Source organism: Microcaecilia unicolor, unplaced genomic scaffold (assembly GCF_901765095.1).
Source record: "Microcaecilia unicolor unplaced genomic scaffold, aMicUni1.1, whole genome shotgun sequence".
NCBI lineage: Eukaryota > Metazoa > Chordata > Amphibia > Gymnophiona > Siphonopidae > Microcaecilia > Microcaecilia unicolor.
Genome location: NW_021963030.1, coordinates 248,739 through 319,565, shown reverse-complemented (window position 1 = coordinate 319,565; position 70,827 = coordinate 248,739). Strand labels below are relative to the sequence as shown.

Below are 70,827 nucleotides of genomic sequence, written 5' to 3'. Positions count from 1 at the left end.
CGATGCTTTTGATGCTTTGCTGGTTGAAGGGAAGTGGAGGAGTGGCCTAGTGGTTAGGGTGGTGGACTTTGGTCCTGGGGAACTGAGTTCGATTCCCACTTCAGGCACAGGCAGCTCCGTGTGACTCTGGGCAAGTCACGTAACCCTCCATTGCCCCATGTAAGCCACATTGAGCCTGCCAAGAGTGGGAAAGCGTGGGGTACGTGCAGGACGTCAGACTCCAGAAGCAGAAGCCTGCGCGGCCACATTGGTGATCTGCAAGGGCCGATTTCTACATGGAATGTTGCAACAGGTGGAGCAGGTGGGGGAAAGAGGGGGTGGTGGTTGGGAAGCGAGGATAGGGGAGGGCAGACTTATACGGTCTGTACCAGAGCCGGTGCTGGGAGGCGGGACTAGTGGTTGGGAGGCGGGAAATACTGCTGGGCAGACTTATATGGTCTGTGCCCTGAAAAGGACAGTACAAATTCAATTCAAGGTAAGGTATACACATATGAGTTTGTCTTGGGCAGACTGGATGGACCATGCAGGTCTTTTTCTGCCGTCATCTACTATGTTACTATGTAGAATCTCAAATAGCAGCAACAGTGGGGAGTGGCCTAGTGGTTAGGGTGGTGGACTTTGGTCCTGGGGAACTGAGTTCGATTCCCACTTCAGGCACAGGCAGCTCCGTGTGACTGTGGGCAAGTCACTTAACCCTCCATTGCCCCATGTAAGCCGCACTGAGCCTGCCATGAGTGGGAAAGCGCAGGGTACAAATGTAACAAAAAAAAATAGATACTATTGGAGATTCTACATGGAATGTTGCTATTCCACTAGCAACATTCCATGTAGAAGCCTGCGTGGCCACATTGGTGATCTGCAAGGGCCAACTTCTACATGGAATGTTGCTAGTGGAATAGCAACATTCCATGTAGAATCTCAAATAGTAGCAACAGTGGAGGAGTGGCCTAGTGGTTAGGGTGGTGGACTTTGATCCTGGGGAACTGAGTTTGATTCCCACTTCAGGCACAGGCAGCTCTGTGTGACTATGGGCAAGTCACTTAACCCTCCATTGTCCCATGTAAGCTGCATTGAGCCTGCCAAGAGAGGAAAAGCGTGGGGTACAAATGTAACAAAAAAAAAGTATTGTTGCTCTGGGAGAGGAAGTAAGCTACTAAACACATCATGAGGGATGTGGAGAATTTGGGGGGCACCCTGGCACCTGGGGCTCCTCCATTACAACACTGACATTGGGACTTTTAATTTTTAGTGCCCTAGGCAGTCACCTTGCCTACATCTGGGTCTGGTTCTATGCCTAAATGTAAGCAATGCTACATTTCATGAATATTCATTTTAAGGAGACGAGGGGGTCTTTGAGGAAAAGATCTCTGCATCCTGCTGTATGCAGGTGTCAAGATAGCTCAACAGCTAACTTCAGTCATCTGAGCTCTGTTCTTTTGCTCTGCAGCTTTTTCACTATTGTTCTCGCCTGATAAGAGAAAAGGCGAGTGCTGTCCTGTAGGTAATCAGCACCGAGGCTGATGTGATATGCAAGTGACGATCGCATCTCCGCTTCCAATTTCAGCAATACGTGGAAAATGCCTCCCAGATGAAAATTTGAGCTGCACATTGAGAGTTTAGTCAAATAGGCTATAAAAAAAAACCCACCACTTTTTTCACTAATATAATTCAAATGTAAAACCATGGGTGAAATGAAAATATGCCTCACAGAACACATTACTCTATTGCTGAGGGACGCTGCCACCTGGAAAAAGCTGTATGGGGGAAGCTGCAGATCACTGTTATTAAGGACCACGGTAAATAAACCTTCCAATCACTTACTGTGGGAAGTTGCAACTTTGGAAACAGTGGCTGACTTAAAAGCCAGTTCTTTCTTTTAGCTTATTCTTTCACATAGATTCTACCTTTTCAGTCCTTGACAATGACCCAAAAGGCTCACAAAAGACTTAATTAATACATTGGTGTAAATATTCAGCCAGTAGTGATGAGCGTTTTGCTGACTGCTGCTGGCATTGTTCCTGGATATTGAATGCTGGTAATGTCCGGGCTTTGCCACTGAATATCCACTTTATATGGACTCTGGAACCAGCCGTTAAGTCGATATTCAGAACTTAGTGGCTATGTGCTACCGTGTAAAGATAGGACTGTGTTTCATGTGGTCCTATTTATCTAGTTAATCTGAATATCAGCACTTATCCAGCCAACGGTTGACTCTGCCCCTGGAACCCCCCCCCCCCCCCCGGAGGGCCGCCCGGCTACCTTCCACGGTCTGAATATTGGCCCCAACATATTCAAAATAAAATTCATGGTGTCGATATTCAAAGTGATTTAACCAGCCAGAAACAGCCCTTGTAAGTCTCGGCAGCCATTTTGAACAGTGATCCGGCAGCGGGGGAGGGTCAGCGCCAGCAGCGGGCAGGCAAGGCTGGGCAGGGGGAGAGGAGGGTCGCTGGACATGGGTGGCTGCAGGGGGAAGGAGGGTGCTGGACGTGGGTGGGTGGAGGGGAGGCAGGGGAGAGAGGAGGGTCGCGGGGAGGCAGGGGAGAGAGGAGGGTTGCTGGACATGGGTGGCTGAAGGGGGGCTCTGTATGTGGAGCGCCTGCGACCAAGAGGTAGGGTTGTGGGGGCTGCGACTTCAAGGGGGGTTGCGGGGGCGATGACCCTGTGGGAAGGTGGTTTCGTTTGGCTTAGAGAGAGGGGGCTCGTTACAGGCCCCGCCCTCTGACTTTAAGGCCGCCTCCAATCTCCTGTCCTGAGCGTCCTTCAGGGCAGTGCCACCTTCCACCGGCAGAGCCGTTCTTAGTCACCGCAGTGATTAAAGAGTCCACTGTGGGCCAGAGAAAGGCCTCCCGTTCACCCTCAGGCAGAGGGTACAGACGGGACATGGCCTTGGCTACTTTAAGGCTCGCTTTAGGGGCATCCCATTGAGCCTAAATTAAAGCCTGCATGGTTTCATGAATGTGGAAGGTTCTAGGCAGGCGCTTAGTTCCCAGCATAATAGCTGAGCCTGCCGAGGCTAAGGGAGAGCCTTCCTCCGTAAAGGAAATGTTTAAAATGTTCATGGCCTGCACTAACAGGTTGGGCAAATCCTCTGAGCGAAACAGCCGTGCTGCAGAGGGGTCATCCGCTCCATGCTCCAAAGAATCGCCTAAGGACCTTTGGGAGAACTCAGAGACGCGGCTGCCCTCATCCACATCAGAGGAGACAGAGTCCCCTAGGGCCTGGAGATCCACCCGAGGGCGTTTGATCATAGAAGCCACATCACCCTTGTCAGAAAGGGGAGCAGGAGCAGCGTTTTGCAGAAGAAAGGCCTGATGCAGCAGCAAAATAAACTCAGGGGAGAAACCCCCCAGTCTGTGCACCTCTGCAGCCTGGGCCATGGCCCTAGAGGCACTCTCAACCTGCACTCCCAAGAGCGGGGGAGAGGCGCGCTACGCATCCAAAATGGCGTCCGTCGCGTCACTCCGCAAAGGAGCCGTGCGGGAAGAATGGAGCTTCAATTTTGCCAACTTTTTACCGCCGCCCAAGTCAAGGGCGGCCATCCTTTTACTGTCTCCCACCTTGAGGGCGGCCAAAGAAGAAGCCGTCCGAGCAGCGTAGCCGGCCAAAACCGGAAGGGCGGCCATCGGGGGATGGGCGCCTAAGGCGGGAAAAAACGCTGAACCGGAGGAAAAACCAGCTAACTCGCCAAACTCCGGAAAGGTGCCCAAAAAAGGCATCTCTGCCTCCGATCCCCGCGCTTCCCCGCTAGATGCACGCAGCGGTCCGGGAAGCGCTTTTTCACGCCCTTGCCATCTGACGCCATTAGCCACGTGGAGAACGTTCGGGGAACCCCCTGCCCGCTAGTAAAAGGTAAAATTACCTGCTTCTTGCTGCGAGCTGCAACGAAATGGTGTCCAGTGAGCAGCTGCAAGGAAGCTGTTCCTTCAAATCGCTTTCGGTTTTTTTTCTGTTTTTTTTTTTTTTTAAGGAGCCAGCAGGAGGGGGGAGAAAAGGAGGAACTGGAACCACCAGGTTTCACTTGCTCAAGAAGAGCCCTCAACCCCAGGCACTCAACCAGGGGCGTATCTGGACTCGGGCGGTAGGGGGGCCAGAGCCAGAGGGAGGGGGCACATTTTACCCCCCCCCCCGGCGCCACCGATCCCCCCCCCCGCCATTTCCGGACCCCCCCCTCGCCACCAATGACACCCTCCCCCGCTGCTGTCACTTACCTTTGCTGGCGGGGACCCCAACCCCCCACCAGCCGAGGTCCTCTCTTCCATGCAGGCTGCGCCGCTGCAAGTTTCAACGCTTCCTGTTCTTCTGAGTCTGACGTCCTGCACGTACAGACTGAATTCCAAATTCTGAGTCTGACGTTCTGCACGTTGTACGTGCAGGACGTCAGACTCAGAAGAACAGGAAGCGTTGAAACTTGCATCCTGCACGGAAGAGAGGACTTCGGCTGGCTGGGGCTTGGGGTCCCCCGCCAGCAAAGATCGGCGACGGGTTAGTGGCGGGCGGGCGGGAGGGGGAGGTGGAGGTGGAGAGGGTCTGTGGTAGGGGGGTCCAGGGCGAAATCTGCGGGGGCCCAGGCCCCTGTGGCCCCACGCAGATACGCCCCTGCACTCAACAAAACCTAAGCAATTAGGCTTGGAGACCTAGCCAGAGCTGCTGCTGTGTGACCACCACCTGCTGAGATAGAGAACATACTGAGGAGTTTCCAGCAGCACATGGCCACATATAGGGAGGCAAAAGATTGCTCTCTATCTCCACCTGCTGGTAGATGGACACAACCCACCAATCTATTGATCTGCTTGATGATATGGAAAGACACAGATATTCAGCGCCAAACCGGCTATGTTGAGTGGTCAAAATAGGCCGCTAAAATATCAGCCTATCTTTGACCGCTAAAAAGTTAACGGTTAGTGCTGTATATTGGCATAAAAGGTTAACTTTTTAGTTGCCAAATAAACCCAAATATTCAATGAACAGTCCAGCACTGAATATCTGAGTTTAACGCCGGCAGCGGACAGAAAAATCGCTGGCTGAATATTGGGCCCTACATGTTTTAATAGTATTTATATGTGTGTGAAACTTCCTTGGACACTGTTCCCTCTAAGCTGAGTCAGAGTCCTCCACCTACAGCCCTGCCAGTGAGGACAGGCAAGCTCTGTTGCTGGAAACGGCCCGGCATTGAATATCCGGTCTTAGCATCGACCAAGGGAATTAGCCAGTCTAACTGAATATTGGCTCCTATGTGTTTGTGCCTCCAACGCAATCTTTTTTTCGAAGTCCCTCATACCCTTCCTTATCAGCGCTTTGCATTTGACTTGACGTTCCTTATGCTGTTTCTTTTTATTTTCAGTCGGTTCCTTCTTCCATTTTCTGAAGGATTTTCTTTTAGCTCTAAATGGCAGATACAAATCAAGGTAGGTAACACAAAAAGTAGCACATATGAGTTTACAGTGGTGGAAATAAGTATTTGATCCCTTGCTGATTTTGTAAGTTTGCCCACTGACAAAGACATGAGCAGCCCATAATTGAAGGGTAGGTTATTGGTAACAGTGAGAGATAGCACATCACAAATTAAATCCGGAAAATCACATTGTGGAAAGTATATGAATTTATTTGCATTCTGCAGAGGGAAATAAGTATTTAATCCCTCTGGCAAACAAGACCTAATACTTGGTGGCAAAACCCTTGTTGGCAAGCACAGCGGTCAGACGTCTTCTGTAGTTGATGATGAGGTTTGCAACATGTCAGGAGGAATTTTGGTCCACTCCTCTTTGCAGATCATCTCTAAATCATTAAGAGTTCTGGGCTGTCGCTTGGCAACTCGCAGCTTCAGCTCCCTCCATAAGTTTTCAATGGGATTAAGGTCTGGTGACTGGCTAGGCCACTCCATGACCCTAATGTGCTTCTTCCTGAGTGTTGCCTTGGCTGTATGTTTTGGGTCATTGTCGTGCTGGAAGACCCAGCCACGACCCATTTTTAAGGCCCTGGCGGAGGGAAGGAGGTTGTCACTCAGAATTGTACGGTACATGGCCCCATCCATTCTCCCATTGATGCGGTGAAGTAGTCCTGTGCCCTTAGCAGAGAAACACCCCCAAAACATAACATTTCCACCTCCATGCTTGACAGTGGGGACGGTGTTCTTTGGGTCATAGGCAGCATTTCTCTTCCTCCAAACACGGCGAGTTGAGTTCATGCCAACGAGCTCAATTTTGTCTCATCTGACCACAGCACCTTCTCCCAATCACTCTCGGCATCATCCAGGTGTTCACTGGCAAACTTCAGACGGGCCGTCACATGTGCCTTCCGGAGCAGGGGGACCTTGCGGGCACTGCAGGATTGCAATCCGTTATGTCGTAATGTGTTACCAATGGTTTGCGTGGTGACAGTGGTCCCAGCTGCCTTGAGATCATTGACAAGTTCCCCCCTTGTAGTTGTAGGCTGATTTCTAACCTTCCTCATGATCAAGGATACCCCACGAGGTGAGATTTTGCGTGGAGCCCCAGATCTTTGTCGATTGACAGTCATTTTGTACTTCCTTTCCATTTCTTACTATGGCACCAACAGTTGTCTCCTTCTCGCCCAGCGTCTTACTGATGGTTTTGTAGCCCATTCCAGCCTTGTGCAGGTGTATGATCTTGTCCCTGACATCCTTAGACAGCTCCTTGCTCTTGGCCATTTTGTAGAGGTTAGAGTCTGACTGATTCACTGAGTCTGTGGACAGGTGTCTTTCATACAGGTGACCATTGCCGACAGCTGTCTGTCATGCAGGTAACGAGTTGATTTGGAGCATCTACCTGGTCTGTAGGGGCCAGATCTCTTACTGGTTGGTGGGGGATCAAATACTTATTTCCCTCTGCAGAATGCAAATAATTCATATACTTTCCACAATGTGATTTTCCGGATTTAATTTGTGATGTGCTATCTCTCACTGTTACCAATAACCTACCCTTCAATTATGGGCTGCTCATGTCTTTGTCAGTGGGCAAACTTACAAAATCAGCAAGGGATCAAATACTTATTTCCACCACTGTACCTTGTTGGGCCGACTGGATGGACCGTGCAGGTCCTTTTCTGCCGTCATCTACTATGTTCCTTCACCTCACTTTTTAACCATTCCGGCTGTCGTTTGGTTTTCCGTCCTCATAAGTACATAAGTAATGCCACACTGGGAAAAGACCAAGGGTCCACTGAGCTACTACTACTACTACTAGACATTTCTAAAGCGCTACTAGGGTTATGCAGCGCTGTACAATTTAATATAGAAGGACAGTCCCTGCTCAAGGAGCTTACAATCTAAAGGACAAATGTACAGTCAGTCAAATAGGGGCAGTCTAGATTTACTGAAAGGTATAAAGGTTAGGTGCCGAAAGCAACATTGAACAGGTGGGCTTTGAGCAAAGATTTGAAGATGGGAAGGGAGGGGCTTGGCGTAAGGGCTCAGGAATTTATTCCAAGCATAGGGTGAGGTGAGGCAGAATGAGCGGAGCCTGGAGTTGGCAGTGGTGGAGAAGGGTACTGAGAGGAGGGATTTGTCCTGTGAGCGGAGGTTACGGGCGGGAACGTAAGGGGAAATGAGGGTAGAGAGGTAATGAGGGGCTGCAGACTGAGTGCATTTGTAGGTAAGAAGGAGAAGCTTGAACTGTATGCGGTATCTGATTGGAAGCCAGTGAAGTGACCTGAGGAGAGGGGTGATATGAGTATATCGGTTCAGGCAGAATATAAGACGTGCAGCAGAGTTCTGAACGGATTGAAGGGGGGATAGATGGCTAAGTGGGAGGCCAGTGAGGAGTAGGTTGCAGTAGTCAAGGCGAGAGGTAATGAGAGCGTGGACGAGAGTACGAATTTTGCTGATGTTAAAGAGGAAGAAGCGACAGGTCTTGGCTATCTGCTGGATATGCGCAGAGAAGGAGAGGGAGGAGTCAAAGATGACTCCGAGGTTGCGGGCAGATGAGATGGGGAGGATGAGGGTGCCATCAATTGAGATAGAGAGCGGAGGAAGAGGAGAAGTGGGTTTTGGTGGAAAGACGATAAGCTCGGTCTTGGACATGTTCAGTTTCAGGTGACGGTTGGACATCCAGGCAGCAATGTCGGATAAGCAGGCCGATACCTTGGGAGAGATACAGCTGGGTGTCATCAGCATAAAGATGATACTGGAAACCATGAGATGAGATCAGTGAGCCCAGGGAAGAGGTGTAGATTGAAAAAAGAAGGGGTCCAAGGACAGATCCCTGGGGAACTCCAACAGAGAGCGGGATGGGGGTGGAGGAAGATCCATGAGAGTGTACTCTGAAGGTGCGGTGGGAGAGATAGGAGGAGAACCAGGAGAGGACAGAACCCTGGAACCCAAATGAGGACAGTGTGGCAAGAAGTACATCATGACTGACAGTGTCAAAAGTGGCGGATAGATCAAGGAGGATGAGGATGGAGTAGTGGCCTCTGGATTTGGCAAGGAACAGGTCATTACAGACTTTAGAGAGTGCTGTTTCTGTCGAGTGTAGAGGGCGAAAACCGGATTGAAGCGGATCGAGGAGAGAAAATCAAGGCTGCGGCTGTGAACAGCACGCTCAAGTATTTTGGAGAGGAAGGGTAGGAGGGAGATGGGGCGGTAGTTGGAGGGACAGGTAGGGTCAAGTGATGGTTTTTTGAGGAGAGGTGTGACTACGGCATGCTTGAAGGTGTCAGGGACAGTTGCAGTGGAGAGAGAGAGGTTGAGGATATGAGGAGGGGGTGACAGTACGAGAGATGGTGTTAAGTAAGTTGGTGGGGATGGGATCAGAGGAACAAGTGGTGCATTTCGAGGAGGAAAGAAGGCGGGCGGTTTCCTCCTCGGTGATATCAGGAAAGGAGGAGAAAGAGGCCTAGGTTGGTTGGTTGAGGGAGAGGGTTGAAGGGTGAAGAGGAAGAGGTGGCTTGGTAGTGAACTCAAGGTTGATCTTTTGCACCTTGTGTGGAAGTAGTCAGCCAGTGATTGAGATGAGAGTGAGGGGGGGGGGTGGGAGCGGAGGGCACTTTGAGGAGGGAGTTAAGGGTGGCGAAGAGACGACGAGGGTTGGCGCTGAGAGAATTGGTCAATTGGGTGTAATAGTCCTGTTTGGCAAGGAAAAGGGAGGACTGGAAGGAGGATAGCATGAATTTGTAATGAAGGAAATCTGAATGGGTACGAGATTTCCTCCACAGGCGTTCAGCAGATCGGGCGCAGGAGCCCATCATCCTGTCCCCGACAGCGGCCAATCAGGCCAAGGCACCTGGCAAACTTCCCAAACGTACAAACATTCTATACATGTTATTCCTGGAATTGTGGATTTTTCCCAAGTCCTTTTTTTAATACGCAGAATGTATTTGGCCTGGGATTCCAGGATGGTATTTCTGAACAGCATCCACCCCTGATGTAATTTTTCACCCTCGCAGCTGCTTCTGTAAGTTTTATTTTCACCATTCTTCTCATTTTATCATAGTCTGCTTTTTTAAAGTTAAATGCTAACATATTGGATTTCCTGTTTATATTTACTCCAAAGCTAATATCAAATCCGATCATATTATGATCACTATTATCAAGCGGCCCCAGCACCATTACCTCCCACACCAGATCATGCGCTCCACTAAGACTTGGTCTAGAATTTTTCCTCCTCTTGTTGGGTCCTGTACCAGCTGCTCCATAAAGCAGTCCTTGATGTTATCAAGGAATTTTACCTCCCCAGCATGCCCTAAGGTTACATTTACCCAGTCAATATCGGGGGTAATTAAAATCACCAATTATTATTATATGTTCCCCAGTTTGTTAGCCTCCCTAATTCCTGATAACATTTCTACATCTGTCCGTTCATCCTGGCCAGGTGGATTGTGCTGCACTCCTATCAGTGTCCTGTTTCCCTTAACACATGGAATTTCAATCCATAGGGATTCCCAAGATGTTTTTGTGTGCTGCAAAATTTTCAGTCTATTTGATTCAAGGCCTTCCTTAACATACAATATTTAATTTCCTTTGCTGAGTGAGCAGAGTAACTTAAAATACAGTCCCTATTTGATTCTACCTTTCCACAAGCTTAAAAACAATTTCCCAGCAAATTCTTACCAGTGAAGATCTCTCGCTCTCTGGAAGTCCTCTCACTGCACCTGTTCTGGACTGGGGGCGGGGGTGACCTAGAAACCCCACCGACATAACCTTGTATCTGCACCACATCACTGCCACAGTCAAGCAGAACCCATACAAAGTCTCCCTTAAACCAGGGCCGCCGAGAGCCGGGTCCGGGACAAGGCCGCCCCCGGGCCCCCCACCACCCGAGGTCGTCGTCGTCATCGCCGCCGGGCCCCCCCTCCACCCGCTACTGGGCTGGGCCCTGCACTAACCTTAAACGCCTCCTTTCACCTTCGCAGCAAGCAGCAGCAGGGCAGAACTCTCCTTCCTTCCGTGCCCCGCCCTCGTGGACGTTACGTCAGGCGAGGGCGGGACACGGAAGGAAGGAGTGGCCTGCCCTGCTGCTGCGAACGTGGTGAAAGGAGGCATTTAAGGTTAGTGCTGGGAGCGACGGAGGGAGGACGCGTCGGACTGCGGTGTCGCCGGGCCCCCTCCGGAGGCACGGGCCCCTCCGGAGGCACGGGCCCGGGGACTTTTGTCCCCCCCTCTCGGCGGCCCTGCTTAAAACTACAAGTAACACACAACAGTGCAGTGGATAAAATATTTAATTATAATGTGAGAGTGGTTGATTTATAGCTCCCCTTCCGTCATATCATAGTATTCTGAAAAGAGAAAGAAAATGTTAGCTTATTTATCTGGAAAGCACAAGCAGCACTTTACAGTCACAGATCAATGATTGTGTAGCTAGAAAAACACTAACAGAGTTAAATAGATTAGCCGCATAAACTTATACAGACAATTCTAGTCTTATATTTAGGATTTACCCAGGTAAGTCTCCTGCTGAACGTTGTCAAATAAAGATTTGTGTGCATTGCTTTCTGCCTTACTTTAGGATAGCTTTCTACCTTGACCAGACACAGATGCACACGTAACAGTGTCAGTGGTGAATACCAGTGTCGAGGGCAAAGAACTTTACTGCGCCCTGGGAATGCCTCCAGACAGGCCTCTCTGTATATGGCGAGCAGGGAAGAGATTTTCAACCCCGATGATTCATCTGGCTAACCCCTAAAGATCAGCAGAGTAATCTTTTCAATATCAACATCCACAGTAACATAAGGATCAATATTTAGCCAGTGACAGTTAGTGTTTCTTTCAACACTGACCATTTCCAGCTAAATTAAATCCAGATATCCAGCACCAGGCCCATCCTTGCTTGGCACCAAATATCTGGAAGCTTTCCAGGTATGGCCAATATTCAGAACTATGCCCGCATGGCTAACTAGGCATAAAGACTCATTACCCTTCTCCACCACCGCCAACTCCAGGCTCCGCTCATTCTGCCTCGCCTCACCCTATGCTTGGAACAACCTTCCCAGCCCTTACGCCAGCCCCCTCCCTGCCCATCTTCAAGTCTTTGCTTAAAGCCCACCTCTTCAATGCTGCGTTCGGCACCTAACTTTTTCAGGAAATCCAGACTGCCCCAATTTGACTGCCCCTATCAGACTGACTGTTCACGTGTCCTTTAGATTGTAAGCTCCTTCTATGTTAAATTGTACAGCGCTGTGTAACCCTAGTAGCGCTTTAGAAATGTTAAGTAGTAGTAGTAGTAGTTTATGCCATCCAACATGCCCAGTTAGCTTTGCGGGCACTGGTGTTTATTTTTGTTTATTGAGATTTGATAAAACTGCCCTTATCATACAGCAAATCAGAGTGATGGACAATCAAAATATTAAAAACAGGAAGAGGAATTCCATAACGCAGTGGCTCCCAGACCTGGTCCTGGAAGCACCGTAGCTAGTCAGGTTTTCAGCACACCCACAATGAATATTCACAAGAGAGATTTGCATGCACTACTTCCACTCTATGCAAATCTCTCTCATGAATATTCATTGTGGATATCCTGAAAACCTGACTGGCTGGGGTGGCTCCAGGACCAGGTCTGGGAACCACTGCCATAAAATACAGGCTAGATTATCAATCAAGCAGTCACAAACATACCAAGGGAGAGAGGGATGCCCGTATAACCCTCGGTTGCACTCTGATTCCATCCCAGTACCTCCTCAGCCCTAATCCCAGGGGCTGTGCAGGCTAAGGATGGAGGATATTCGGCAGCACATTGTAGTTCAACCTGGCAAAGCCTCTCAAATTTCTATTGGTTCCTGTCTCTTTAAATGGGAAAAATATACCAAGACAGCAGTGGAGGGACAATGGGAAATCCACAGGTATCTGCAGGTACTGGTGACAACAGTCATTAATAACATGGGGATGGGATGGGGACTAGATTATGTCGTAAACTTGAAACACCAACACCTCAGCTGAAAAAGAATTCAGAAAAAGCAGGCATATTTAACAATGTTTAAATTGTAGCAAGCTAAAGAATGCATTTTATGTTTTCTTTGAATTTACAAGATCTTTTCAGCATGGGTTGGTTATGCTAATGAGAAAGAAAACTTTAGGGATGATAAGGGCACGATAGCAGTATTGATGGGGTACTCAGGGGTTTGATTGATCACCAAATTATGGAAAAACCAAATCTCAGCAATTTACAAAAATTATAAAAGAAAAAGGGAAAAGTACGTCAAAAATAAGACAGGACAGATCACAATAACTCAGAAAACAATGCAACCATCCTGCATAATACAGCATCCAAACAAAACAAAAAAATGGGTGGAGGGCAGGAGGATGGAAATAAGTGACTGCGGCCAGGTGGGGAGGGGACCAAATTATGTCCCCCTCATTCTGTAAGTGCCCTTCCCTGCTTACATTCAAAGAGTACTGCCAACCACAGTGGAAGGTGACTCATGAAGGTGGCTTTTTTTGGTCTTTGCAACCAGTTGCCACTCCCATTACGAATGGAACCAACCTTGATTAAGTTCAAGGGATTTGCTAAAAACGCATTTTTCCCCAGGCTTTCAGAGTACCAGAGATGTAGAGCTCTGCAAGGTTTATGTCTTTTGATTATATAGTAGAATTACAGCGTCATATTTTATTGTTTTCTGTGTGTGATATAATCTTTCCTTTTGACTATGGCATTCTTATTTGTATGTTTTGTATTATTATTGTTTTTATATAATGTAAGCCGCTGACAGCTTTTTTGGCTAAGCAGTATATCAAGATTAAATAAACATGAATCACTTGTTTCCTCTCCAAAATATTAGGACTAGGGGGCACACAATGTAACTACTAAGTAGTAAATTTAAAACAAACTGGACAAAACATTTCTTCACTCAATGTGTAATCAAACTCTGGAATCTGTTGCCACAGAATGTAGTAAAAGCAGTTAGCTTAGCAGGGTTTTAAAAAAAAGTCCATAAGCCATTATTAAGATGGACTTGGGAAAATCCACTGTTTATATCTAGGGCAAGCAGCATAAAGTCTGTTTTACTGTACTAGGATCTTTCCAGGTACTTGTGACCTGGATTGGCCACTGTTGGAAACAGGATACTGGGCTTGATGGACCTTCGGTCTGTCGCAGTATAGCTACTGTTATATTCTTTGTTAACTAAACTAGTGCACTTAACCACTAGTCTTTAATGATGCATTCAAAAGGCTAATATGTAATTGTTATGGTTCACAGGTATAAATATAGTATAGCCTGCGCCTACTACCCAGCTTGGACCTGCTGGAAAAGCTTGGCCCAGCCTTAAGGCTGCTGGGAAAGACAGGTCAAGTAAGTTTTTAATTGAAATCGAGGGCCAGCTATTAACAGAAGTTTCTAACTGGCACAATTGTCAGTTGGGAATTATGAAACAGAAATAGCTCAGAAGAACCTTATGGCAGGTGCATGGGAAAAGCAGAAGTAAGAAAGAACATTTGTGGTCAAAGACAGTTGGCCATCTGCTGGAAAAAGGTGGGGGGATTTTTCCAGAGTAAAAATATCAAAATCTGCAGTTAGTCTTGTGCCATCTGGGTAAAACAGTTTTTTTTAGGGGGGGGGGGTAATAGGGCTCAATGTTAATAAAGGGAATATAATGACTGACAGCTGATATGTATGGGAGAGTTGTAGGCAAGAGTTCGACCTGGGCGTCACTCTGCTGGAGAGGTCTCCCCTGAGAATATTTCTATATTCTTATCAATGCTTCATATGTAACCTGGCTTTGGTAAGTAATAAACAATCCTCTAAATGAATCTGTTTCTCACTCTCTTTATTTCTATTTATAGGGAATCTGCAACAATACATGAGATCTGGTATAGGTATGAAGAAGGGTAACTAGAATATATCACCTCTTGACTGTCTTTTGGTCTGGTGAGAGAAGTGCACGTCTCTGCCAGGGTTAAAAGATCATAGTAAGCACCTTTAGAGATTTCTGCACTACTCAGTGACATGGCTGGTCCATGCACTGAAATCATAAGTTGGAATGATTGGAGTCAGATGGAATTGGTAAAAGCCTTCTCTGAGTTCTCTCTGCAGTATCAGCCAGAACCTAGGGGACATATTACCCCCATTAATACACAGGGGAAGGGCATGGGTGGGGATAACAGTTCAGTGTAACTTACAGAATGCGGTAAGTTATGCACATCAATGTCGCATGCGAACATTTACCTGAGCCACAGACCTGTTGCAAATGTGTGTGCCTAAATTGTGGGGTACTGATGAGGGTTTTACATTACATTGGAATCTTATAGTCTGCTACAACCGACAAGCTCAAAACAGGTAACAGTGAAAAGAAGGACCATTCTCCAAACAGCTTTTACAATAGATAATCACAATACGCAAGATGAGTACAAAGTTCATAGATCAGGAAAAATACACCCAGAAAAGAATGGTCTTTAATGGTCTCCTAAACAAAAAATAATATCCCATTTGCCCGAGAGAAAAAAACTAGAGGATTTCAGATACAGGCAGCTTGATATGTTAAAGAAGATTGCAAGGGTCGTATGCTTTTACTTTGCGAACTGTAGGAAAGCCCAACATGTAAATATTCCTATTAAAGGAAGACCAATATTTAAATAAACTCTAGCATCTATTGGCAGCCAGTGTTTGCACATGTGTAAGTGTTTACATGTTTATATTTCCATGTGTAAGTGTGTACATATTTACATTTACATGTATAATTGTGCATGTATGTTTGTTCACATTTACATGTGTAATTGCTTACATGTGTGTTTACACTTGCATATGCATGCATGTGTTTATGTTTACATATACATGTGTGTTATTGCATATGCAAGTGTTTACATGTTACATATACATGTGTGTGCATATGCGGTTGTTTACATGTTTACACTTACATGTGTGTTTGTCCATACGTAAGCATTTATATGTTGACAATCATATGTGGAAGGATGGAGTGTTATCCAATTAGCAGGTTCTGATTAGCCTTAACTAAGGGCTGGGTTCTGTATACTCCAGAATTCTATATATGGTGCCTTAATTTCCACACAGAAATAGAAGCATATTCTGTAACAATGTGTATAACTAATTGGCATTAATTAAGATTTATGCACACAATTCACTATATATATTCTTTAACATGGTACAATTAAATTCTAAGTTGCATATTTACATGTTTGAGAGTTTGTGCATATGTAAGTGTTTATATGTACATGTGTATTTGCATATGCACTGTTTACATGTTTACACATGTTATATGTGTGTTTGTGCATATGCAGTTTACATGTTTACATATGTTTGCATATGAATGTTTACATATTTACATTTATGTATATGTGCATATGCAAGTGTTTGCATGTTTACATTTACATGTGTGTTTGTGTAAGAGTTTACATGTTTACAATTACATGTAAGTGTTTGAGTGTGTGTAAGTGTTCGAGCATGTGTTTAAAGGTTTACATTTACACGTGTAAGTGTTTAAATTTATATGTGTAAGTGTTTGCATATGTGTAAGTGTTTGCATGTTTACATTTACGTGTGTAAATGTTTGTGCATATGTGTTTACAGAAGGGAAACCAAAAGGAGACTTGTTAGTAAGTTTTCTATTCCTGGACAGAGCTGTGAACTGAAAATTATCCAACGTTAGATGGGAGTAGCCCCATCTAACGTTTTATATAAAAAAACAAACAAACAAACAAACAAACAACTCTGGCCTCTCTAGGAAGCCAATGCAATCTTACAAAGTAACCTGAGAGAAGATCAGATGCACCGTAGGATTCTGTATTGTCTGATGCCTTTTTAACTTATGCTTCAAACTTTTCAAAAATATATGATTACAATAGTCTAACTTCAGCAATATCAGTGACTGGACCAGAAGTGTAAATTTCAGTTTTAGTTACAAACTGCGGGAAACGGCAGCTGACCCAGTCGGAGCCCAGGTGAACCGATAAAAGGTCTACATCGAACCAGTGGTCGGACGATAGGAACGGCAACCTCCAATTGAGCCAGCCGACCTGCTAATCTACTGACCACGCAGCCTTCCAAAGCGCCAGCAAACCCGATCAAAAAACTGCTCACTGCACAACCCGGACGGAACGTCCCATTATGTGAACAGTGAAAGAAAGACACAGCCGAAAACAAGAAATCACCGGCACACCCCGCGAGCTCCCAGTGTGAGCGAGACAACGTTGGGGACTGACCATGGATCCTGCAGACCTACCTCGTGGCCGCGAATCGGGAAGAACTGATCCCCAACAGCACAGGAGACAGAGAGGTAAATTGACCCTCTCCCACGTTGCTACCACTGGCGGCTGGGGAGGACCGTGTAACGCGGGGAGACCAGTCCCCACAGTGGGGGAGGACAGGGAAACAACCGAGACGCCCCGCCGACCTGTCCCCTGGTAACCACTGCCCTTTAAAGGCCGATAACAACCCTCCAACCCTCAAGCAGACACCGTGCATGACCCGCGACGAGGAAACACCGAGCAACCAGGAGAGGAACAGCTGATCGCCCGCCGACTCGAGCGAAGCAGTGGAGAGAGAGAAGTACGCGCTAACAGCTGAGCACTGTCGATCCGGTGGAGCGGTGGACAGAGGAGTCGAGAACGGAACGACAGAGATTGAAAAGGCGAGAGAGGAGAACACGCGCTGACCGACCACTACAGACTCTCATCGACCACAACAACAGCGTAGTGAGAGGAATACAACCATCTCGAACTGATCCGAACCTGGCCCAACGATCCAGAAGGTAACAGCAAAATTTCTCCTCCCGACTGGTCTTCCCCAAACAAACACCCCATCCATGTGGGACTCCAGGTTTATCGGCATTTCTTGGGATTTTTTTTTTACTGAGCACTATTTCTTGTATTTATATTGTGCAACAAGGAAACGCCAGGTTACCTCATTCATAAGACTCCATACAGAGGCGCTTCTGCGCGCCGAAACACGGCAGCTGTGTCGCGTCATTTGAATGTTCCTCAATAAAGGACTGAATATTGACCCATGTATCTAAGTCAAAACACCTAGATTAGGTGATTACCCCTCCTCCCAAAATATAGTGGAGGAGTGGCCTAGTGGTTAGGGTGGTGGACTTTGGTCCTGGGGAACTAAGGAACTGAGTTTGATTCCCACTTCAGGCACAGGCAGCTCCTTGTGACTCTGGGCAAGTCACTTAACCCTCCATTGCCCCATGTAAGCCGCATTGAGCCTGCCATGAGCGGGAAAGCACAGAGTACAAATGTAACAAAAATAAAATAAATAAATATATCTATAGTTCTAGAACAGGCAAGACAAAGTCCTTAGACTCTGAGCTACTCTTCACCTCTCCCACTAGTTTCTAGGTGGGCACCCTCCTATCTCCCTCCCTCCCTCTCTCGATCTCTTCCTATTTTCATCTGCTCTCCTTAGAGACATAGAAACTTCCTTTCGCATTTACACTGGCACCTAACTAAAATTTCAACTACATCTAGACTGCTTCAGCCACAAAATTAAACAAATCTTTCCTTCAGGCCCTATAAGAAAGAAGGGTGCACCTCCTAGGCAGAGATATGTTGACGGCATCCACTTGCTGTCTTCTTGCAAATACAAGTGTAAAAATATTTTGTGAATTGGTAAAAATGTATTCAGTAACACAGATGGGTGACAGGTCCTTCTCCAAACACAGTTCTGAGCCATCAGCAGGTAGACTAGGGAGACACCTGAGTGACAGGTCTTAGCAGGTAGACTAGGGAGACACTGAGTGACAGTCCGAGTCCTCAGCAGGTAGACTAGGGAACACTGAGTGACAGGTCCAGTCCTCAGCAGGTAGACTAGGGAACCACCTGAGTGACAGGTCCGAGTCCTCAGCAGGTAGACTAGGAGACACCTGAGTGACAGATCCGAGTTCTCAGCAGGTAGACTAGGGAACCACCTGAGTACAGGTCCCAGTCCTCAGCAGGTAGACTAGGGAACCACCTGAGTGATAGGTCCGAGTCCCCAGCAGTAGACTAGGGAACCACCTTGAGTGACAGGTCCAGTCTCAGCAGGTAGACTAGGGACACCTGAGTGACAGGTCCGAGTCCTCAGCAGGTATACGGAACCACCTGAGTGACAGGTCGAGTCCTCAGCAGGTAGACTAGGGAGACACTTGAGTGACAGGTCCAAGTCCTCAGCAGGTAGACTAGGGAACCACCTGAGTGCAGTCCGAGTCCTCAGCAGTAGTAGACTAGGGAACCACCTGAGTGACAGGTCTGAGTCCTCAGCGATATACTAGGGAACCACCTGAGTGACAGGTCCGAGTCCTCAGCAGGGTAGACTAGGGAGACACTGAGTGACACGTCCAAGTCCTCAGCAGGTAGACTAGGGAACCACCTGAGTGACAGGTCTGAGTCCTCAGCAGGTAGACTATGGAACCACCTGAGTGATAGGTCCGAGTCCCCACGGGTAGACGAGGGAGACACCCTGAGCTGACAGATCCGAGTCCTCAGCAGGTAGACTAGGGAGACACCTGAGTGACAGGTCTGAGTCCTCAGCAGGTAGACTAGGGGAGACACCTGAGTGACAGGTCCGACGTCAACTCAGCAGGTAAGACTAGGGGAGACACTTGAGTGACAGGTCCAAGTGCTCAGCAGGTAGACTAGGGAGACACCTGAGTGACAGATCCGAGTTCTCAGCAGGTAGACTAGGGAGACACCTGAGTGACAGGTCCGAGTCCTCAGCAGGTAGACTAGGGAACCACCTGAGTGATAGGTCCGAGTCCCCAGCAGTTAGACTAGGGAACCACCTGAGTGACAGGTCCCAGTTCTCAGCAGGTAGACTAGGGAGACACCTGAGTGACAGGTCCGAGTCCTCAGCAGGTAGACTAGGGAGACACTTGAGTGACAGGTCCAAGTGCTCAGCAGTAGACTAGGGAGACACCTGAGTGACAGATCCGAGTTCTCAGCAGGTAGACTAGGGAGACACCTGAGTGACAGGTCCGAGTCCTCAGCAGGTAGACTAGGGAGACACTTGAGTGACAGGTCCAAGTGCTCAGCAGGTAGACTATGGAGACACCTGAGTGACAGATCCGAGTTCTCAGCAGTAGACTAGGGAACCACCTGAGTAACAGGTCCCAGTCCTCAGCAGGTAGACTAGGAACCACCTGAGTGATAGGTCCGAGTCCCCAGCAGTTAGCTAGGGAACCACCTGAGTGACAGGTCCCAGTTCTCAGCAGGTAGACTAGGGAGACCACCTGAGTGACAGTCCGAGTCCTCAGCAGGTATACGGAACCACCTGAGTGACAGGTCCGAGTCATCAGCAGGTAGACTAGGGAGACACTTGAGTGACAGGTCCAAGTGCTCAGCAGGTAGACTAGGGAACCACCTGAGTGTCAGGTCCGAGTCCTCAGCAGGTAGACTAGGGAGACACTTGAGTGACAGGTCCAAGTGCTCAGCAGGTAGACTAGGGAACCACCTGAGTGTCAGGTCCGAGTCCTCAGCAGTATACAAACCACCTGAGTGACAGGTCCGAGTCCTCAGCAGGTAGACTAGGGAGACCTGAGTGACAGATCCGAGTCCTCAGCAGGTAGACTAGGGAGACACTTGAGTGACACGTCCAAGTCCTCAGCAGGTAGACTAGGGAACCACCTGAGTGACAGGTATGAGTCCTCAGCAGGTAGACTAGGGAGACACCTGAGTGACAGGTCCGAGTTTCAGCAGGTAGACTAGGGAGACACCTGAGTGACAGATCCGAGTCCTCAGCAGGTAGATTAGGGAGACACCTGAGTGACAGGTCTGAGTCCTCAGCAGATATACAGAACCACCTGAGTGACAGGTCCGAGTCCTCAGCAGGTAGACTAGGAGATACCTGAGTGACACGTCCAAGTCCTCAGCAGATATACAGAACCACCTGAGTGACAGGTCTGAGTCCTCAGCAGGTAGACTAGGGAGACACCTGAGTGACACGTCCAAGTCCTCAGCAGGTAGACTAGGGAACCACCTGAGTGACAGGTCTGAGTCCTCAGCAGGTAGACTAGGGAGACACCTGAGTGACAGGTCCGAGTCTTCAGCAGGTAGACGAGGGAGACACCTGAGTGACAGATCCGAGTCCTCAGCAGGTAGACTAGGGAACCACCTGAGTGATAGGTCCGAGTCCCCAGCGGGTAGACTAGGGAGACACCTGAGTGACAGTCCGAGTCCTCAGCGGGTAGACTAGGAGACACCTGAGTGACAGGTCCGAGTCCTCAGCAGGTAGACTAGGGAGACACCTGAGTGTTAAGGACACACAGGTGAAGTTTTCTGTGACAGTGAGCCCTGTCTACAAGATTAATGACCAAAATGGAGTATCAGGCCTAACACAGTGCTTGGGGCAATTAACTTGTACTTTCATGCCCTGTAATGGGTTAAAATGTGTAGAGTGGGGAGTAACCCTGGTTGCACACTCAGAATCATGAAGGACCCAGACACCTTTCAACAGAACCCAATAGTTTATCTTGGCCTGCCCTGCTCCACTGATCCAAAAAACGGGAGACAGAACCAGGACAAGATGTACATTCTGTAGTCCCTACCTGATGCTGGTGGGATGTCAGCCCCTACTGTTCCCGTGGCACTGGGAGGTGGAGGCGGTGGCACGGCTCTTCTGTGGAAACAAAGGCATTATTAACACTTGATAGAAACCTTTATGTGCCCACAATAAAAGGGAGGGCTGGGGGCAGAGGAACAGGGGCAGAGAGGTATTTGGGTACATGTTCAGGGTCCCAGTAGTTAAAATCAGTTCATCTGATTCTGGTTTAGACTACTCTCAGGCTCTCAAAGTCAAACTGCCAAGGCCCCAAATTTTTCTAAGGCAAAGAAGAACTAATGTTTGAAAAAGCAATCCTATGACCTTTTGAATTTTGGAAGTTTTAAAAATATTCTGGAATGTAAACACCTTCTAAAGAAACTCTCTGCAGAAGCAACTTAGAGATCAACCTTTGTAGAAACCTGGGGAGACAGGTTGTCTCATCCTGAAAGAATCAGGCAGCAATGGACTCGATTAGATGGAGAAAAGAATGTTTATCAAAAAGGTCTGAAATATGTCCACAGTGGTGACTGGCTGACTGCTTGCACAAGATTTTAAAGCTGCATCCTTTTGGATGCCAACACAGAACAAGTTGTCACATAATTAATGACATCTCCACTTATTTGCCTGCCTTGGTTCAACCAGCAATGACATGATCAGTAATGTGACACTGATTCTGTCAGAATCCCATTGTGGGATCTGCCTGGTGGCTCAATGACATTGCTAAGCATTCATGTGAGAGACTTGGGTTCTCCTCCTTATCTAGGATTCTGTTCTCACACTGGCCACATGAGGCAGTATTTTCCACTCCTGAAGGGGTTCTGGTTGGGGGAAGTAGTGTTAGTGCCAGACTTAGATTTCATGTGAGCTGATTTCAAGAGTAAGCTGCAGTTTATGATGCTGGTCATGGACTGCTGCTGTGATCAGGGCCGTCCGAGAGGGGGGAACAGGGGGGAGTGGGGGGGGGTGACAAAATCCCCGGGCCCGGGCCTCCAGGGGGCCCTGCGCCGCATGTCCCTTGTCATGCAGCATTCTTTTCTTTATCCGTCACAGGCAGCACTGCATTCATTCTTACAGGCAGCTCCGCTCCCCTCTGCGCGTCGATCCGGCACTCTCTGTTATATAACGTAGGGCCAATGGATGTGGCAGAGGGGAGCGGAGCTGCCTGTGAAATGAATGGCAGCGCGGCCGGCGACAGATGAAGAAAAAGTAAAACGGTTAAACGTGCACGGGGGTAGGAAGAATGGCAGGGGGGTAGGAAGAAATGGCGAGCAGGAGGCTGTCGGGGGAGCGGGAGTGAGGTAATGGAGAATCGCTGGACAATGGATGGGAGGGCAGGGGATGAGGAAATCGCTGGACGAGGAGGGGAGGGCAGGGGGAGAGAGAAGATATCGCTGGACATGGAGAGGAGAGGAGGGGGGAGAGAAGAGATCACTGGACATGGAGAGGAGGGGAGGGCAGGGGGAGAGAAAAGATCGCTGGACAGGAGGGGAGGGGAGGGGAGGGGGGAGAGAGAAGAGATCGCTGAACAGGAGGGGAGGGCAGGGGGAGAGAGAAGAGGTCGCTGAACAGGAGGGGAGGGCAGGGGGAGAGAGAGAAGAGATCGCTGGACATGAGAGGAGGGCAGGGCAGGGGGGAGAGAGAGAAGAGATCGCTGGACAGGAGGGGAGGGCAGGGGGGAGAGAGAGAAGAGATCGCTGGACAGGAGAGGAGGGCAGGGGGGAGAGAACTAAGATTGCTGGACAGCAGAGGAGGGCAGGGGGGAGAAGAGATCGCTGGACAGGACAGGAGGGGAGGGCAGGGGAGAGAGGAGAATTGCTGAACATGGATGGATGAATGGAGGAGGCAGGTGAGACAGGAAATTGACTGGATATGGGGGATGGAGGAGAGGCAGGGAGAATGGAGAGTTGCTGGACATGGATGGATGGAGGGGAGGGAAGTCAGGAAGGAGATGCACATGGATGGAGGGGAAGGGAGTGAGGAGAAATACTGGATATTGATAGAGGGGAAATTGCTGAATTTAAGGGCTGGATCGGAACACTTTGAGGGCAGATGCTGAAACCGGAGGAAGGATAGGGACAGGGTACAGATGGTAGACATGACACATAAGGACACAGGAGGATGGTGGACATGGTGAGAGTAAAAATATCAAATGAAAGAAGACACTACATAAAACAGAAGACGCTGAGACCAAAGCGATAGAAAAACTAATTGATCAGACAACAAAGGTAGAAAAAATATTTTATTCAGAATTTATTAATTGGAATATGTCAGCTTTTGGAAATGTGCACCTGTGATATTTTTCATGTAAGTTTCAATTTTTCTAGTATTGCTGCATGCCCGAGCCTGACTTCTTGAGGTAACTTTCCAGTTCAGTATTTGCCTTTATATTTTGTTTATTTCTAGTTCCTTGTGTCATATCTGTTGTCATGTTTTCATGTGTGATCAAGGTGCAGTATTCTGCTAGCCCTTTGTAGCCCTTTTTGGGTTTTTATTTTTGTTTTCATTAAGTTGTGTACTGGTGTTTTAGATTCCGGTGTAATTATATCGCTGCCTTCCACGCATAAGGTTGTAGCTCGTCCTGTCCTTGGAATTAGTGCTGTTATGGTTTGGTAAGGTTATGAGTGGGTTTTGCACAAGTTTGTGTATAGTGTTTTTGCAGTGGAGAGATTGTGTTTGGCCTTACTGAGGTGGCACCAAAACATCAGAAAAGGTGTAGAGCCTAAATCATTACACTACCTCTTGAAGGATCTACATATAGTGCAGGGGCCCGGCCCCGGTGGAGGACGGAGGGGAGCGGGTGGAGGCGACCTCAGGAGGGGGGGGGGCCCAGGGGCGGCCTTCTTCCGGGCCCGGCCCAGTCTCTTTGCGGCCCCTGGCTGTGATGATTGGGCTGAGCTGAGAGCAGGACATCACAACTGGGAAAAAACAAGACATAGTTGTGAATAAAGACCCAGGCTGCTGTTACCAATAGAGGTACCTAGCAGGGGAGGACGGATATTGACAATATCATCCCTAGGGTAGAGTGAATCAGGGCAACTGTATTTTAGAGGCCCCCAAACTTCCAAAGTCTGGGCATAATCTTCTGCCTAGCCCGTGCCTGGCATGATCCCCTCCCTCCTCCATACTGACAGCAGGTGGGAACCTGCAATCTGAACCAAGAGGAGAATCTATAATGTGACAGGACTCATTGACACCATGCATTCATAGACAGATGATCAAAAGCCCCGCGCTGTTCCAACAGCGCTCTAAAATAGTGCTGGAACAGAACGGGGCTTTACTGCACCAATGATCAGAGATAATTGCATACAAATTTAAGCACGCAATTATCGCTGATCATGGGGTAGAAGTGTGGGCGAATTGTGCTTGAGCATGAGCTAAGCACAATCCTCTAACACTTGTTTGACAGGTCTGGGCTTCAGACTTCAAACTGATACTGGCAGACATACTTCAAAAGTGTTGCACCCGCCCTGCTAGGAGAGAGAGGGAGAGGGACAAACTGGGGCTCTGGTGGAGGATTTTACCAGAGAGAGCATTGGAGAGATCATCTTTTATTTCTTATAATCCACCTATCAATAATTCTTCTAAGTGGATAAGAAAAGAATGTACATAAGAAAATTACATGCACATACAGATATAGAACTTAAAAACTGCCTTGAAATAAATTCAACTTTGTGAAAGAGGAAAAAAAAATTAGGTCAGCCTTCAGATGCTGGTCCTTCTCCTCCTCCTTCATGAACTAAGTGGCATCTGCTTATTAGTCTTCCATCTGAAGCAGTGGCGTAGCCCAAGGATGGGCCTGGGTTGGCAGGGGAACTTTCACTGTGGGCTCAGGCCTACCAATCAGTGGTGCACCCTTGCTGTTAACTGGCGGGGATCCCCAAGCCTCACCAGCTGAAGCATTCTCCAAAGGTGCCTAGACTTCTGCCAAGCTTGGAAGTCAGTGGTAGCATTTCCTGAGCCGCTGAAGCAGACAGTTGGCGGCATGTGTGAGGACTAAGCATTCATGGGATGCCAGTGTAAGCAGGTCAGGAATGCTGCCACTGATTGATTGAGCTTGGCAGAAGGATGTTCTGGGTGCTTTTGGAGGATGTCTTCAGCTGGCAGGGCTTGGGGATCTGCACCAGGTATTTATATTTAAGTTGAGCTGAGGGGGTGCCGGGAGTAGGGGGTGGAGAGCAGGGTGGGTAGGGTAGAGAAGAAATTTTACACCCACCTATTTTGCCTACTGGTCCACCCAAATCTGCCATCTGGCTATGCCACTGATCTGAAGCAATGTCAATTATGTCATACTTAGGGGAAGGGGGAGGAGGAGGAGAGAAATACACAAGCTGGAGCAGATGGAGAGAGAGACAAAGGAAATAGAATTGAATTATACTGATTTACCCTGGTCCTTTGGCTCATTGATCGATTTGATGCTTAGCAGATTAATCCCCTTACTCTTTGATACTCACTGTCCCCCCGGTGCCTGGTTGAAGGCATTGGCTGATCCAGGCTCAAATGACGTACGATGGGTCTTTATGTGGCAGCATCATCTGTGGCTGTGGCTGCCATGAAGGGAATGTCGAGTAGGTGCTGGGGTAGGGGTTGTAATGGTGGTGATAAATGACATTTGGCTGGTCCTCCTCTATGTGTACAGGGACAATGTTCGCCTGTGCAATCAGGAAAGATCTGTGTTAGTGCATGACAGAATCCAGCAGATGGAATCCTGGTGAAACTGTTTCTACACTAACTAAAGCACAGAAATCCCTGAGACATTCATTCGCACCAGGTATGAAAAACGGAAAGCCTTATGGTTGAAAGGTTTAATTTTGTTTCTGTTTCTCTACAACTTTCACCAGGTTTCATAAGGGACTCAATTATTCTGTATATGTCACCCACATTTGGTTGTGGATCCCAGATCCGTCAGTAACCTAATTAGCCAAACAAGTGTTAACAATTGGCATTAACAAGCACTTAGTTGGCAGTAATTAGGAGTTAAGCATGGATCTGCCCTACGCCCCATCCCAACTCAAATGGGGGTGTGGTCATGGGAGGGGAATGGGTGGGCGTTCCTATAAATTAGATGAAGAAGCAAAATAAAGATCTCTTGTTGGGACTTTGATATTATTAAATATTGACTGCAGATGTCTACCTCGATGCTGGCTACATTAAAGTAACTTTGCATACGCAACGGATTGAGGAATAGAGCAGTTAAGATAAGAGCAATCTGTTTATTTCCTAGTGCTGGATCTGCAGTGGGTTTTATTGAATGAGAATATATTTTTAACCTAGGATGATGGAGTTTTTAGCCTGTGATAGTACTGATGACAACCTAGCAATAAATGTTAAAGCAGCTATTACTTAAGATTGAGGCTTTTTTTCTCCCTCTTTTTTTGATAGATTGCTCTTCTCTAGACACTGCATGATCTCTAGAATTTTGGCAATATTAATTTTTGTTATATTTTACCTAACTTTGGCTGCCATTTACTGAATCTGGCTCTCTCTCTATTTCCTCCCTTCCGCTTCATCAGAACACAATCATATCAAGCCTCCTCCTCCAGATCTCATCAGAAAAACATCATATACTACTACTACTTATCATTTCTAAAGCGCTACTAGACATACGCAGCGCTGTACACTTGAACAGGAAGAGACAGTACCTGCTCGACAGAACTTACAATCTAATTAGGACAGACAAACAGGACAAACAAGAGATAAGGGAAATAAAGTGAGGATGATAAAATAAGGGTTCTGAACAAGTGAATAAGGGTTAGGAGTTTAAAAGCAGCATCAAAACGGTGGGCTTTTAGCTTAGATTTGAAGACGGCCAGAGATGGAGCTTAACTTACTGGCTCAGGAAGTCTATCCAGGCATATGGTGCAGCAAGATAAAAGAAACAGAGTCTGGAGTTAGCAGTTGGAGGAGAAGGGTGCAGATAAGAGAGATTTACCCAGTGAACGGAGTTCCCGGGGAGGAATGTAGGGAGAGATGAGAGGGGAGAGGTACTGAGGAGCTGCAGAGTGAATGCACTTATAGGTCAATAAGAGGAGTTTGAACTGTATGCGGAAACGGATAGGAAGCCAGTGAAGTGACCTTGAGGAGAGGGCTAATATGAGCATAACGACACTGGCGGAATATTAGTCGTGCAGCACAATTTTGAACAGATTGAAGAGGAGAGATGGCTAAGTGGAAGACCTGTGAGAAGCAAGTTGCAATAGTCTAAGAGAGAGGTGATAAGAGTGTGGATGAGGGTTCTGGTAGTGTGCTCAGAAAGAAAGGGTGAGTTTTGGTGATCTTATAGAGAAAGAAACAACAGGTTTTAGCAGTCTGCTGAATATGTCCAGAGAAGGAGAGGGAGGAGTCGAAGATGACCCCAAGGTTACGAGCTGATGAGACAGGAAGGATGAGAGTGTTATCTACAGAAATAGAGAATGGGGGAGGAGGAGAGGTTGGTTTAGGGGGGAAAGATAGAAGCTCAGTCTTGGCCATGTTATCAGGAACAGTCGCAGTGGACAGTGAATGATTGAGGATATTATAGATAAACGGGATGACAGTAGGAGAGATAGTGTTAAGTAGATGGGTGGGAATAGGATCAGAGGAAAAGGTAGTTAGTTTAGAGAAGGAAATAAGATGTGTAGTTTCCTCTTCAGTGATTTCAGAAAATGAGGCAGGGGTTGGAGGGTTGAGAGAATGGACTAAGGGAAGGAGAGGTGGAGGTGACCTGGTTGAAAATTCAAGTTTAATCTTGTGAACCTTATCATGAAAGTACTCAGCCAGAGTCTGGGAGAAGTGAAGGGGGAGTTGGAGGTGAAGGCACTTTGAGGAGAGAGTTCAGTGTGGCAAAGAGAAGTTGAGGGTTTGAGCCAAGAGAATTTGTCAACTGGATGTAATAGTCCTGTTTGGCAAGTAAAAGAGCAGACTGGAAGGAGGTCAGCAAGAATTTGAAATGTATGAAGTCAGCATGGACACGGGATTTCAGCCAAAGGCGTTCAACAGAACGGGCACAGGAATGTAGGTAGCGGATTCTAGAGGTCAGCCAAGGCTGGGGTTTGGTACGTTTTACAAAACGGGGAATGAGAGGAGCGAGAGTATCCAGAGCAAAGGAGAGAATAGTATTATAGGAAGAGACAGCCTCATTGACAGACTTGGATAACATAGTGGTAGATAGATTTGAAACACTGGAGGACAGAGTAGAAGGGTCAATAGCCTGAAGATTCCTAAATGTATTGGTTAAGATTGGACGGGACTGGGGAGGAGGGTGTTTAAGTGTGAAAGTTATCAGATGATGGTCAGAGAGGGGGAAGAGTTAAGGCACAGAAACTGGAGAGTGAGCAGTTTGAGAAGAGGATAAGATCAAGACAGTGGCCATTTTGGTGAGTGGGGGTAGTGGAGCACAATTGAAGATTGAAAGAGGATGTTAAAGCAAGAAACTGAGAAGCATAAGAGTCAGAGGGATCATTAGCATGAATGTTAAAATCCCCAAGAATGAGGGAAGGAGATGAAGGTTCAACAAAGAAGGAAAGCCAGGCATCAAAGTCAGTGAGAAAGGAAGAAAGGGACTTATCAGGAGGTTGACTGCTACTCGGAGAGGAAGAGGGGCAAATAGACGGATGGAGTGGACTTCGAAAGAAGAAAAACAGTGAGACTGAGGTGGAAGAAGAGGATGAAATCTACAAGAGGGTGAAAGTAGTCGCCCGACACCACCTCCACGGCCAACCGGGTGAGGAGTATGGGAGAAAAGATAACCTCCATGGCATAGGGCCGCGACTGAAGCAGAGTCTTCAGGGTAAAGCCAAGTTTCAGTTAGGGCAAGCAGATGGAGCGTAGGAGAGATAAAGAGGTCATGGACGTAAGAAAGTTTGTTTCACACAGAGCGGGCACTCCACAAAGAGCAAGAGAAAGAAGGGGGGAGGAGAGGAACAGAAATTAGATTGGAGATATCATGGTATGACCTACACAAATAGGATGAGAGCTAATGTGGAGGACCAGGATTGGGATTAATGTCCCCAGCGGAGAGCAGGAGAAAGAGCAAGAGAGTACTGAGAAGAGTAGGAGAGGGTATAGCCGACAGTGACGAAGCAAGATGTACTCAGATAGAAAGGAGATGGATGAATGGAAGGAAGGAAATGTGAAGGTTGAGAGCTGAGAAAAAGGAAGAGGAAAAAAGAGATAGTGAGATGATGAATAGAGGGTGGACAGGTGTTTCCTGCAGTTGTACAGTGGTTTCAGATGGAGAAACAGATAGGAAGGGACAGTACGAAGAAGAAATGTGTACTGGAGCCATAAGTAGTAACTGGGAGAAAAATAAATGTAAGAGAAAATGATGGCGCGCAAGCACCTAGAGCGGAGGCCCTGAGTGGATCGGAGTGACCTGGGAGTCATCCGGAGAAGGCTGGAAAGGATATGCAGATAAGCTGCAAGTCCTCCACAGCACCTGAAAGGCAGCCGGTGGTAGAGCTGGGTGACCTCTCAGCCGAGGAAGGCTTAACCAGGGGGTTAGGCCGAAGCCAGCATTCCTCCCCCTGAGGGTCGCCTGATATCATATCTGCCTTGATAACCCCATGTATCCAAGTCTCATACCCAACGCCTATCTCCTTCCCAAGCAGCTCACTTCAGTGCACCGAATCATCAATTCCAGTTTCCCACTCCTCTTTCAAGGATCCTTCATGCATCTGCATACATTTCTGCAGAAGATGGCTTGAGATTGGTTGTACCGATTCAGAACCATCCCTTCCTGTTTCAGAGTTCCAGAACTTGCTTTATATTAAACCCCTCCCCGTTTATCAGTTCAGGACACTGCACAGAAATACCTGGGGAGTTGGTGGCCTGGGGCATATCCAAAGGAGGACAACGCAGATATAGTCATGTTGTTTCATAATTAGCTGATGCATCTGTGCATTTTGGATCATCATTAATTCAATTAAATCTGTTAAAACAGAGGAAAGGGAAAATTAGGTTCTTACCTTGGTAATTTTCTTTCCTTTAGTCCAGCAGCAGATGAATCCATTACGAATGGGTTGTGTCCACCTACCACCAGGGGGAGATAGAGAACACTGAAAACCATAGTGCCTCTAGGATGGCTAGCTCCCATCTGCCTCTCAGTATTTTGAAGCTTCCAAAGCAGTGTTAACCACAAAGTCGCATAACATTGAGCTTTCCTCACAGTGAACGAACACCCCAGAACAGGAGCAATAACACAAAGGAAGGTCAAACTCAACCTCCTGTAGTAGAACAGAAATCCTGAAGACTGTTTTCCACTTCTCCCAATGAGGAACATATCTTCAGGAAAACTGAACACAAAACCAAAGTCAATCAGGGAGGGATCATGGATTCATCTGCTGTGACTAAGGAAAGAAATTACCAAGGTATGAACCTAATTTTCCCTTCCTTGTCATCAGCAGCAGATGAATCCATTACGAATGGGATGTATCAAAACAATCCCTAGATAGGGCAGGAAACAAGCCACACCACGCGCAAGCACTTGTGCTCCAAAAAGTGCGTCACTCCTGGCAGCCACATGCAGCCTGTAATGACGGGCAAAGAGAGCTTGAAACCAAGGAGCTGCACCATTGGCGGAGCCACAGCTGGGCCTGGGCCCACCCACTTAGGGCTCAGGCCCTTCCAACAGTAGCACATGGTAATGAAAATGTGCTCTCCACTATACTGGCACCTTCGCATGTTCAGTTTTCAGCGCATGCCTGCTGCAGACTACCAGGTGAAGAATGGAGAGAAGCATTTTCCCACCAGCTGAGATATTATTTTTGTATGTGGGGGTGGGGGACGAGAACATTTGGTGCCCACCCACTTCTTGCCTAGGCTGCCAAAATTGCTGTCTGGCTACACCCCTGAGCTGCACTACATATCTCTTGAGAGAGAGTGCTCCCATCTCAGCCCAAGAAGAAGAAATCGCTCTTGTGGAATGTGCCTTAAAGGCATCAGGCGAAGGCCGGCCAGATAGCAGATATAAAAAAAACATGGTTTCCTTAATCCAACGGGCTATAGTGGCTTTTAGACGCTGGAGACCCTCTGCGAGGACCTGCCAACAATACAAAAAGGTGATTCCGAGGTCCTGAAAGCATTTGACATCTGCAGATACTGGCAAAGAGTCCCTGCGCACATCCAGAAGGTGCAACTGCCCAAAATATTCCGGAAACTCTCCTAGAAAAAAGGGCAGATAAATAGGTGGTTTAGGTGAAATGCTGAAACCACCTTAGGCAGGAAGGAAGGCACTGTACGTACCGTAACTCCGGACTCTGAGAATTGCAGAAATGGGTCTCGACCAGGGACAGCGCTGGAGCTCAGGACACCCGTCTCGCCGATTAATGGCCACCTAAAAAAGACTGTTTTTAGAGTCACATCCTTCTCGAAGCTTGCCTTCAGCGGCTTGAGGGCGAACACTGACGAGCCGTTAATACTAGCCCCAGGTTCCAGGCTGGACAAGGGGCACGCACAGGAGGGCCGGAGCCGAAGCAACCCTCTAAGAAACCGTGCAATGTCTGGATGCGCCGCCAGGGAGAGGCCCAAGACCTTCCCCTGAAAACATGCCAAAGCTGCCACTTGAACACGCAGGGAATTATAGACCAAGCCTTTTTGTACACCATCCTGCAAAAAGTCAAGTATCGGCGAGACAGATGCCCGCACATGGGTGTGATTGCTTTAGAAACACACCGAGCCTCAAACTGGCGCCAGATCCGAGCATAAGCAACGGAAGTGGTACACTTGCGGGCCTGCAACAGAGTGGAGATGACCTGATAGAATAGCCCTTGTCTCTCAATTGCGCCCTCTCAATAGCTATGCCATAAGACCAAAACGGCATGGATCCTCCATGGTCACCGGGCCCTGCGTCAACAGGTTCTGTACCAGAGGCAAAGGAAGGGGAGCCTCCACCAGCATCTGCTGGAGGCCTGCATACCAACGCCCCGCCTGGGCCAATCTGGGGCAATGAGGATCACCATTCCTTGATGCAGCCGAATTCGCAGGAGGAGTCGCCCTATTAAGGGCCAAGGAGGGAACACATACAGGAGGCCCGGGGCCAGGGTTGAGCCAAGGCATCCAACCCCACCGAGCGAGGATCTCTCCGTCTGCTGAAAAAGGACGGGATTTTGGCATTTGTGCTTGAGGCCATAAGAATCCGCTACGGGCGTTCCCCATTTGGCACAGATCTGAAGGAACACCGTCTGCCAGTTCCCATTCCGCAGGGTCGATTTGATACCTGCTTAGAAAATCAGCTTGCACGTTGCTCTGACCTGCTGTCTGAGCTGCTGACAGAAGCTGCAGATGTAGCTCGGCCCAGTGGCATATCTGCGCGACCTCTGCGGCCAGTGCTTGACACTGAGTGCCGCCTTGTCGATATATGTAGGCCACTGCTGTCGCGTTGTCCGACAGAACTCTGCCAGTCCCTCCAGAGCCTTGTGATAGGCCAGAAGAGCCTGGAATATCGCTCTCAGTTCCAAGCGATTGATGGACCACCCCGTTTCCTCGGGTGTCCACAGACCCTGGGCATAGCTTCCCTGGCAATGTGCTCCCCAACCCTTCAGGCTGGCATCCGTTACCACCAGGCACCAATCGGGAAGCGCTAGCGGCATTCCTCGCCGCAGCATGCTGTCTGAGAGCCACCACTCCATTCTGAGTCGGGCCGCAGGGAGCCATGTGAGTCTGTGTTGATAATCCTGGGACATAGGAGACCATCGGTGAAGCAGGGCAATCTGCAGAGGTCTCATGTGCGCTCTCGCCCATGGCACCACTTCCAAGGTGGCCATCATCGACCCCAACAGCTGGACAAGTCCCAAGCTCGCGAGCGAGGCATCCTCAGGAGCAGACGGACCTGATTCTGAATCTTGCACCACTAGGAGTGGCCTAGGGGTTAGAGTGGTGGACTTTGGTCCTGAGGAACTGGGTTCGATTCCACTGCAGGCACAGGCAGCTCCTTGTGACTCTGGCAAGTCACTTAACCCTTCATTGCCCCAGGTACAAATAAGTACCTGTATATAATATGTAAGCCGCATTGAGCCTGCTATGAGTGGGAAAGTGCGGGGTACAAATGTAATTAAAATATATATATATATATTGACAACCCAGCCCAGAGATTGCAGTACTGAGACCACTCTGGCTGTTACATGATGACTCTCCTCTGCAGAGTCCGCTCTGATGAGCCATTCGTCTAGGTACGGGTGAACCCGGATACCCTCTCGCCTGAGAAAGGCAGCTACTATTACCATTACCTTGGAAAAGGTTCGGGGAGCTGTGGCGAGGCCAAAAGGCAAGGCCCAAAACTGGAAATGTTTTCCCAACACCACAAAACGGAGGAACCGTTGGTGCGGGGGCCATATAGGAATGTGCAAGTAAGCTTCTTTTAGGTCCAGAGACGTGAGGAACTCTCCTGGCTGTACCCGCCGCAATGACGGAGCGCAGGGTTTCCATATGAAAATGCTGCACTCTTTGTGACTCTTTGACTTTCTTTAAGTGGAGAATGGGCCAAAGACCCGCCTTTTCGCGGCACACAGAATAAATGGAGTAACGACCGCAGCCGTGTTCGGCGGGCGGCACAAGGATCACCAAGGTGCAACAAGACTTGTAAGGTCTCCTCTACCGCTGCCCGTTTGACGGCAGTGCTGCATCGGGACTCCACAAACACGTCTCTCACCGGGGCACCGAATTCCAATCGGTAACCTTCTCTGATCAGGTCCAGGACCCACTGATCTGAGGTAATCTTGGTCCACTCCTCGAGAAAGAGGGAAAGGCGACCTCATGCAGCTGCAAAGGAGGAGTGGACCGGCGTCCCATCATTGTGGAGGATGGCCCTGAACTCCTGGCCTTGAGCCTGCCGCTGCGGAGCGTTTGTCCGAGCAAAAGGAGTTTCTCTGCTGAAAGCGGGCACGTTGAGTAAACCCAGCAGAGCGCCCCGGGCGATACCTTCTAGCTTCACGGAAGTGAGGTCTGGAGGAGGAGGGAACCAACTGACCCTTGGAAGAAGGCCGCGGCCTATCCTCAGGTAACCGCTGGGGTTTAGCATCCCCCAGGTCTTTAACAATCTTCTCCAACTCCTCTCCATAACAGAAGGCCCTGACAGGGCAACTTCACCAGCGTTTGCTTAGAGGCCATGTCAGCCGCCCAATGCCGTAGCCATAGAAGGCGGCGGCGGCAGACACTGCCACAGACATCTATTTAGCCGAAGCTCTGACCAGATCATAGAGGGCGTCAGCTAAAAACGACAAGGCCGACTCATGCGCAGTGCAACCTCAGCGAGGGACTCTGCACCATCCACGGGCTGTTCCACTGCCTGTTGTAACCAAGGGAGGCAGGCTCGAGCAGCATAAGAACTGCAAACAGATGCCCTTAAGGCTAGGCCCGAAATCTCAAAGGACCGTTTTAGCGCTGATTCCAGCCGCCGGTCCTGAATGTCCTTCAGGGCGACCCTCCCTCTACTGGGAGGGTGGTCTTTCTTGTCACTGCCGTGACTAAGGCATCCACTTTAGGCATCCCAAAACGGGCCGAGTGCTCCTCACTCAGAGGATAAAGATGCCCCATCACCCTGGCACTTTCAAGGGCCCCTCGGGGTCAGCTCATTGAGCAGAAATAAGCTCTTGGATGGAGTCATGCAAAGGAAAGGCACGAGCAGGCATCTTAGTACCCGCCATCCTCGGATTACCAGAGGAAGCCTCGCCTTGAACAGGGTCATCAATAGAGAGGGCCTGTAAGGCATCAGAGATAAGCGCTGGCAGTTCATCGCGGTGGAAAATCCGAACCGCAGTGGGATCATCCAGATCCAGTGGCAAACTGGCACCTTCCTCTGGCTCCTCAGACCACGAAGGCCTGCCAGATCCCTCAGAGTCCCCACAGCCCGACCACAGTGGGGGGGAAAAGGGGGGTGCGCCACTCTCCGACAGGGGATTTACCGTCTATGCTTAGTGTGCATCCAACGCTCAGGGGCATCCACGTCTGATATCAGCCCCGGGCCATCATCAGTCGGAGGGGGACCAGGTAGCAACGCAGTGTCAGACACCTGCGGCAGAGCTCTTTTCAGCCTGAAGGCTTTATGTAAAATAAGCACAAACTCGGGGGACAAAAACTCGCCCTGACCTCCCGTCTCTGAATTAGGAGCCATGGGGAACGGAGCTCCTCTGGTAGCCTCGGCCCGAGGCACCCCTCTGCTCTCAGATTCCTCCGCAACCACGGGGGTCGAGCCATGTGGCACTTCCAAGATGGCGCCCGCTGCCAGCTCCATCGAGCGGGAAGAATCATCACTCGCCATGGTCATACTGGCTCTACAGTCTAAACAGCACATTTTACAGAGCCCCGCTGCTGATCTGCGCTTGCCACAACGGGAACAGCGCTTAACTCCCTCAGCAGCCATCGCCGAAAAACGACGGAATAAAATTCAAAATGGCGGCTTCGTGCCAAAATCACCCCGATCGGAACGCTGTCTGCGGGCCCTCCCCGGAGGAGCTGAGTACCGCTCTTACCTCAAAGGACCGAGTCCACAAGCTCCGGTCACGCTGCACAGTCAGGAAAAGCCTCAGAAATAGCAGCGCTGAAAAGCGCGGGTTTTTTTTGTTTTTTTTAACACTGTGAGGAAGTTGGAGGCAAACAGCTAAAGAGGCACTCCGGAGGCAGAAGAGGGTGGGAAAGGCAGGGAAAGGGTGAACCTATATGCCTGCATCCACACAGGGGGAAGGGTAAGGCAGGGAAAGGGCAAACCTATGTACCTTTAAAGTGGGCTCCACTTAGCCACAACACCCCTGCTACAACTGGCAAAAGCACAGGAGCCACCCCAGGCAGAATCTTGAAGGAGCTGAACAAGCTGCGTCCAACCCTGCTGGGAGATAGAGAACACTGAAAATCATAGTGCCTCTAGGACGGCTAACTCCATCTGCCTCTCAGTATTTCTCTATCTCCCCCTTCTGGTAGGTGGACACAACGCATTTGTAATGGATTCATCTGCTGCTGATGACAAGGAAGATGTGTGTATCTGAGTTACAGAACTAGGTGCGATGAATGTCATGTTCAATATTTATCACAAAAGGGATGTCTTTCTCTCCCTCTCCTAGCACATATTTTATTCAATAAATTTTACCAGTATAGTGTTCCCACCAATGCACTTGGTTGTCATTTATTCCCAGTTCTGTACCATCCTCAGACAGCTTCATCCATTCAGGGTTGACATGTCTGGACTACTGAACTGGGACACCAGAGCTGTAGACAAACCCTGCAAAAGACGGTCCTTTCCTTCCCACTCCCTCCTAGCCCTCTGACCCTCATCCTCTTCCCCCTTCTGTCCTGGTTCCAGTCTTTCTTCCTCCTCCTCCTCTCTAGTCCTCCTTCCCCTGCTCTGTTCCCTTCTCTGTCTTCCCTCTCATCAACATCATTTTTCTCTACCAGATCTACTGGGCACTGTTTGGATCAAACCATGTGGTGCTGTGGCAGGTCAAGAAGCAACCAGAATGCTAGGAATTATTAGGAAAGGAATCGAGAATAAAACAAAGAACACATAATACCTTTGTTTCACTCCATGGTGCAACTGCGCCTTTGAGCATCATGTAACATAGTAACATAGTAGATGACGGCAGAAAAAGACCTGCATGGTCCATCCAGTCTGCCCAACAAGATAAACTCATATGTGCTACTTTTTGTGTATACCCTACTTTGATTTGTACCTGTGCTCTTCAGGGCACAGACCGTATAAGTCTGCCCAGCACTATCCCCGCATCCCAACCACCAGCCCCACCTCCCACCACCGGCTCGGCATAGACATTATAAGTCTGCCCAGCACTATCCCTGCTTCCCACGGCTCTGGCACAGACCGTATAAGTCTGTCCAGCACTATCCCTGCTTCCCACAGCTCTGGCACAGACCGTATAAGTCTGCCCAGCACTATCCCCGCCTCCCAACCACCGGCTCTGCATATCGCAAAAAGGATATAGCAGAATTAGGAAAGGTAAAGAGAAGGGTGACCGAAAGGAGGTGGAATGAGTCAAATAGGAAAGGATGAAGAGGTTAGGGCTTTTCAGTTGGAGAAGAGACACCGAGGGGGGATTTGAAAGAGGTCTATAAAATACTGATGGAGTGGGACTGGTAAACATGAATCGATTGTTATTCTTTCAAAAAGTTAAAAACGAAGGGACACTCTATGAAGTTACTAAATAGCACATTTAAAACAAAACGAATTTTCATACTGGGTCAGGCCAAAGCCCTATCAAGTGTCATCCTGTTTCTAACAGTGGTCAATCTAAGTTGGAAGTACCTGGCAGGATACTTCAAAGTAGACGGATTCCATGTTACCAACCCCCAGGGATAAGCAGTGGATTTTCCCAGATCAGGAGCGTTCAGGTATGGAAAGCTAAGTGTGTGTACGTGGTGGAGGTGAGTTGTTTTGATAACCCACGTCACCTCCTTCCCTGCATCTGTTCTAATAAGAAAGAGCCTGCCCCCCCCTTCTTCTCCCTCCTGCATCACAGCTTAAATGAAAGGAAGACTCCACTCTGCCCCAGCACCCCTTCCCTCTCTCCTGTAGTTAATAAGGTAAAAAAAAGAAAGAAGTCCCCCCCCCCCACTTCGAAAAGAAAGACAGAAGTCCAAAAGACAGCCGGCGTGGTTAAAAAGTGAGGTGAAGGAAGCTATTAGGGCTAAAAGAAAGGCCTTCAGAAAATGGAAGAAGGAACTGTCTGAAAATAACAAGAAGCAGCATAAGGAGTGTCAAAGCAAATGCAAGGTGCAGATAAAGAAGGCCAAGAGGGATTACGAAAAGAAGATAGCATTAGAGGCAAAAAAACATAGTAAAATTTTTTCAGTATATTAAAAGTAGGAAGTGTTGGATTATTTGTAGTAAATAATTAGCAGATTTTAGTACACACAGCTTCAGCTTTAGAAATGTTAATTTCTTTCTTCATCTCTCTCTCATTCACCCCTGAATAATTCACTGCTGAGTCACTTTAAAGTTGAAGTAACAAAACATCTGTTTACTCACAGTTTGTAGTTAGATTATAATCAGACAGGCTTATATATACATATTACTATACATTTGTATTATCAGCTCCTTCCATGTGCTTAGATGGTAATGGATGCTCACACCACCATAGATCCTCTCAGGTTAGGAGAGATCATGAGCTCCATGTGCTCCATGTGCTGCATCTGCTGCATCTAACCCCCACAGGAAGTTGCATAGCTGTGTGACCTCTCTAAGTAATTCACATCAGAGGTCACAGAGTAATCACAGAGAAATAATAGGTGACAGTCAATGCATGTAAAAATACAATACATTCCAACAAACCCCTTCTCATGCATAACTGTCATGCAATTATTTATTCATACAAAGTCCAAGCTTTATACGCAGATTCACAAAATGTTCTCTGGGTAACGGTTTGGTCATGATGTCAGCTGTCATCTCACTGGTGTGACAATAGTGTAGACTGATGACCCCTTCTTTCGCCAACTCTCGCACGTTGTGGTATTTCGTTGCGATGTGCTTGGTGCGTGACTGAACCTTGTCATTCTGTGACAGTCGGATGCAGCTCTGATTATCTTCCATTATCTGGATTGGTCTCTGTTCAGCTATTCCGAAATCCAGCAAAAGTTTTTCAATCCACATCAGTTCTCTGCACGCTTCCGATACGGCCACGTATTCAGCTTCTGTAGAAGACAAACTCACAATACTTTGTTTATGACTGGCCCATGAAATTTGTACATTTCCATACATAAACACATATCCACTTGTGGATTTATAATCAGAATGATCCCCTGCCCAATCTGAATCACAGTAACATATTAGTTTTGGATTACTATTGGCTGAAATCTTTAATTTACAATCAATGGTACCCTTTAAATACCTTACCATCCTTTTAACTGCAGTCCAATCTGATTTGGTAGGTGAGCTGACCCTTCTGCTCAAAATTCCTACTGCATTTGCTATATCAGCCCTGTATGTGGTAGCTAGATATAAAAGCTTACCTATGGCTGATCTATATTGGATGTTATCTGGTAAAGGTTCTCTTACTGTTTCATCCTTCAGAAATCAGTGATCATGGGAGTGCTTACAACTTGGGCATCTTGCATACCTAAACTTTCAATAAGCTCATTTATTTTCTGCTTCTGGCTTAGAAGATAAGAACCATCATTTTGTTTCTCAATTTCTATACCAAGATAGTATGACACATTACCCAGTTCTTTTATCTCAACATTGTGGTTTAAACACTTTACAATGTCCTTGTACTCTTGCTCACTTTTGCTTGCAATGAGCAGATCATCAACAAAAGCTAAAATGTATGCATATTGTCCATTTGTGCACCTAGTGTACAAGCATTTATCTGCTTCACCTTGCTTAAATCCCAAATTTGTCAATATTTCATGCAATTTTTCATTCCAACATTTTGCACTTTGCTTTAATCCATAAAGACCTTTGTTTAATTTACACACTAGCTGTCTTTGTTTTGTATTTATGAAACCTGTTGGTTGTTCCATGTACAAGTCTTCAGTTATATCTCCGTGAAGAAATGCTGTTTTCACATCAATGTGGTTTACTTGCATGCCTTTTGAGACTGCAATGCTCAGAAGTGTTCTGATTGTCGTGTGTTTCACTACAGGTGCAAACACTTCATCAAAATCTTCTCCATATTTTTGAAGATATCCCTTTGCCACTAATCTTGCTTTATACCTTTCCACTTTTCCTTGTGCATTCCTTTTTAACTTGAATATCCATTTGCATCCTATAGCTTTCTTGCCAGGAGGTAATTTTGTAAGAATCCAAGTATTATTTTTATCCAATGCATCAATTTCTTCTTGTGCAGCTTTATGCCATTCAGCAGCTTCTTCTGCTGGCATTTTCTCAATCTCATCCCATGTTAAGGGCTCTTGAGCTTCTGCTGACTTTGTTAGGTAAGACAGTCTTGGGGGTGGAACACCTTTGTTTTCCCTGGATGAGCGTCTGACAACAGGTTGGTCTGACCTTTCCGCATCCTCTAAATCTGAGAGTCCTTCTCCAATTGATTCCCCTTCTCCAACTGTACTGTCTTCTTCAATGATCCTTTCTGTGTCTGCTTCCTCTGCCTGTTCCTCGTTAGATACAGGTGAGTTGCTTTCAGACATCTGCCTTGGTATGGCATTTATACACACTGGCATGTCTATTATGGTTCTAGTTTCATATTCTGGATGATAAGGCTCATCTGGGATAATCCAGCCTTTATCAACCCTTTTGTTTTCATCAAAATATGTAACATGTCTTATGCCAACAATGCCAGTTTTCAGATTCAAAATTCTATATCCTTTGTGTCCTGGAGCATAGCCAACTAAAATGCCCCTTTCTGTTGTGGAATCCAGCTTATGCCTTCTTTGCTTTGGTACATGAGCATATGCTGTACTTCCAAATGTTCTTATGTGTGACAGGTTTGGCTTCCTACCATGCCATGTCTCATGTGGTGTGCGCTGAGCGCCTTTAGTTGGCATTCTGTTTTGTAGGTACACTGCTGTGAGAATTGCTTCCCCCCATAGTCTTTTAGGGAGATTGCTATCTGACAGCATACATCTGGTCATTTCCACAAGTGACCTAAATTTTCTCTCTGCAACAGAATTTTGCTCTGGTGTATAAGCTACTGTTGTGATATGCTGAATGCCTTCTTGTTCTAGAAATGTGCGCATGCTTTGTGAAATGAACTCACCACCATTGTCAGTCTGAAGAACCTTTGGTTTTCTTTCAAATTTATTGCTCACCATGGCTACGTATTTCTTCAGCATGTCTGTGACTTGACTTTTTTCTTTCAGCAAATAGGCAACACAATATCTAGAGAAATCATCCAAGAATATTAGCACAAATCTGTTATTTCCCAATGATGGGATATTAAACGGTCCACATAAGTCACTGTGTATTAAGTCCAGCACTTTATTACTCCTATTTCCTGTGTATGCAGGAAATGAGGGTCTCACACCTTTTTGAGTAACACAGTCTATGCATTTCTCCATTTTACCAGCATCTGCACTTATCTGAATGCCGGTGGCCAGTTGCTTACTGTAAAGATCCTGGATCACCTTAGAATCACGATGTCCCAGGCGGCGGTGCCAGATTTCCAGACTACATTTACCATCATTCTTCCTTACTTGCGCCATATGTGAGGCTTCACCTGAAATGCTCAGTTTATAAACATCATTATGCATAAAAGCTTCAGCATACACTTCATCATTTTTAGAGATTGTGCACTTACTGTTTTCAAAATGAATCACAAATCCCTTCTTATCTAATGTAGATACACTAAGCATATTGCAAACTGCTTGGGGAATATACAAGACATCACTTACAGGAATTTCTTTAACTTCATTAGACACTTTGCATTTTAAGAATCCAATACCTTTTGCTTGGATCTTAGCAGTCCCTGCGTTTGCAGTTTTAAGAATACCTTCCTCTGGACACATTTCCTGAAAGAAATCCTTAGAATTGGTTAAATGGCATGTGCTCCCCGAATCCAAAATCCAAGTACTTTCATTTGAATTATTATTTACCATAGTCAAAGATTTTTCTGTCATTAGAAAGCCCTTGTGTTTATCTTTGTCCTTCATACATTTCCTGGTTTGAAAATTCTTTAGTTCCATTGGCTTAGGTGAGCTAGAGGGAGTGTTTTGTGTTTCCTTACACCATTTAGATACATGTCCCTCCTTTCCACATGAGTAGCAAATCAGCTTGCCCTTGGGTGGAGTTTTCCCATAGCTCCGCCTTCCTCTGTTCTTTGCCAAGAAATTTGTTTCATTTCTCTCTGACTTGCTTTGAGAACACATCTCCTCAGAATCATTTATTATGCATTCCTGCCTTAGTTTTGATGTTGTCTGTTCAAAAGATTGCCCTTCAATGGCCTCATTTACAGACCTAAAAACATCAAACTTCTTTGATAGTGAGGTAAAAAGAAATGCTCTTTTCAATGCATCACACATGGGAATTCCAGAAAGTTCTAGCTTTTGAAATGAAGACATAAGATACATAATGTGATCATTACATTTACTTTTATCCCTTAATTTGGTTTCATTCAACTCTGCCAACCAAATTGGTTGCTGCTTTGCATATGTAGTTGCATACATAGTTCTCAGTTTATATAAAATGTCCTTTGGTGTATCTTTTCCCTCCACTAATATGGCTTGTTTCTCTGAGAGAGCTTCCAAAAGCATGCACTTCACATAATAGTTTGCATTGTCCCATTCAGCCATATTTTCAGCTGTTCTGTCTTGGTCTAAGCATATATCTAATCTTTTTGCTCGAAGGAAACATATGAATCTTAATTCCCACTGCTGATAATTAAACTCAGTTAATCTAGGCACCTTGAGAGAATAGAACAATGGTGAATTTCTTCCCTCAGCCATTTTCTTAGCCTTCTGTCTGCTGTGTGGGGGGAGAGAGAGACAGACTGAATCTTTCCTTTAAAACTTAAGAGAAAAATGTGGCCTTTTTTTCTGCCTGGTAATATTTCTCTTCTTTTTCAATTCCTGGACCCTGGGCCCATAACCCTTTTGTTGGATTATTTGTAGTAAATAATTAGCAGATTTTAGTACACACAGCTTCAGCTTTAGAAATGTTAATTTCTTTCTTCATCTCTCTCTCATTCACCCCTGAATAATTCACTGCTGAGTCACTTTAAAGTTGAAGTAACAAAACATCTGTTTACTCACAGTTTGTAGTTAGATTATAATCAGACAGGCTTATATATACATATTACTATACATTTGTATTATCAGCTCCTTCCATGTGCTTAGATGGTAATGGATGCTCACACCACCATAGATCCTCTCAGGTTAGGAGAGATCATGAGCTCCATGTGCTCCATGTGCTGCATCTGCTGCATCTAACCCCCACAGGAAGTTGCATAGCTGTGTGACCTCTCTAAGTAATTCACATCAGAGGTCACAGAGTAATCACAGAGAAATAATAGGTGACAGTCAATGCATGTAAAAATACAATACATTCCAACAGGAAGCCGGTAAAAGAATCGGTTTGGCCGCTGGATGACCGAGGGGTAAAAGGGGCGATCAAGAAAAACAAAGATGTAACGGAGAGATTAAATTAATTCTTTGCTTCGGTCTTCACCGAGGAACATTTCAAGCGGTACAGGGTTTCACAATTTTTCGAAGAAGTATTGTCGGCTCGACCCCTGTCCTAACTATCTGCTCAAGTTTGCACCTCCATGTTTTCTTGCGGACCTTACAACCTACTGCAACTTCATGCTGGAGCGTGGTCTATTCCCTGTAGCGCATGGCAATACATTACTCACTCCAGTCCCAAAGGACTCCAAGAAAAAAAGTGGTGATCTTACTAATTATTTCCCTATTGCCTCAATACCTCTTTTTGTAAAAATAATGGAAAGCATGGTGACGAAACAACTTACAGACTTCCTTGACCAGTTTTCCATGAATCTCAGTCTGGCACATTTAGACTGATGCTGGACAAAACTTCTACATGATAAACATAAAGGAATCCTGTTCAGAAGAAATGGATCCTCAGGAGCTTAGCCGAGATTGGATAACAGAGCCGGTAGTGGGAGGCGGGGCTGGTGGTTGGGAGGCAGGGATAGTGCTGGGCAGACTTATATGGTCTGTGCCCTGAAAAAGACAGGTACAAATCAAGGTAAGGTATACACAAAAAAGTGGCACATTTCTTGGGCAGACTGGATGGACCGTGCAGGTCTTTTTCTGCCGTCATCTACTATGTTACTATAAATACCTTTCTGTGAAAAAGTAGTAATAAAAAAGGCAAGTGCACTTTTATAATATACCACTGCAACATGTCAGCGCTTATAGCCTCGATGAGAACGGAGAAGTGTTAATGAAATAATTACTCAGCTTAGTAGAGTTCGTGTTATCCTTTTATTTTAGATTTACTTTTTTTTAGATTCTCCCAGATTTCCTAAAACTTGGATCTGAAATTATGGACTTGAGTGTCATTTACCTGAAATGAATTTCTTGCTTTGTAAAACTTTACTTTATGGACACTTTTCCAATCAAGATTGCTTCTTGTATAAAATTGTATAAATGGAAAAAAAAAAATAATATACCACTGCAATTCACAAAACAAAAGGAGCAAGTTCCCAAATGCTATCTTTTTCTTTTGATGTAGGCACAGGAAAATGCTCCCAGGTTTCAACTTAATTCATGTTTAATATGGGGTATAAATGTCATAAATAAATAAATAAATAGAAACTCTGAATGTTGAGCACCTGATTCTCATAACATGATGTCTGTTTTAGTGGCCCTTTACCAGGAGAAAAAAAAATCTCTGCAGGAACATAACGGTGCTAGGGTGTCCCTATAACCAGCCCCTCCAAATAACACAGTGATTATAACAGATTACTACTCTACCTATGAAAAGTTATGAAAAGTTATTCTGTCATTATACTTGCTCTGTGTACATCAGTATGCTGCACAAACTGGCATGTTTGAAATTATAAGTGAGAATAAATCAAAATGCCACCAAACAATAAAGAATGACAATGTGGATAAAGCAGCTCATAGGCTCGCTCGCTTCCTCCTTCCACCTGCATGGGCCAGTGCTGTGATCTCGGCTTCCTGATCCCCAGGCCAAACTCTGCCATTATCAAACCTCTGACTATTCTTCCATTTTGCTCTTATCTGCAGACACACTTTCCTTCTTCATCACTTACAATTGAGGAAGCCTGGATCTACCCCTGATATCTGTGGAACCTGCTGGTCTCTTTTTATTCCCTACATGGACTCCATTGACCAGCACAGAGTCCTGCTTCTCAGCCAACTTTTTCTCATATCCACACTCTCTCACCTTCCTTGGCATGTCCAGGCCGGACTGGTTGGGTGAGAGGGGTCATCGCTGCTGGGATCTGCTGAAATATTGTTGTTGGTTATTGAGGTATCTAGAAGACAATGAAAACATCACCCAGTCAGAGAAAAACTGTGAACCTGAAGCAAAGTAAAGATGAACTGGATCTTTTATGGTATTACTCTTGTTTTCCAGTTCAAGTTGTATGACTTATTTCCCTGTCCAAATTGACTTACAATGAAGGCCTCAATTTTCAGAGATTTCTGCCCCGTTAAACTCCGCAGAGCCGGCCAACTGCCAATATTCAGCTGCACAAGTGGTTAGTGCCACTGAATATTGCCTGTGACCACCATGTCTGGTTAGAGCCAGGGTAGTCCAGGGGGAAGGCTAGAACTTTACCGGTTAGGGGTCATATTCAGTCTGCTAACTGGCTAAGTAAACAGTTAAAATTAGGACAGCAAAAAGGCTGACAACTTTATCTGCCAAACTAACTGAGCACTGGTCTAAATATTGGCTGCTGCCTGGTTAATTTCCACCCATGCCTGGTCTCACCCTGATAATGCTGGAACCCAGACATGGCCCGGCATTGAATATCAGGGGTTAATTCAACCTGAAGCTATAAGCGACTTAAAAATCATTGACTGCCGTAGCCTGAATTTCTTCCCCTTCTACCTAAGGAAATGGAGGGCAAAGAGAAAGGTCACAAAGCATACCAGTGGAATAAATGGGATTTGACCCTTGATTTCCTTGGTGTTCAATCTACTTCTCTAACTCCTCCACTCCAGCTGGAACTGCCTAGCCTGGAAAAGTTCAGCGACATGATCAACTATCAAGCTAGGTGCAAAGCAGTGGCATAGCCAGACCTATCATTTTGGGTGGGCCTTGCAAACTCCCCCCTCCCTCTGTCTTGCATCTCTGTCCCTCTCCTTCACCCTCGGATCCAGCATTTGTACCCCCCCCCCCCCTCTATTGTCTGGCAACCCCTTCTCACCTTGCCTGGTCTACATCAGCATCTTTGCTGCCGTACCAGCAATGTACTTCAGACCTCACAGACTTTCCTTTGCGGCATCCCATCAGAGAGAAAACAGGAGCTGACATCAGCGAGGATGGAATGTGGCAAAGGGAAGCCTGTGGGAACGATGCAGGCAGTGGATGTGCGTCACTGCTGTGCAGGCGAAGATGTGGAGGTAGATTGCAGAGAGAGGCTGAGCCATGGGCAAGGTGGGGATCTGGGGACGGAAGAGAGGAGAACGAGGTGGCTTTCACTGAACTTTGTTTGTGGGCCAGAGAGGATGAGTCTGAGCTAAGAATGGGTTAGCCTGTGCCCACCCAGGCCTACCTGTTATGTGAGCATGCTGTTAGGGGTTTAATTTGTTTACTTACTCTAATTTGTGAATCACATTTCCTTGATGCTCTAAAAGCAATTAACATGCCATGAACATATTTAGGTATCTAGCTAACACACATGAATTCGCCAAACCCAACTAATGGCACTAGAACCGTTTAAAAGCACCCTCCTAAAATTTACTGGTCAATATTCAGCCGGCAGTAGTAGGAACTTTCACGTAAGTACTGGAAACAAATTTCCACTTTTAAAAGATATGTATAGAGGGGGCCTCTAGGGGTGTATCAGATAAATATTTGTTAGCTGAGATGGGTTCAAAATGAGTGATATTAAATGTTGCACAGTGGTTCTGATGACCTGTGGAATGATAAAACTCCTACCCCTCTTCCCTGCCCTTCTAATCTTTCTATATTGTAGTTCTACCCTGTTGCTCATGTCCTGTCATTGTTGGGTTGTACGATACATGTTGTTGTTTGTTTGTTTTTTTGTAACTTCTAAGTACTTTTAGCATGTAAGCTGCCCAGACATCTATTTGATGGGTGAGAAAGAAAATATCTAATGAAACTTTGTAGGGTGATACATCAACAGACCATATAATAGCATTAATATAAGATGAGAGGTTGGACTCTCTACAGGTAGGGTGGGGGTGGCTTTCAGTGTTATTGCCATATTCACAGTGATTTCCATGTTTCTGTCTCCCAGCTGGACAGCTTTTGTTTCCAGTCTGCTAGTTTAATTTTCAACCATTAGAAATAGGGCTGTACATTGATTAAAATTATTAATTGCACGATTGTGATTACAATTTTTAATTGAACAATTGCATAAAACACCCACCTCACACTGCCTCCTGTACAAAGCAATACATAGATAACAGATGTAAATTCTCAAAACTGACACATTTCTATTACTAAAATACAAGCAAAATCATTTATCTTGCCTGCCTGGTGCGAAGGTGGCGGACCTCACGCATCACCTAGGTAGGATTTTAGATAGTGCTGGGGAGGAGTCGGCTGTCTTGGTACATGTGGGTACCAATGACATAGGAAAATGTGGGAGAGAGGTTCTGGAAGCCAAATTTAGGCTCTTAGGTAGAAAGCTCAAATCCAGATCCTCTAGGGTAGCATTTTCTGAAATTTACCCATTCCACGCACAGGGCCCAAGAGACAGGCAGAGCTCCAGAGTCTCAATTCGTGGATGAGATGCTTGTGCAGGGAGGAGAGTTTTAGATTAGTTATGAACTGGGCAACATTCTGGGGAAGGGGGAGCCTATTCCGAAAGGATGGGCTCCACCTTAACCAGGGTGGGACCAGGCTGCTGGCATCGGCTTTTAAAAAGGAGAGCAGCTTTTAAACTAGAAACTGGGGGAAGGCAGACATTCGTTCAAAAGCACATGTCGAACTTTATGGATTTATATCGAATACATGTGTATCCAACTCTAATCTACTCATAATAGGGGACATAAACCTACACCTGGAAGACCCTAATGCAACCAATGCATGTGATTGTAAAGACTTCCTACAACTATGGGACCTTAGCTTGCCCAATATGCAAGCTACACATGTCAAAGAATCACTCAATTGACCTCTTAACATACAAACTATCCTTAGACTCATACTTACAGATACAAAATGGACGGCTATACCATGGTCAGATCACCATAAATTAAACATAACCCTACAATGGTGGAAAAAAGATACGCACACCAAACAAGAATGCACCATATACACCACTAGAGGACAGATTGATCCTGCTACATTCTGGCAACAGCTTTACAAAAATGAATGGCTAGCACAGACGGACTCCAAACACTATCTCCAAAATTGGGACGACAGATGCAGGAGCATATTAGACGAAATTGCACCTTTACAAACAAGAACCACACGAAGACACAGCTCAATACCTTGGTTCAACGAAGAACTGAAAAAACTAAACACACAAGTCAGGAGACTTGAACGCGCATGGCAAAAAATGAATACACATTCAAAGCATGGAAACAAACGCAAAGAAAATACAAATATACAATAAGACAAACCAAAAGAACATACTACAAAACCAAAATAGGACCAGACTACAAAGATGCACACAAACGCTACCAACTCGTACATAAACTAATAGACACCACACTGATCACCACAGACAGCACAGACACCCCAACGGCAGACCAACTTGCCAAATACTTCAATGAGAAAATAATAAAACTTCGATCCACTCAATATCACTAATCACGAAAAAGTCTTGGATTGCCTGGACCCTACTCCTGGTGAATACCCAGCAGATCGAATCTGGAATGACTTCGATATGCTAACTGAAGATATCATCATCCAAGCACTCAACAAATTTTCCAAAACCTACTCCAAACTGGATATTTGCCCCAGTAGCCTCATAAGGTTCGCCCCCAAATGCTTCATAACAGACCTTACGTCACACCTGAACTACATGCTACAACACGGACTCTTCCCCAAGGACAATGGAAACATACTACTTACACCCATACCCAAAGACACAAAGAAAAATTAAATGACACAACCAACTATCGACCAGTAGCATCCATCCCCCTGATAGTAAAACTAATGGAAGTATGGTAACCAATCAACTTACCAACTACCTAAATAAATTCACGATACTACATGAATCACAGTCAGGATTTCAATCCAACCACAGCACCGAAACAGTGCTAACCACCCTCATAACCAAATTTAAACAACTAATTGCAACAGGAAACAATGTGCTACTCCTACAATTTGAAATGTCCAGCGCGTTCGACATGGTCAGCCACCAAATACTCCCGAACAACCTAGACTACTTCGGGATTGGAGGAAACGTTCTAAGATGGTTTAAAGGCTTCCTAACAACAAAAACTTAGGTGATCTCAAACTCAAAAACGTCAACACCGTAGAAACCTGAATGTGGAGTACCACAAGTTCCACCGCTCTCACCAACCCTATTTAATTTAATGATGACAGCTTTAGCCAAATCGCTATCCAACCAAGGACTCAACCCATACATGTTACGATACATCCCATTTAAAAAAAGACATAACTGAAATCGCAAATGAAATCATACACAGCCTCCAAATAATGAACTCATGGGCGAACGCATTCCAACTAAAGCTAAACACATAAAAAACACAATGTCTCATCCTGTCCTTACAATACAACACAAACAAACCTAATTCCATAAACACCCCAGAATACAGCCTTCCGGTCACTGACAGCCTGAAAATTCTGAGAGTCACAATTGACCGAAATCTCACACTCGAAGACCATGCGAAAAACACAGCAAAATAATGTTCTATTCAATGTGGAAACTTAAAAGAATCAAACCATTCTTCCCAAGGGAAGTATTCAGCAGCCTTGCACAATCAATGGTGCTAAGTCATCTAGACTACTGCAACGCCATCTACGCCGGATGCAAAGAACAAATCATTAAGAAGCTTCAAACTGCCCAAAACACAGCAGCCAGACTCATATTTGGGAAAGTGAAATACGAAAGCGCCAGACCCCTAAGAGAAAAATTACACTGGCTTCCTTTAAAAGAACAAATTGCATTCAAAGTTTGCACCCTGGTCCACAAAATTGTCTACGGGGAAGCCCCAACCTACATGTCAGACCTCATAGACTTACCTATTAGAAATGCAAAAAGATCATTACGCACATTCCTCAATCTCCACTATCCTACCTGTAGAGGACTAAAATATAAATCCACATATGCGTCCAATTTCTCATACATTTGCACGCAGCTATGGAACGCACTACCGAAGGCCATAAAAACAACGCAAGATCTAACCATCTTCCGAAGGCTACTGAAAACAGATCTCTTCAAGAAGGCATACCATAAACATCCATCTTAAATTCTGAATAATAAAGCTACACACGATCTATGCTAAACCGAAACCGCATCACAACACTGATTAACCTTCTTGCTATTAATGATCAAGCACTACCACTTTAAACCTTATGTCAAATAGGGTCTCTCTATAGTCGATGACCAAATTTATGTTTCAACCAACGAAACCTTCATGCAATACCCTAATGTATTCTTCTTTCTATCTATATATGCACATGTTATATATATATATATATATATATATATATATATATATATATATATATATATATATATACCATGATCAGTTCCATATGTGCTGTGTACCATGTATGTTACCATGTATGTATGCACCTTAACGTAACACCATTTGTAATTCTGTTAACCGCCATTACAGCAAATGTAAGCCACATTGAGCCAGCAAATTGGTGGGAAAATGTGGGATACAAATGCTACTAATAAATAAATAAATCCTGATAGTGAAGTTGCAAAAGAGACCGTAGTAGATCAGGTGTATTTAAATAAAAATAAAAATCAGACAAAAGATTGCAAATTAATACTGTCAAGTACTGAGCATGATGTAAATAGGAACAACAAACATAGTTTGAAATGTCTATATGCGAATGCCAGGAGCCTAAGAAATAAGATGGGAGAGTTAGAATATATTGCACTAAATGAAAAATTAGATATAATAGGCATCTCTGAGACCTGGTAGAAGGAGGATAACCAGTGGGACACTGTCATACCGGGGTACAAATTATATCGTAGTGATAGGGTGGATCGAATTGGTGGAGGGGTAGCATTGTATGTTAAGGAGAGCCTTGAATCAAATAGATTAAAAATTCTGCAGGAAACAAAACACTTCTTGGAATCACTGTGGATTAAAATTCCATGTGTAAAGGGGAAAAGGATAGTGATAGGAGTGTGTACTACCGTCCACCTGGCCAGGATGAACAGACGGATGCAGAAATGTTAAAGGAAATTAGGGACGCAAACAAATTGGGCAACACAATAATAATAATAGGTGATTCCAATTACCCCGATATTGACTGGGTAAATGTAACATTGGGGCATGTTAGGGAAGTAAAATTCCTTGATGAAATCAAGGACAGCTTTATGGAGCAGCTGGTACAGGAGCCGACAAGAGAAGGAAAAATTCTAGACCTAGTCCTTAGTGGAGCGCATGATCTGGTGCAGGAGGTAATGGTGCTGGGGCCGATAACAGTGATCATAATATGTTCGGATTTGATAGTAGCTTTGAAGTAAGTATACATAGGAAATCAAATACGTTAGCATTTAACTTTCAAAAAGGAGACTATGATAAAATGAGAAGAACAGTGAAAAAAAATTTAGAGGAGCGGCTGCGAGGGTCAAAAATTTACATCAGGCGTGGGTGCTGTTCAAAAACACCATCGTGGAAGCCCAGGCCAAATATATTCCGTGTATTAAAAAAGGAGGACTGAAGACCAAACGACAGCCGGCATAGTTAAAAAGTAAGGTGAAGGAAGCTATTAGATCTAAAAGAAAATCCTTCAGAAAATGGAAGAAGGAGCTGACTAAAAATAATAAGAAACAGCATAAGGAATGTCAAGTCAAATGCAAAGCGCTGAGAAGGAAGGCTAAGAGGGACTTCGAAAAAAAAGATTGTGTTGGATGCCAAAACACATAGTAAAATTTGTTTTAGATATATTAAAAGCAGGAAGCCGGCAAAAGAATCGGTTGGACCGCTGGATGACCGAGGAGTAAAAGGGGCGATCGGGGGAAGACAAAGCCATAGTAGAGAGATTAAATTAATTCTTTGCTTCGGTCTTCACCTAGGAAGATTTGGGTGGGATACCGGTGCCAGAAATGGTATTCAAAACTTTGGAGAAATTTAATTAATTCTCTGTAAACCTAGAGGATGTAATGGGGCAGTTCTACAAACTGAAGAGTAGCAAATCTCCTAGACCGGATGGTATTCATCCCAGACTACTGACAGAATTGAAAAATTTACTTGCAGAGTTATTGTTAGTAATATGTAATTTATCCTTAAAATCGAGCGTGGTACCGGAAGATTGAAGGGTGGCCAATGTAACGCTGATTTTTTAAAAAGGTTCCAGAGGAGATCCGGGAAATTATAGACCTGTGAATGTTGGTGCCGGGCAAAATGGTAGAGACTATTATAAAGAAGAAAATTACAGACAGGGCCGGTCTTAGGCAGAGGCGACCAAGGCGGCCGCATAGGGCCCCGCGCTTAAGGGGGCCCCACACAGCGCACCTCAACTCTGCCTCTCTGAGCCCTGATCGCTCGGACCACATCATCATGATCCCGCACTCGCTCCGGACTGCATCATCATGATCGCTCCACTCCCGCCTCCCGCCACCGGTGCCCCCCCCCCCCGCTGAGTCCGCCGTCAGCTCCCGCCTCCCAGTCACAGGACAACGAGTGTTGCAGCGACGGCACGGCCCCGACAGACAGTTGCAGGCACGACGGCTCACCCCAGCTTTTCCCTTCCGCTTTCCCGCTCAATGTCCCGCCTCCTTCTGATGAAGTATTTCCTGTTTCCGCGAGGGCAGGCAGGAAGGGAAAAGGAGCTGCAGCGTGGTCGGAGGTGAGCCATCGCCATCGCCTGGTGCCAGTACGACTTAAAAAATAAAGAAACTTATGATTTATACTTGTGATATATGTTGAGCCCTCCAAAAACCCCCAAAATCCACTGTACCCACATGTAGGTGCCCCCCTTCACCCCTTAGGGCTATGGTAGTGGTGTAGAGTTGTGGGGAGTGGGTTTTGGGGGAGATTTGGGGGGGCTCAGTACCCAAGGTAAGGGTTCTATGCACCTGGAAGCTATTTTTATTCTTTTAAAAAAATTTTTGAAGTACCCCCTAGGGTGCCCAGTTGGTGTCCTGGCATGTCAGGGGGGCCAGTGCACTATAAATGCTGGCTCCTCCCACGACCATATGAGTTGGATTTCGCCGGGTTTGAGGTGGCCGGGCCCTGAGATTATCAGATTTCCCAGGTCGCATCTGGTTGATTTGGCTGAAGGATAGAGGAAGAAAATCACCAGATTTTTGCTGAGTGAAACTGGAGGGGAAGGGGAGCTGCCCCATGGAAAATTGTACTAATCTGCTGTGCTCTGAAATATAAATTTCCAGATATTTAAAAACATATTGTTTGTTCTGATTTAGATAAATCTATGATATTGAGAAAATACTTTTAGGGAAAAAAAGATCAATTTTTGTGGGGTGAAAATGTCTATTTTTCCTGATGTGTTCAGGGAAACATACCTTAAGCACAGGGAATTTTACCCTAGAGGCCTAGCGTTCTTGCCCTGGGTGCAAATTTTTTTCTTAAGTTTCCACATAAATATATTCTTACCTTTCAGGGTAAAGATTTTATATTTTAGGATTTGCTGCAACTGGAGCAATTTCTTAAAGGTCTCCTTCTCTGCCCATATCCAGCAGACAGCCAAGACCTGACGCTTCTTTCTCTATAACATCAGCAAAATTCGCCCTTTCCTCTCTGAGCACACCACCCGAACTCTCATCCACTCTCTCATTACCTCTCGCCTTGACTACTGCAACCTACTCCTCACTGGCCTCCCACTTAACCACCTATCTCCCCTTCAATCCGTTCAGAACTCTGCTGCGCGTCTTATCTTCCGCCTAGACCGATATGCTCATATCACCCCTCTCCTCAAGTCACTTCACTGGCTTCCGATCAGGTACCGCATACAGTTCAAGCTTCTCCTACTAACCTACAAATGCACTCAATCTGCAGCCCCTCATTACCTCTCTACCCTCATTTCCCCTTACGTTCCCGCCCGTAACCTCCGCTCACAGGACAAATCCCTCCTCTCAGTACTCTTCTCCACCACCGCCAACTCCAGGCTCCGCCCTTTCTGCCTCGCCTCACCCTATGCTTGGAATAAACTCCCTGAGCCCATACGCCAAGCTCCCTCCCTACCCATCTTCAAATCCTTGCTCAAAGCCCACCTCTTCAATGTCGCTTTTGGCACCTAACCATTGTACCTCTATCCAGGAAATCTAGACTGCCTCAATCTTGATTGACTGCACTTTTTGTCCTTTAGATTGTAAGCTCCTTTGAGCAGGGACTGTCCTTCTTTGTTCATTGTACAGCGCTGCGCAACCCTGGTAGCGCTTTAGAAATGTTAAATAGTAGTAGTAATAGTAAGTAATGGCTTTAGGATTTCTTTTTAAAGGCTGAGTATATACTAATGATTGGCGCCTAAATATTTCTAGGTTTATTAATCTAGGGGCCCTTTTAATAAGCAGCGGTAGGAACAAGTGTGTGCCAAAAAGCACTGCTGCAGGACAGCAGTTTTTGTCTTCAATTTACCCCAGCTTATGCATCCTCTTCCCTCACCCCTTATGTTCCCTCCCAATTCTCGTCAATCTGCTTCTGGCAACCTTCTTACCATTCCTTCCCTCCCCTGCTTTCGTCTTTCAATTTCCCTTCTACCCCAAATTTAAAACATTACTCATGACCCATCTGTTTACCGAGTCTTTTGGCTCCTCCATCCCTTTCCTTCATGTATCTAATCCTTGCTTTCTTTTATATTGTTAACCACATAGTTACTTCCATGGATCAAGTACAGGAAATAAATATAAAATTAAAAAATAGTGCAAAGATCCCCTAAGTGCCGATATTCAGCACTTAACTGGTCACAGTTGAGCACATAGAAGTCAGTCATATCTTTATGTGGTCAACCCATAACTAGTAAAGAGCTGAATGTCAGACTGAACTGGCTCCAGAAACCCAGAAATTCAATGTGGTACCTGGACATGGTCCAGTATTGAATTTCTGGGTTTAACACTGGCAGCGGTTAACAAAACACTGATCACCGCCAACTAAATAGGAGGTGTTCATAAGGGTGAGGCAGGGACGGGACAGGCATCTCCCACAATTATTGAATGGTGTCATTTAGACGCACAAATTTATGCCTGACACAGTCATGGCTTAAGTGAGCACCTAAATGCTGACTTACAAGTCCATCCTGGAGTACCCCCTTGCCAGTCAGGTTTTCAGGATATCCACAATGAATATGCACGAGATTGATTTGCATACACTGCCTTCATTATATGCAATTTTCTTTAGAGGCCGACCAAATTTCAGTTTCAGTTACGGTGCCGAAACTGACCCAAAATCCCTTTTCTGTCCGGATTTGCTTTCAGTTTTGGCCAAAACTGACTGTGTGTTCTTGATGGAAGTCAAAAATTGTTTGTTTGTCTCCCTCTCTCTCTCCCTTCAGGAGTTGCCTCTCCCCCTGGCCTATCTTACAATGTCTGGTGGTCTAGGTGTGTAATCAGGGCAGGAGTTATCCCCAGTCGCTCCTGCTCATGCTGGCTCTGCTCTCATAATGGCTGCCATGTCTTCTAGTGGCAATCTGCAAATGGTCACAGCAGCACAGCTCACTTGGGCAAGGGCAACTGGGGATCACTCCCACCCTGAATATACCACTAGACCTCCAGGGATTATAAGGTAGTTTGGTAGGGGGGAGGAGCTACTCTTTGCGTTTTATTTTTTTGGTATAATTTGATTGCAGGTAATGCAGTTATGATCTTGCATAGCAGTTTATATGGTAAATAGTAACATAGTAACATAGTAGATGACGGCAGAAAAAGACCTGCACGGTCCATCCAGTCTGCCCAAGAAGATAAATTCATATGTGCTACTTTTTTTATTTGTACTGTCCTCTTCAGTGCACAGACCTTATAAGTCTGGCCAGCACTATCCCCGCCTCCCAACCACCAGCCCCGCCTCCCACCACTGGCTCTGGCACAAACCGTATAAGTCTGCCCAGCACTATCCTCGCCTCCCAACTACCATCCCTCCCACCCACCTCCCACCACCAGCTCTGGCACAGACCGTATAAGTCTGCCCAGCACTATCACCGCCGCCCAACCACCAGCCCCGGCACAGACCGTATAAGTCTGCCCACATTAGCCCCGCCTCCCAACCACGCCTCCCAACCACCAGCTCTGGCACAGACCGTATAAGTCTGCCCACACTAGCCCCGCCTCCCAACCACCAGCTCTGCCACCCATTCTAGGCTAAGCTGATGAGGATCCCTTTCTTCTGCACAGGATTCCTTTATGTTTATCCCACGAGTGCGCCAAATAAATACTTTTCATACAACAGTTGAGCAGGAATTTAAGCCTGTAAATTTGGGATGATGAGCTCCTTAGGAATTAGTTTCTCTGTACAGATACATCAGCCGTCACTCCAAATGTGGCGCAAAATCAGCCATTGTAAAAGCACTGTGGCTTTTAGTTTCAGTTTTCATTAGCTGTGGAGGCTATTTTGCTTGGCGGTAAAAGTACGGTCTTTCATTATTTAAATAAATTATATATATTGTGTTTAGATACTATGTAGGTGATTCTAAAGAATTTCCAGACTCTGTTGTGTATGTTGAAGATGCAGCGTTTTAATGAAACTTACAGAGTGCAGAAGTGAGAAAGGAACCTGCAGTGATTGTTTTCAAGCAGAAGAACTGGTTAGCTGTAGTGTTAGCAGGGAAATGATATGATGAAATGAAGTTTATATATTAGAAATTAGTTTGAGAAATGTATTGCTGTTGATTGTAATTTTTCAGAGCATATAGACCTTGCATTCAGTCACAGCTTGTATAATGTCCACAGTGTAGCCCAGTGTCTGGATTCCTTCATCTGTTTTAGTAAGAATCTATATCATGCTTGTCTTTTAATCAATTTTATAACTAAATACAAAATGGGAAACATCTCAATGCTACTTTCTTTTGTTACTTGTGCACAGTCTGGGTCAGCATAAAAAAGCGGTAATCATGATTTTTTAAAAATACGTTCTCACAAAGTTCCTGTCTCAGAGGATGTTTAAATACATCTGCTTTGATTTGGGAATATAAAGGTGCCAGACTTGTTGAGCGGGAATGGTACAGCTTAGGGGGTGAAGAGCTTTTGTGAAATGAAGGAGTGGGACTTGGGTGTGTGGGTGTGATAATCTTTTGGTGGCCAAACAGGTAGAAAAGATGACAGCTAAAGCTAGAAGGATGCTTGGGTGCATAAAGAGAGGAATGGTCAGGAGGAAAAAGGAAGCGATGATGTCCCTGTATAAGACTCTGGTGAGGACCTCATTTAGAATATTGTAAACAATTCTGGAAACCACACCTTAAAAAATATAAATAGGATGGAGTTGGTCCAGAGGGTGGCTACTAAAATGGTTAGTGGTCTTTGTCATAAAACACATGGGGACAGACTTAAAGATCTCAATGGCAGGTGATGTTTAATGTCAGCAAGTGCAAAGTGATGCATGTGGGAAAGATGAACCCAAACCATGTTTATTTGATGTAAGATTCCACTTTAGGAGTCACCGACCAGGAAAAGGATCTAGGTGTCATCATTGATGATATGTTGAAACCCTATGCTCAGTGTGCGGTGACAGCTAAGCAAATAAAATGTTAGGTATTATTAGGAAAGGAATAGAAAACAAAAATTAGAATGTTATAATTCCTTTGTTTCGCTCCTTGGTGCGATCGCACCTTAAATACCGTGTGCAATTCTGGTCACCGCATCTCAAAAAAGATAAGAGCAGAATTTAGAAGAGGTACAAAGAAGGCAACAACAATGATAAAGGGGATGGGACGTAGGCACTTCAGCTTGGAGAAGAGACAGCTGAGGGGAGATATGATAGAGGCGGGGCTGGTGGTTGGGAGGCGGGGATAGTGCTGGGCAGACTTACACGGTCTGTGCCCTGAAAAGGACAGGTAAAAATCAAGGTAAGGTATACACAAAAAGTAGCACATATGAGTTTATCTTGTTGGGCAGACTGGATGGATCGTGCAGGTCTTTCTCTGCCGTCATCTACTATGTTACTATGTCTATAAAATACTGAGTGGAGTGGAACAAGTAGACTGAATTATTTGTTTACTCTTTCCATAAATACTAGGACTAGGGGGCACGCAATGAAGCTACTAAGTGGTAAATTTAACCCATTAGTGCCCAATGTTCCCGTGGAGGGGCATAATCGAACAGGGCACCCAAGGTTTCCTGAGGACGTCCTCGCAGGACGTTCCTGTGAAGGGGCGGGGAAACCTGTATTATCGAAACAAGATGGACGACCATCTTTCGTTTCGATAATATGGTCGGGGACGCCCAGATCTCAACATTTAGGTCGACCTTAGAGATGGTCGTGCCCGGTTTTCGGCGATAATGGAAAGTTTCTTCCATTGGAAACCGAGGACGCCCATCTCAGAAACGACCAAATGCAAGCCATTTGGTCGTGGGAGGAGCTAGCATTCGTATTGCACTGGTCCCCCTGACATGCCAAGACACCAACCGGGCATCCTAGGGGGCACTGCAGTGGACTTCAGAAGTTGCTCCCAGGTGCATAGCTCCCTTACCTTCGGTGCCGACCCCCCAAAACCCACTACCCACACTACCATAGCCCTAAGGGGTGAAGGGGGCACCTACATGTGGGTACAGTGGGTTTGTGGTGGGTTTTGAAGGTCTCACATTTACCACCACAAGTGTAACAAGTATGGGGGGAAGGGCCTGGGTATGCCTGCCTGAAGTGCACTGCACCCACTAAAACTGCTCCAGGGACCTGCGATGGACCTGAGTATGACATTGGAGGCTGGCATAGAGGCTGGCAAAAATATTTTTAAAGTTTTATTTTTTAGGGTGGGACGGGGGTTAGTGACCACTGGATAAGTAAGGGGAGGTCATCCCCAATTCCCTCCGATGGTCATCTGGTCAGTTCGGGCACCTTTTTGAGGCTTGGCCACAAGAAAAAATGGACCAAGTAAAGTCGCCCAAGTGCTTGTCAGGGACGTCCTTCTTTTTTCCATTATCGGTCGAGGACGGCCATGTGTTATGCACGCTCCAGTCCCGCCTTCACTATGATTCTGACACGCCACCATGAACTTTGGTTGTTCCCGCGACGGAAAGCAGTTGAGGACACCCAAAATCATCTTTCGATTATGCCGATTTGGGCGACCTTGGGAGAAGGACACCCATCTCCCAATTTGTGTCAAAAGATGGGCTCCCTTCTCTTTCGAAAATAAGCCTCATAATAAGTCATATGGGAACAAATTGATTTTTTCCCATATGGGAACATTGGGCACTAATGGGTTAAAACAAACCAGAGAAAATATTTCTTCACTCATCAAGTAATTAAGCTCCGGAATTCATTGCCAGAGAATGAGGTAAAAGCAGTTAGCTTAGCAGGGTTTAAAAAAAGGTTTGATAATGTCCTAAGAGAAAAGTCCAATAGCCATTATTAAGATGGACTTGGGGGAGGAAGTGACGTCACGGGGCTGAATGGCCGCTTGATCCTCTAGCTCCGTACTCTCTCACCCAAAAAAAAGATACCCACAGCGGTTAAGAGCTCCTTCCGTCGGGAAACAAGGCAGCATAAAGGCGGAGAGGTGATCCCCGGCGCGATGAGCAAAAAAAATCCCGCGCTTCCCCGGGACAGCGAGTGAATATCCGCGCAGCAGTCAGCGAAAGGCCCTCATCAGCCTGCGTCCCCTAAAGCGCGGAGCACGTGCGAGCCGGAATCGCTTGCACCGCGTGAAGAATGGGAGGACCCTGCCCTGCCAACGGCCCTCTCGACGGAGATGAAAAAATTCTTCGAGGCACTTCAAGCAGAGATTCGTGCATCCAAAGAGGAGATCCTGGAGCACGTTGATTCTCTCAGTGCAGACCTGCGGGACCTGGGGGGCAGGGTGGAGGTGCTCGAAGAGAGAATGGACACACAAGAAGAGAAAAACGAGGAGGCTGACAAGAGGTTGACTAAAATAGAAGAAAAAGCTGAAGAGCTGCAATACCACCTAGATGATATCGAAAATAGAGGGCGTAAGCAAAATCTCCGCTTTCGCGGGGTACCGGAGGCAGGAGGCCTAGAGGACGTCCCAGAGGTAGTGCGCACCATCTGCGCCAAGTTGATGGGGGACAGTTTGGATGTGGCGGTAATGGGCATTGACAGAGCCCACAGAGCGTTGGGGAAACCCAGAGACAACATGCCGAGGGACATCGTGGTCAGATTCACTGAATATAAGAGCAAGGAGCAGATTTGGCAAAAAGCTCGTCAGAGCCCCATGCTGGATTACAATGGTTCCAAGGTAGCAATTTACCAAGACTTGTCACTGTTTACTTTGAACCTAAGAAGGGGGATGAAACCTGTCATTGAAATTTTGACCAAAGAAAAGATTCCATACCGCTGGGCTTTTCCATTCGCTATTTGTTTCGAGCTTAAAGGAGAGCGGATTCGATGTCGCAAAGTGGAAAAGTCATGGCAACATCTATTTACAGCAGGCATGGCGGCGACGGAGACCATGCCGGCCGGGGTGGCACCTACCACCAAGGCAAGACTGCTGCGGTGGAAGAGAGTGGAGAAAGCAGCGAAGAAGAATACACCCCACACTTGAGCGGGACAGTGCAGTTTCTTGTAATCGAAACGGGGATCGCTGCCTTGGAGGCGGAATACTGCCAGATAAGGCTGTTTTGTTCTTGGATGGAAACTGGTTTGAAAGGTGAAGAGCTGTTGGGAGTGAATGTGAAATGTGAGGGTGGGAAATGGGGTGCGGGGAGAGGGGACTGAGGGGTAATTCAAGTGTAAGTATACTGTTATTTTGTTACAATATTTGCTTTGTCTTGTTTGGCCAAGTGGGGTCTTGTCCTTCAATGTCCCAAGTAGTGAGGTTTAAACTGCTTGGTGGGTGGACCCTAGAGGACGGGGGAGAAGGGAAGGGGAGGGGAGGGGGGAGGGTTTGGGAAGGGATAGTAGGGAAGGGGGGATATTAGGCGGGAGGAAGGGTGGGTATGTTTTAGGCCAGAGGTGGGAGGGGAGGTTAGGGACTAGACCAATCATTCATCCACTAGCATGTTTTGGATGGACGTTAGATGGCGAACTTAAAACTTTTGACTTATAACATAAAGGGGCTGAATTCTCCCTATAAGAGGCATGCACTGGGGCGAGAACTTCGTTTGATGCACCCCCAGGTGGTCTTTTTGCAGGAAACTCATCTTCGTAGGAAGAACGAGGGGCTGCTCCCTTCTAAGTTGTATCCATTGGTGTGTTGTGCATCAGACGTGAAAGGGGCTAGGAAAAGAGGGGTGGCCATCATGTTTCATAAAGATCTTCAGGTCCAAATCCTGCATGAGAAACGTGAAGTGGAGGGACGTTATCTTTTTGTACATGCCATGCTGGAGCAGGAGGAATGTACGTTGGCCTGTGTATACGCCCCTAACGAGAGGCAGGAACGTTTCTTCCTGCGTCTCCACAGGGATCTGCAGTCATTTGCCAGGGGTAGGGTGCTGGTGGCAGGAGATTTTAATGCGACCATGCAGCCTGGCCTTGACAGGTCAGCACCTCCGACTTCAAGTGATAACAGAGTCTCTCAGGATTTGAAGAACTTGGTGGATGGTATGGGACTTTGTGATGGGGGGAGACACGGGAACCCGCGAGGGAGAGATTACACTTACTATTCCCAGGTGCACTTGTTCTAATCTAGACTGGACTATATATTTGTCGAAAAGACTATGCTAAGCGGGGGAGGGGACTATTCTATTGGGAACATTTCAATTTCAGACCATGCCCCTGTATGGGCGGTTATCCCCTCCCTTCGGGAGGACTTACGGGACAGAAGATGTTACAAGACCCTGACACGGTGGAAGGATTTGCCCCAATTATGAAGGAATTTTAGTTAATGATTATGGACAGACTAAGTTTAAGTACTCTAAGAACTTTGTGTGAAGTTGAGTGGCCTTCTATGGGAGTGGGGTGGCCCCCTGGTGGCAGCTTAGATATTGAAGTAATCCGGAAGGTCTACAGCATAGTTGTAGGAGAACCAGGATATCTTGAACAGCTCCCTTATATAGGTTCCTGGGACAGCCTTGTCACTGACCCTCCCTCCTGGTTAAAAACCTATATGTTCATGCTGGGCCGCATTCAAAGAAAGATTATTAGAAAATCTAAACTGGAGAAGGGAAAGAGTCCCAGGAAGCCCACCATCCAATCGGTGGCTTCCGCCCCTACCCTGTCCGAGAAACCCATACTATCTGATGACCTCTCAGATCTTGAGCCACCACCTTATGGCCCATTGTTGGGGTTCCGCTCCACCCCCAGAGATCCACGGCGTCTAGCCCAAGTCTCTCCAGCACAGGCTTCTCCGGATAGTTCCTCCCCTTCTGTGCAAACCCCGCCACATCCTAGGTTGGATTTTTCAGCCAGCATCTACCCTCCTCTGCCACATCCTTCCCTGCTAACCTCCCATGACCCGCTTTGGGCCCCACTCCCTGAAAGACCTTAAGACTTTTAAATCTGAGCCTTCTAGGCGAGTTTTACTCCAGTATGTAGATGACCTCCTGATTGCAGCAGTGACCCAGGAAGAGTGTGTCGAGGCTACCAGAGAATTGCTGGAGTTACTCTTGGAGGTCTCACTCTCGAAGGTCAGTCAGAAGTGAAGTATCTGGGCTTCTGCATTTCCCAGGGAAGTCGGAGACTGGATGTCAGTAGGAAGCAAGCGGTTGCTGCAATTCCCCAACCCAAGTCCAGAAGGGAAGTTAGGGAATTTCTGGGAGCAGCCGGATTCTGCAGAATTTGGATTCCAAATTTTGCACTGATGGCGAAACCCCTTTACCAGGCCACAAAGGGGGGTGAAAAGGAACCATTTGAATGGGGACCTACTGCTCAACAATCCTTCATCGCCATAAAGAAAGTCCTACTCCAAGCCCCTGCGTTAGGCCTTCCTGATGTGGAGAAACCTTTCTCATTGTATGTCCACGAGCGACAGGGGTGTGCTGACCCAGATGATGGGATCCTGGCAGAGGCCTGTTGCATACCTGTCTAAACAGCTGGATGGAGTGGCTAAAGGATGGCCAGCCTGTCTGAGGGCCATTGCAGCAACAGCCTTACTGGTCCAGGAAGCGGACAAGTTGACCTTGGGGCAAGAACTGGTTGTCAAAGTCCCCCACGCAGTTCTCACCCTCATGGAGTACAAGGGCAACCACTGGTTTACAAATAGCCGCATGGTTAAGTACCAAGCCAGCTTATGTGAGAATCCACGGATACACCTGAAAACAGTGGCTACATTCAACCCCGCCACACTTTTGCCAGCATCTGAGGGACCACCGGATCGTGACTGTATCCAAACCATGGATGAAGTGTACTCCAGTCGACCAGATCTCAAAGATGTTCCTTGGAGGGACCCAGATGTAATTTATTTCACAGATGGAAGCAGTTACGTGGAGAACTCCAAACGATTGGCAGGCTATGTTGTGGTGACAGAGGACAAGGTGATAGAAGCAAGGGCCCTGCCCCAAGGAACTTCAGCCCAGAAAGCAGAACTTGTGGCCCTCATACGAGCTCTGGAGCTAGCAGCAGGACTGGTGACCAACATTTATACTGATTCCAAGTATGCCTTCACAACTCTACACGCTCATGGAGCTTTGTATAAGGAAAAGGGACTCATAAATGCCGCAGGCCAACCTGTTAAGCATGGACCTGAAATACTTCAGTTGCTAGAGGCCGTTTGGGCCCCTAAAAAGGTAGCTGTCATTCACTGCCGGGGACACCAAAGGACAGATACTCCAGTGGCCCGAGGGAACCGCCATGCTGATCGGGTGGCCAAGGAAGCTGCTCGAGGACCCCCAGCAGGTACTGTGACCCCCCTGTTCCAAATTCGACTATGTACACCCAAACGGAAGAGAAATGGGCTCAAGAAGAAGGGGCAGTAAGGAGACCTGATGGCTGGTTACATCTCCCTGATACCAGAGTTCTGGTGACACGCCACCTAGCTTGGCCTGTAGTTCCTCAAGCTCATGACCTGTCACACTTAGGAAAAACAGCACTAGCCCGCCTAGTCGAGTAGTGGTCCTAGAAGGATTGGATAGTCTGGTTGCCACTGCCTCTGCCCGATGTACTCTCTGTGCCCAGAATAATGCTCATCAGGGATCCCGTATTCCACCAGGAGTTCAGTCCAGAGGACTAACACCCTTTGAGTCCCTAGTCATAGACTTCACAGAAATGCCCAGGAGCGGTAGGCTCCGATACCTCTTGGTTATGGCACCATAGGTGAGATAAGCAGACAAATGTTACAATGTTGGAATGCCTAGAATTTATCTCAGTAAAGAGCAGAATCCTCATTTTCAAGTACTGAACAAAACACATCTAAAGTAGAATTATAACACCTGAAAGCAAAAGAGTATGAAAGCAGATTTTGAAATTACAACAGTAGAGGTAACTAAGGGTAGGCAAAGTAACTGGCATTTTCTGAAGTGGAAATCTTTACATCCACCTTTGTTTCTTCCTATGAAACTGCTTGTGTAACAGACATTCAGTGCTCTGTCGATTTCAATGGAGCACCATAGGTGAGATAAGCAGAGAAATGTTACAATGTTGGAATGCTTAATTATAACACTTGGAACCAAATGAGCATGAAAGCAGATTTTGAAATTACAACAGTAGCTCTAACTAAGGATAAGCAAAGTAACTGCCATTTTTTGAACTGGAGATCTTTACATCCACCTTTGTTTCTTCCTATGAAACTGCTTGTGTAACAGACATTCAGTGCTCTGTAGATTTCAATGGAGCACCATAGGTGAGATAAGCAGAGAAATGTTACAATCTTGGAATGCCTAGAATATAACTCAGTAAAGAGCAGAATCCTCATTTTCAAGTACTGAACAAAATTTACCTAAAGTAGAATTCTAGCAATTGGAAGCAAACCAGCATGAATGTAGTGTTACTTGGCCAGAGTCAAAAAGAGCTGCCTGTGTCTAAAGTGGGAATTGAACTCAGTTTCTCAAGACCAAAGTCCAACACCCTAACCACTAGTCCACTCCACCACTAAAGAGGAGATCTTTTTGAAGAACTCATGATTTGAAACTTCATTTCAGTGTAAGAACAGCCACGGAGTAGTTAAACAAGGTTTGCATCCATCTTTGTTTCTTCCTATGAAACTGCCAGTCTAACAAACATTCAGTGCTCTGTAGATTTAAATTGAGCAGTGAGAAAAGCAGAGAAACGTTACAATGTTGGAATGCCTAGAATTTACCTCAGTAAAGAGCAGAATCCTCATTTTCAAGTACTGAACAAAATTTACCTAAAGTAGAATTCTAACAATTGGAAGCAGACAAGCATGAAAGTAGTGTTACTTACCCAGAGTCAAAAAGAGCTGCTTGTGTCTAAAGTGGGAATTGAACTAGGTTTCTCAAGACCAAAGTCCAAAACCCTAACAACTAGTCCACTACACCACTAAAGAAGAGATCTTTTTGAAGAACTCATGATTTGAAACTTCATTTCAGTGTAAGAACAGCCAAGGAGTAGCTAAACAAGGTTTGCATCCACCTTTGTTTCTTCCTATGAAACAGCCAGTCTAACAAACATTCAGTGCTCTGTAGATTTCAATGGAGCACCATAGGTGAGATAAGCAGACAAGTGTTACAATGTTGGAATGCCTAGAATTTACCTCAGTAAAGAGCAGAAGCTTCATTTTCAAGTACTGAACAAAACATATCTAAAGTAGAATTATAACACCTGAAAGCAAACGAGTATGAAAGCAGATTTTGAAATTACAACAGTAGAGGTAACTAAGTGTAGGCAAAGTAACTGGCATTTTCTGAAGTTGAAATCTTTACATCCACCTTTGTTTCTTCCTATGAAACTGCTTGTGTAACAGACATTCAGTGCTCTGTAGATTTCAATGGAGCACCATAGGTGAGATAAGCAGAGAAATGTTACAATGTTGGAATGCTTAATTATACCACTTGGAACCAAATGATTTTGAAAGCAGATTTTGAAATTGCAACAGTAGCTCTAACTAAGGGTAGGCAAAGTAACTGGCATTTTCTGAACTGGAGATCTTTACATCCACCTTTGTTTCTTCCTATGAAACTGCTTGTGTAACAGACATTCAGTGCTCTGTAGATTTCAATGGAGCACCATAGGTGAGATAAGCAGAGAAATGTTACAATGTTGGAATGCCTAGAATTTACCTCAGTAAAGAGCAGAATCCTCATTTTCAAGTACTGAACAAAACATATCCAAAGTAGAATTATAACACCTGAAAGCAAACGAGCATGAAAGCAGATTTTGAAATTACAACAGTAGCTGTAACTAAGGATAGGCAAAGTAACTGCCATTTTTTGAAGTGGAAATCTTTACATCCACCTTTGTTTCTTCCTATGAAACTGCCTGTTTAACAGACATTCAGTGCTCTGTAGATTTCAATGGAGCACCATAGGTGAGATAAGCAGAGAAATGTTACAATGTTGGAATGCCTAGAATTTACCTCAGTAAAGAGCAGAATCCTCATTTTCAAGTACTGAACAAAATTTACCTAAAGTAGAATTCTAACAATTGGAAGCAAACCAGCATGAATGTAGTGTTACTTGGCCAGAGTCAAAAAGAGCTGCCTGTGTCTAAAATGGGAATTGAACTCAGTTTCTCAAGACCAAAGTCCAACACCCTAGCCACTAGTCCACTACACCACTAAAGAAGAGACCTTTTTGAAGAACTCATGATTTGAAACTTCATTTCAGTGTAAGAACAGCCAAGGAGTAGCTAAACAAGGTTTGCATTCCCCTTTGTTTCTTCCTATGAAACTGCCAGTCTAACAAACATTCAGTGCTCTGTAGATTTAAATTGAGCAGTGAGAAAAGCAGAGAAACGTTACAATGTTGGAATGCCTAGAATTTACCTCAGTAAAGAGCAGAATCCTCATTTTCAAGTACTGAACAAAATTTACCTAAAGTAGAATTCTAACAATTGGAAGCAAACCAGCATGAATGTAGTGTTACTTGCCCAGAGTCAAAAAGAGCTGCCTGTGTCTAAAGTGGGAATTGAACTCAGTTTCTCAAGACCAAAGTCCAACACCCTAGCCACTAGTCCACTACACCACTAAAGAAGAGACCTTTTTGAAGAACTCATGATTTGAAACTTCATTTCAGTGTAAGAACAGCCACGGAGTAGCTAAACAAGGTTTGCATCCACCTTTGTTTCTTCCTATGAAACTGCCAGTCTAACAAACATTCAGTGCTCTGTAGATTTAAATTAAGCAGTGAGAAAAGCAGAGAAACGTTACAATGTTGGAATGCCTAGAATTTACCTCAGTAAAGAGCAGAATCCTCATTTTCAAGTACTGAACAAAATTTACCTAAAGTAGAATTCTAACAATTGGAAGCAAACCAGCATGAATGTAGTGTTACTTGCCCAGAGTCAAAAAGAGCTGCCTGTGTCTAAAGTGGGAATTGAACTCAGTTTCTCAAGACCAAAGTCCAACACCCTAGCCACTAGTCCACTACACCACTAAAGAAGAGACCTTTTTGAAGAACTCATGATTTGAAACTTCATTTCAGTGTAAGAACAGCCAAGGACTAGCTAAACAAGGTTTGCATCCACCTTTGTTTCTTCCTATGAAACAGCCAGTCTAACAAACATTCAGTGCTCTGTAGATTTCAATGGAGCACCATAGGTGAGATAAGCAGACAAGTGTTACAATGTTGGAATGCCTAGAATTTACCTCAGTAAAGAGCAGAAGCTTCATTTTCAAGTACTGAACAAAACATATCTAAAGTAGAATTATAACACCTGAAAGCAAACGAGTATGAAAGCAAATTTTGAAATTACAACAGTAGAGGTAACTAAGTGTAGGCAAAGTAACTGGCATTTTCTGAAGTGGAAATCTTTACATCCACCTTTGTTTCTTCCTATGAAACTGCTTGTGTAACAGACATTCAGTGCTCTGTAGATTTCAATGGAGCACCATAGGTGAGATAAGCAGAGAAATGTTACAATGTTGGAATGCCTAGAATTTACCTCAGTAAAAAGCAGAATCCTCATTTTCAAGTACTGAACAAAATTTACCTAAAGTAGAATTCTAACAATTGGAAGCAGACCAGCATGAAAGTAGTGTTACTTGCCCAGAGTCAAAAAGAGCTGCCTGTGTCTAAAGTGGGAATTGAACTCAGTTTCTCAAGACCAAAGTCCAACACCCTAACCACTAGTCCACTACACCACTAAAGAGGAGATCGTTTTGAAGAACTCATGATTTGAAACTTCATTTCAGTGTAAGAACAGCCACGGAGTAGCTAAACAAGGTTTGCATCCACCTTTGTTTCTTCCTATGAAACTGCCAGTCTAACAAACATTCAGTGCTCTGTAGATTTAAATTGAGCAGTGAGAAAAGCAGAGAAACGTTACAATGTTGGAATGCCTAGAATTTACCTCAGTAAAGAGCAGAATCCTCATTTTCAAGTACTGAACAAAATTTACCTAAAGTAGAATTCTAACAATTGGAAGCAAACCAGCATGAATGTAGTGTTACTTGCCCAGAGTCAAAAAGAGCTGCCTGTGTCTAAAGTGGGAATTGAACTCAGTTTCTCAAGACCAAAGTCCAACACCCTAGCCACTAGTCCACTACACCACTAAAGAAGAGACCTTTTGAAGAACTCATGATTTGAAACTTCATTTCAGTGTAAGAACAGCCAAGGACTAGCTAAACAAGGTTTGCATCCACCTTTGTTTCTTCCTATGAAACAGCCAGTCTAACAAACATTCAGTGCTCTGTAGATTTCAATGGAGCACCATAGGTGAGATAAGCAGACAAGTGTTACAATGTTGGAATGCCTAGAATTTACCTCAGTAAAGAGCAGAAGCTTCATTTTCAAGTACTGAACAAAACATATCTAAAGTAGAATTATAACACCTGAAAGCAAACGAGTATGAAAGCAAATTTTGAAATTACAACAGTAGAGGTAACTAAGTGTAGGCAAAGTAACTGGCATTTTCTGAAGTGGAAATCTTTACATCCACCTTTGTTTCTTCCTATGAAACTGCTTGTGTAACAGACATTCAGTGCTCTGTAGATTTCAATGGAGCACCATAGGTGAGATAAGCAGAGAAATGTTACAATGTTGGAATGCTTAATTATACCACTTGGAACCAAATGATTTTGAAAGCAGATTTTGAAATTGCAACAGTAACTCTAACTAAGGGTAGGCAAAGTAACTGGCATTTTCTGAACTGGAGATCTTTACATCCACCTTTGTTTCTTGCTATGAAACTGCTTGTGTAACAGACATTCAGTGCTCTGTAGATTTCAATGGAGCACCATAGGTGAGATAAGCAGAGAAATGTTACAATGTTGGAATGCCTAGAATTTACCTCAGTAAAAAGCAGAATCCTCATTTTCAAGTACTGAACAAAATTTACCTAAAGTAGAATTCTAACAATTGGAAGCAAACCAGCATGAATGTAGTGTTACTTGGCCAGAGTCAAAAAGAGCTGCCTGTGTCTAAAATGGGAATTGAACTCAGTTTCACAAGACCAAAGTCCAACACCCTAACCACTAGTCCACTCCACCAATAAAGTGGAGATCTTTTTGAAGAACTCATGATTTGAAACTTCATTTCAGTGTAAGAACAGCCAAGGAGTAGCTAAACAAGGTTTGCATCCACCTTTGTTTCTTCCTATGAAACAGCCAGTCTAACAAACATTCAGTGCTCTGTAGATTTCAATGGAGCACCATAGGTGAGATAAGCAGACAAGTGTTACAATGTTGGAATGCCTAGAATTTACCTCAGTAAAGAGCAGAATCCTCATTTTCAAGTACTGAACAAAATTTACCTAAAGTAGAATTCTAACAATTGGAAGCAGACAAGCATGAAAGTAGTGTTACTTACCCAGAGTCAAAAAGAGCTGCTTGTGTCTAAAGTGGGAATTGAACTAGGTTTCTCAAGACCAAAGTCCAAACCCTAACAACTAGTCCACTACACCACTAAAGAGGAGATCTTTATGAAGAACTCATGATTTGAAACTTCATTTCAGTGTAAGAACAGCCAAGGAGTAGCTAAACAAGGTTTGCATCCACCTTTGTTTCTTCCTATGAAACAGCCAGTCTAACAAACATTCAGTGCTCTGTAGATTTCAATGGAGCACCATAGGTGAGATAAGCAGACAAGTGTTACAATGTTGGAATGCCTAGAATTTACCTCAGTAAAGCAGAAGCTTCATTTTCAAGTACTGAACAAACATATCTAAAGTAGAATTATAACACCTGAAAGCAACGAGTATGAAAGCAGATTTTGAAATTACAACAGTAGAGGTAACTAAGTGTAGGCAAAGTAACTGGCATTTTCTGAAGTGGAAATCTTTACATCCACCTTTGTTTCTTCCTATGAAACTGCCTGTTTAACAGACATTCAGTGCTCTGTAGATTTCAATGGAGCACCATAGGTGAGATAAGCAGAGAAATGTTACAATGTTGGAATGCCTAGAATTTACCTCAGTAAAAAGCAGAATTCTCATTTTCAAGTACTGAACAAAATTTACCTAAAGTAGAATTCTAACAATTGGAAGCAGACCAGCATGAAAGTAGTGTTACTTGCCCAGAGTCAAAAAGAGCTGCCTGTGTCTAAAGTGGGAATTGAACTCAGTTTCTCAAGACCAAAGTCCAACACCCTAACCACTAGTCCACTACACCACTAAAGAGGAGATCGTTTTGAAGAACTCATGATTTGAAACTTCATTTCAGTGTAAGAACAGCCACGGAGTAGCTAAACAAGGTTTGCATCCACCTTTGTTTCTTCCTATGAAACTGCCAGTCTAACAAACATTCAGTGCTCTGTAGATTTAAATTGAGCAGTGAGAAAAGCAGAGAAACGTTACAATGTTGGAATGCCTAGAATTTACCTCAGTAAAGAGCAGAATCCTCATTTTCAAGTACTGAACAAAATTACCTAAAGTAGAATTCTAACAATTGGAAGCAAACCAGCATGAATGTAGTGTTACTTGCCCAGAGTCAAAAAGAGCTGCCTGTGTCTAAAGTGGGAATTGAACTCAGTTTCTCAAGACCAAAGTCCAACACCCTAGCCACTAGTCCACTACAATACTAAAGAAGAGACCTTTTTGAAGAACTCATGATTTGAAACTTCATTTCAGTGTAAGAACAGCCACGGAGTAGCTAAACAAGGTTTGCATCCACCTTTGTTTCTTCCTATGAAACTGCCAGTCTAACAAACATTCA

General features: G+C 45.6%; 1 pseudogene; it reads right to left on the bottom strand.

Annotated features, from left to right (window-relative positions):
- Positions 1-10,684: 10,684 nt before the first annotated feature.
- LOC115458788 lies at positions 10,685-45,750 on the bottom strand (annotated as a pseudogene).
- Between the last annotated feature and the right edge of the window lie 25,077 nt (positions 45,751-70,827).